We start from the raw sequence: 72,089 nt of genomic DNA on the forward strand, positions 1-72,089 counted from the left end.
TTATCTGGATTTTTTAAAATCATTAGTCATTTAGGTCAACATTGGATCATTCAGAGATCCTACACAAATTAGAGAGTTTGCTATGGTTCAAAAGGGCATATTTTGAAAATTTTTCAGTTTTGATTTGTTAAAAAAGGCTGAAATATCCAGAGCAAATGTCCTTATTTTAATTTTCCCACTTGTTGTTGATTCTTCAGAATAAAATACAGTTTTATATCTTTATGTTTGAGCCAGAAATGGGCAAAAGTCACAAACCCGGATCCGGGTTGGGGAATACTTTTGCAAGGCACTGTTTATATGCCTTTATACGTGGATTCAGTAAGTATTCAGACCCTTTAACTTTTTCCACATTTTGATGCCTTATTCTAAAATTGACTAAAATGTTTTTTTCCCTAGTTGAACTATATACTATATACAAAAATGGCCAAGCAAAAAAACAGGTTTTTAGTTATGTTCGCAAATGTAGCCGTAAAACACCATTCTCAGTGAAGAGGTGACTCAGGGAGCCTGGCCTTCTAAGCAGAGCTGCAAAGAAAAAGCCATATCTCAGACTGGACAATAAAAAGAAAAGATTAAGATGGGTCCAAGAACACAGACATCACAGAGCTGTTCTGTGTTCCTAGAAGGCCAGCATCCCGGAATGTTTATCATATGGGTTGATGTTACACAAGTGTTGTACTGGTATTTTAATGGGCATGCCAGTATGAGGACTTGAGAGGCAACTGTTGATCTGTTTCTCAAACTTGACACTCTAATGTACTTGACCTTTTCTCAGTTGTGCCCTTTGGCCTCCCACTCCTTTTCTATTCTGGTTAGAGCCAGTTTGTCCGCTAAGATGAATTTGTTCCACTGTTCTGTGAAGGGAGTCTTACAAAAAATACAGTTTTTATCAATTTGTGTTTGAAGGGACATTTCTCAGAACAAGAATAGACTGATGAGTTTCAGAAGAAAGTTATTTCTTTCTGGCCATTTTGAGCCTGTAATCGAACCCACAAATTCTGATGCTCCAGATACTTAACTAGTCTAAAGAAGTCCAGTTTTATTGCTTCATTAATCAGGACAAAAGTTTGGTTCCAGTAGTTTCAGCTGTGCTGACATAATTGCAAAAGGGTTTTCTAATAATAATGGTTGCTGATAATGGGCCTTTGCTTTTCTTTCAAAACAAGGATATTTCTATATGACCCCAAATTTTTGATCGGTAGTGTAAGTATTACTCACTACTCTGTTGAAGCACCTTTGGCAGCAATTAAAGCCTTGAGTCGTCTTGGGTATGATGCTGCAAGCTTGGCACACCTGTATTTGGGGAGTTTCTCCCATTCTTCTCAGCATATTCTCTCAACCTCTGTCAGGTTGGATGGGGAGGGTCGCTGCACAGCTATTTCCAGGTCTCTGAAAATAGCTTTGTTCGATTGGGTTCAATTCCAGGCTCTGGCTGGGCCACTCAAGGACATTCAGAGACATTCCCCGAAGCCACTCGTGCATTGTCTTGGCTGTGTGCTTAGGCTCGTTGTCCTGTTGAAAGGTGAGAGCACTCTGGAGTAGGTTTTCATCAATGATCTCTATGTATTTTGCTCCGTTCATCTTTCCCTTGATCCTGACTTGTCTCACAGTCCCTGCTTCTGAAAAACATCCCCACAGCATGATATTGCCACCACCATAAGGATGGTGCCAGGTTTCCTCCAGACGTGATGCATTCAGGCTAAAGAATTCAGTCTTGGTTTCATCAGACCACAGATTCTTGTTTCTCAACGTCTGAGAGTACTTCAGTGCCTTTTGAAAAACTCCAAACGGGCTGTCTTGTGTCTTTTACTGAGGAGTGTCTTCCGTCTGGCCACTCTACCATAAAGGATTCATTGGTAGAGTGCTGTAGAGATGGTTGCCCTTCTGGAAGGTTCTCCCATCTCCACAGAGGAACTCTAGAGCTCTGTCAGAGTGACCATCGGGTTCTTGGTCACCTCCATGGCTAAGGCCCTTCTTCCTCGATTACTGAGTTTTGGCCGGGTGGCCAGCTCTTGGAAGAGTCTTGGTGTTTCCAAACTTCTTCCATTTAAGAATGATGCAGTCCACTATGTTCTTTGAGACCTTCAACGCTGCAGAAATGTTTTGGTTACCCTTCTCCAGATCTGTGCCTCGACACAATCCTGTCTCGGAGCTCTACAGAGATTTCCTCTGACCTCATAGCTTGGTTTTTGCTCTAACGTGCACTGTCAACTGTGGGACCTTATATAGACAGGTGTGTGCCTTTCCAAATCATATCCAATCAATTGAATATACCACAGGTGGACTCCAGCTCTGTGAAGAGTCTTGGTGGTTCCAATATTCTTCCATTTAAGATTTATGCTGGAGACTGTGTTTTTTGCTACCCTTCCCCAGATCTGTGCATCAACAAAATCCTGTCTTGAAGCTCATCGGACAATTCCTTGGACCTCATGGCTTGTTTTTGCAGTGACATGCACTGTCTACCTTATATAGACAGGTGTGTGCCTTTCCAAAATCAATTAAATTTAACACAGGTGTACTCCAATCAAGTTGTAGAAACATCTCAAGGATGATCAATGGAAACAGGATAAAACATGATCTCAATTTGAGTCTCATAGCATAGCCTCTGAATACTTATGTAAGGTATTTTTTTTTTTTTTAATTGCTAAAAAATGTGGAAAACCTGTTTTCACTTTGTCATTATGGGGTATTGTGTGTAGATTGATGAGGGTGAAAAGGTTTTTAATCCATTTTAGAATAAGGCTGTAATGTAACAGTATGTGGGACAGGTCTAAGGCTATGAATACTTTCTGAATGACATACTAATTATATGTTTATCAAAAACATGAAGATGTTTGAAATCTAGTGTTGGGGATTAGTGAACCAAATGCAGTTCAACTAGAAATTAAGCTATATTTTGCAGTAGTTTCACTAAATTTAAATGTAGGTAGTGTTTTCAGTAGTTAATTACTATGCCATGTAGCGGTGTAGCTAACTACTGAAACTAAACACTACTGTTTTACCTATAGCGGTGTAGCTAACTACTGGAACTACACACTACTGTTATGCCATGTAGCGGTGTAGCTAACTACTGGAACTAAACACTACTGTTTTACCATGTAGATAACTACTGGTTTTACCTATAGCGGTGTAGCTAACTACTGGAACTACACACTACTGTTTAACCATGTAGCGGTGTAGCTAACTACTGGAACTAAACACTACTGTTTTACCATGGAGCTGTGTAGCTAACTACTGGAACTAAACACTACTGTTTTACCATGTAGCGGTGTAGCTAACTACTGGAACTACACACTACTGTTTTACCATGTAGCGGTGTAGCTAACTACTGGAACTAAACACTACTGATTTACCATGTAGCGGTGTAGCTAACTACTGGAACTAAACACTACTGTTTTACCATGTAGCGGTGTAGCTAACTACTGGAACTACACACTACTGTTTAACCATGTAGCGGTGTAGCTAACTACTGGAACTAAACACTACTGTTTTACCATGGAGCTGTGTAGCTAACTACTGGAACTAAACACTACTGTTTAACCATGTAGCGGTGTAGCTAACTACTGGAACTACACACTACTGTTTTACCATGTAGCTAACTACTGGAACTAAACACTACTGTTTAACTATGTGTTTTACAACTACACACTACTGTTTTACCATGTAGCTAACTACTGGAACTAAACACTACTGTTTAACTATGTAGCGGTGTAGCTAACTACTGGAACTACACACTACTGTTATGCCATGTAGCGGTGTAGCTAACTACTGGAACTAAACACTACTGTTTTACCATGTAGATAACTACTGGAACTAAACACTACTGTTTTACCTATAGCGGTGTAGCTAACTACTGGAACTAAACACTACTGTTTTACCATGTAGCGGTTAAGCTAACTACTGAATCTAAACACTACTGTTTAACCATGTAGCGGTGTAGCTAACTACTGAATCTAAACACTACAGTTTTACCATGTAGCGGTGTAGCTAACTACTGAATCTAAACACTACTGTTTAACCATGTAGCGGAGTAGCTAACTAATGGAACTAAACACTACTGTTTTACCATGGAGCTGTGTAGCTAACTACTGGAACTAAACACTACTGTTTTACCATGTAGCGGTGAATCTAAACACTAAGTTTTACTACTGGAAATTTACACTACTGTTTTATCATGTAGCTAACTACTGGAACTAAACACTACAGTTTTACTTGTAGCGGTGTAGCTAACTACTGGAACTAAATACTACTGTTTTACCATGTAGCGGTGTAGCTAACTACTGGAACTACACACTATTGTTTTACCATGTAGCGGTTAAGCTAACTACTGAATCTAAACACTACTGTTTAACCATGTAGCGGTGTAGCTAACTACTGAATCTAAACACTACAGTTTTACCATGTAGCGGTGTAGCTAACTACTGAATCTAAACACTACTGTTTAACCATGTAGCGGTGTAGCTAACTACTGGAACTAAACACTACTGTTTTACCTATAGCGGTGTACCTAACTACTGGAACTAAACACTACTGTTTTACCATGTAGCGGTTAAGCTAACTACTGAATCTAAACACTACAGTTTTACCATGTAGCGGTGTAGCTAACTACTGGAACTATTAACACTACAGTTTTACCATGTAGCTAACTACTGGAACTAAACACTACAGTTTTACTTGTAGCGGTGTAGCTAACTACTGGAACTAAATACTACTGTTTTACCATGTAGCGGTGTAGCTAACTACTGGAACTACACACTATTGTTTTACCATGTAGCGGTTAAGCTAACTACTGAATCTAAACACTGCTGTTTTACCATGTAGCGGTGTAGCTAACTACTGGAACTAAACACTACTGTTTTACCTGTAGCGGTGTAGCTAACTACTGGAACTATTAACACTACAGTTTTACCATGTAGCTACCTACTGGAACTAAACACTACAGTTTTACCTGTAGTGGTGTAGCTAACTACTGTTACTAAACACTACTGTTTTACCATGTAGCGGTGTAGCTAACTACTGGAACTACACACTACTGTTTTACCATGTAGCGGTGTAGCTAACTACTGGAACTAAACACTACTGTTTTACCATGTAGCGGTGTAGCTAACTACTGGAACTACACACTACTGTTTTACCATGTACCTACTGGAACTACACACTACTGTTTTACCATGTAGCGGTGTAGCTAACTACTGGAACTAAACACTACTGTTTTACCTGTAGCGGTGTAGCTAACTACTGGAACTATTAACACTACAGTTTTACCATGTAGCTAACTACTGGAACTAAACACTACAGTTTTACCTGTAGTGGTGTAGCTAACTACTGGTACTAAACACTACTGTTTTACCATGTAGCGGTGTAGTTAACTACTGGAACTACACACTACTGTTTTACCATGTAGCGGTTAAGCTAACTACTGAATCTAAACACTACAGTTTTACCATGTAGCGGTGTAGCTAACTACTGGAACTAAACACTACTGTTTTACCTGTAGCGGTGTAGCTAACTACTGGAACTATTAACATACAGTGCCAATAGAAAGTATTAACACCTCTTGACCTTTCCCACATTTGGTTGTTTGTGGTTGTTTTGTTGTGTTACAGCTCTGAATTAAATTGATATGTTATATCACTGGCCTACAAACAATACCCAATAATGTCAAAGTGGAATTATGTTGAAATAATAATAATAATAATAGCTCAAATTTCTTCAGTCAATTATTCAACCTGTCATGCCCTGACCGTAGTATACTTTGTTTTCTTTATTATTTTAGTTAGGTCAGGGTGTGACATGAGTGATGTATGTGTCTAGGGGTTTTGCATGTCTATGGGTGTTTACTAGTCTAGGTGTTATGTATGTCTACGGTTGCCTAGATTGGTTCTCAATTAGAGGCAGCTGTTTATCGTTGTCTCTGATTTGGAACCATATTTAGGCAGCCATATTCCTTCTGTATTTTGTGGGTTGTTGTCTATGTGTTAGTTGCCTGTGTCTGCACTTATCATATATAGCTTCACGCTCGTTCTGTACGTTTGTTTAAGTGTTTCTTCCTTTCATCAAATAAGAAGATGTATTCATCTCACACTGTGCCATGGTCTCATCCATTCAACGAACGTGACACAACCCTTTTGTTATGGCAAAGCTTAAATACGTTCAGGAGTGCAGATGTGCTTAACAAGTCACATAATAAGTTGCATGGACACTGTGTGAAATAATAGTGTTTAACATGGTTTGTAATGACTACCTCATCTCTGTACCACACACATACAACTATTTGTAAGGTCAGGTCCCTCAGACGAACTGTGAATTTCATGAATTTCATACACAGATTCAACCACAAAGACAAGGGAGATTTTTGGATGCCTCGCAACTAAGGGCACCTATTGGTAGATGTGTTAAAAAAAACAAAGCGGACTTTGAATATCCCTTTGATGGTGAAGTTATTAATTACACTTTGGATGGTGTATCAATACACCCAGTCATTACAAAGATACAGGCGTCCTTCCTAACTCAGTTGCCAGAGACAAATGACGACACTCAGAGATTCCACCATGAGGCCAATGGTGACTTTTTAAACAGTTACAGAGTTGAATGGCTGTGACAGGAGAAAACTGAGGTTGCTCCTATCACAGCTCCTATGTGGAGTAACACAAGTTACTCTACAATACTAACCTAATTGACAGAGTGAAAAGAAAGAAGCCTGTACAGAATAAAACATATTCCAGAACATGCATCCTGTTTGCAACAAGGCACTAAAGTGTGGCAAATGTATTAATTGTATGTCCTGAATACAAAGTGTTATGTTTGGGGCAACTCCAACACAACACATCACTGAGTACCACTCTTCATATTTTCAATCATGGTGGTGGCTGCATCATGTTATGGATATGCTTGTCACCGGCAAGGACTAGGGAGTTTTTTTAGGATAAAAAAGAAACAGTATAGAGCTAAGCACAGGCAAAATTGTAGAGGAAAACCTGGTTCAGTCTGCTTTCTAACAGACACTGGGAGACAAATTCGCCTTTCAGCAGGACAATAACCTAAAACACAAGGACAAATATCCACTGGAGTTGCTTACCAAGACAACATTGAATGTTCCTGAGAGGCCTAGTTACAGTTTGGACATTAATTGGCTTGACAATCTGTGGCAAGTCTTGAAGATGACTGTCTAGCAATGATAAACAACCAACCTGACAGAGCTTGAATAATGGTTTTAATAACAATGTGCAAATATTGTACAATCCAGGTGTGTAAAACTCTTAGAGACTTACCCAGAAAGACTCACAGTTGTAAAGACTCACAGCTGCCAAAGGTGATTCTAACATGTATTGATTGACTCAGGGGTGCGTGAATACTTGTGATATTTCATTTATAAATACATTTTCAAAAACATTCTAGAAACATGTTTTTCCCTATCTCATTATGGGATATGATATCTAGATGGGTGAGAGAAAAACAATATTGAAATCCATTTTGAATTCAGGCTGTAACACAACAGAATGTTGAATAAGTCAAGAGGTATGAATATTTTATGAAGGCACTGTATGACCCCAACATGATCTGTCCTTGGAAGTTGTAGTGTATGACATATTAGACTTACATGTGATAATTTTGCACAAAATAGTTTGGATTTAGAAACTTTAGTTAATTAAACTATATATACAAAAATATGTGGACATCCCTTCAACTTAGTGGATTTGGCTATTTCAGCCATTCCCGTTGCTGACAAGTGTACAAAACCGAGTACACAGCCATGCAATCTCCATAGACAAACATTGGCAGTAGAAGGGCCTTACCGAAGAGCTCAGTGACTTTCAACGTGGCACTGTCATAGGATGCCACCTTTCCAACAACTCAGTTCGTCAAATTGCTGCCCTGCTAGAGCTGTCCAGCTGTTATTACGAAGTGGAAATGTCTAGGAGCAACAACGGCTCAGCTGCGAAGTGTTTGGCCACACAAGCTCAAAGAACAGGACTGCCAAGTGCTGAAGCGCATAGTGTGGAAAAATTTCCTGTCTTCGGTTACAACACTCACTACCGAGTTTCCAACTGCCTCTGGAAACCACGTCAGCATAATAACTGTTCGTCAGGAGCTTCAGGAAATGGGTTTCCATGGCTGAGCAGCAGCATACAAGCCTAAGATCACCATCAATGCCAGGTGTCGGCTGGAGTGGTGTAAAGCTCGCCACCATTGGACTCTGGAGCAGTGGAAACACTTTCTCTAGAGTGATTTATCACGCTTCACTTTCTAGCAGTCCAACGGACAAATCTGGGTTTGGCGGACGCCAGGAGAATGCTACCTGCCTGAATACATAGTGCCAAATATAAAGTTTGGTGGAGGAAGAATAATGGTCTGGGGCTGTTTTTCATGGTTCGGGCTAGCCCCCTTAGTTCCAGTGAAGTGAAACGGTCCATACAGAAATGGTTTGTTGAGATCGGTGTGGAAGAACTTGACTGGCCTGCACAGAGCCCTGACCTCAACCCCATCAAACACCTTTGGGATGAATTGGAACTCGGACTGCATGCCAGGCCTAATCGCCCAACATATGTGCCCAACCTCACTGACGCTCTTGTGGCTGAATGGAAGCAAGTCCCTGCAGCAATGTTTCATCATCTAGAGGAAAGCCTTCCCAGAAGAGTGGAGGCTGTTATAGCAGCAAGAGGGGGGGGGGGGACCAACTTCATATTAATTACCATGATTTTGGAATGAGATGTTTGATGAGCAGCTGTCCACATACTATTGGTTGTGCAGTGTGTATTTGTCTTAAGGGTAGCTTTGACTTACTTAAGGGTAGCTTTAACTTACTTAAGGGTAGCTTTAACTTACTTAAGGGTAGCTTTAACTTACTCAAGGGTAGCTTTAACTTACTTAAGGGTAGCTTTAATTTACTTCAGGGTAGCTTTAACTTACTTAAGGGTAGCTTTAACTTACTCAAGGGTAGCTTTAACTTACTTAAGGGTAGCTTTAACTTACTTAAGGGTAGCTTTAATTTACTTCAGGGTAGCTTTAACTTACTTAAGGGTAGCTTTAACTTACTTCAGGATAGCTTTAACTTACTTAAGGGTAGCTTTAACTTACTTCAGTGTGAAATAAATGATTACTTGGCCAACCATATTTTCAGAGTAGCCTCCCACCACTGTTGAAATCTTACATATTCCATCGAGCTCACTATCTCGCCTGTAAAATAGACGACGGCCTCTGATGCAGCTCTCTGAAGCATTTTGTTTAGCGTCGTCCATTTTGAGACGAGCCAATGATGGACATGCATGAAGGCCCTTTCTATTTTGAATGGCAAACAGGTGTATTGGATAGAAAGTGAATGGTGCGTGTTTTGTATGACAAAGGTCAAACCTGGTTACTCTTACTCTCTCTGTGTCCATCTCTCAACAAGCCCATTTCTGAACAGCCATAGCTTTGTTCATTCTTTCCCTCCACTGTCTCTCAAAATGACAGCTTCTATCTCTTGAGATCCTTGAGAGAGAAATAGAAAGAGTGAAAGAAATGGAGAACTGCATGGAGAAGGTTGCTATGGATACTTACACGGCCCATAAGGTTTGATAAAGAAGGGTTTGTCAGGATTTATCGAACTGAAAATGTCTCCTTTAGTACTTTCTACGGTCATGTATTTGACACCCAGACAACCCTCGTATGTCTCCGTAAAAAGCAATAAATTGTAATACCAATATTAACAATTGAGGTGAAGTGATCAAAAGCCAGGAAATCAATAGCGGGGATTTTGAATGGTTGTTGAACAGGAAAGATTCAAGAAGAAAAAGCTGGCAAATGCGTTGTGCTTCACTTCAGACGGGTTGTAAAGCCAAAAGGATAATATACCAACGTGGTCATCTAAAACGAAACGATGAATCATTTATTTTTTACAAAAATTTAAGAACCTGAAATGTTAATATACGGGAGGCATACCTTGCAATTTACCTCCCTTACCCTTCCAACCCTCCCGATCCTGGCACAGCTGTAGTCCACTGATAAGGTATATTAGTGTGTGCTTTTCCTTCCAATCATTTCTCTTCAAGGGATACGTCTTCAATGGCACTCTATTCCCGATGTAGTGCACTACTTTATTCCAGGGCCCGTAAGGATAGAGTGCCATTTGGGATGCAGGCCCTAAAGTGTAGGTAATGAGTCATGGATCCAGTGGAGAAGCCTACAACATGCAGATTGAAGTCGGCGTTGTAGAGGAAAACTCCGTTTGATCTGTAGAGGAAACAAAAGCCTTGTACCTCTGTCTGTCTGTAGACCCGACTGCCTCACAGTTTACTCTCTACAGGTTCTGGTGATTTTACATTTAGCAGGAAATGACCAGAGGCTGTGGCTGAGAGGGCACCCTGTTCCTGTAGTGCACTACTTTTGACCAGGCATGCAGTGAAACCACTTTTGTTTGTAAGCATTGACAGAGGATTGATGATTGATTTTTATATTCCTCTCCTTTATTGCTTCCTGTTGCTTCTTACTACTTTAAAAGGGATTGTTTTACTGTGTGTCTCGATTGTAAATGCACTTTAAAATTAAGTTTGTTTTGATGTTTTTGGATTATCAATCACATTTTTTTTCTTATTTTGATCATCAGAACCTACCATTTTTATATATATATATATATATATATATATATACACAAACTTAATTTAGATATACCGGAGTCTGATAAGGAATAGTGAAACATGAACTGATGTTCAGGTTTGATCTGATATAGCTGCAAACTGTTAGTATGTTTCCTTACAGCCATGCGTAATCCCCGGGATAAACACTAGCAGGTTGACGTTTATTGTCATGAGTATTTCCCTGGAGGCAGAAATTAGAGATTTCTGCTGGATGTGGCCAGCTGCAAAGTCAAAATGGTTCTATTCAATCTGCATGAGGGAAGATCAGCTGTACAGCGTGATTGAAATTTAAAGGCAATGTTCGCACTTTAGCGGAGACTGCATTCACGGTCACTTATGCATATCTGTTGGCTCAATATGAAATTGCCTTTAAATTTATACTGCAAAATATGTCATGCTTCAGCTTGAATAGAGCCCCAAAACTGTCTACATTATAAAAATTAATGAAAACAAAAATTAGCTTTTGGGTTTTAATTGGAGGTTAGGGTTAGGCATTATGGTTAATGTTAGGGTTAGTTTTAAAATGAGCTTTTGGGTCTTAATTGGAGGTTAGGGTTAGGCATTATGGTTAATGTTAGGGTTAGTTTTAAAATTAGATTTGGGGTCTTAATTGGAGGTTAGGGTTAGGCATTATGGTTAATGTTAGGGTTAGTTTTAAAATTAGATTTTGTGACTTTGTGGCAGTGCCAGCTAGTGACCACTCTGCAAAGCTGCCTCCAGAACAACATTCATGACACACCAAAAAACGCTAACCTGCTACATACTTTGAGCTAAATCCTACTTTGACATATGCTGTAAGTACATAACTTGGACATTCCGGTAGATCACTTTATAATGAATTTTGATCCATTGACAATTGGTGCATTGATGGAAAATATAAAGGAGAAGTTCAGGATCTGACCCTCCATACACCCTCTTCCTATAGTGAGGATTGTCCTGACTGATCAAAAACAAAAACGCACTGCTTGTCTCTCCTAAAGTTAGTTTTGGGGAGTAGAGAAGCAAAATAGCTCTTTGAATAACGCATGAGGAGTTTTGTGCCTTTCTATAACGCTTGAAGGCTTTCACATTAGCATTTCTTAAACATGCCTTGAAGAAGTCCTAAATTGACAAACAGTATAATTAAGAATACGTAGATCAAAGCCCTTTCAGGTCTACCACAGACAGCTCTCGCCGTGGCCTTATAGAATGGAACAGGTTGTAAAGGAGTTATGGCAAATCTGTATGTATGCTATATAGTGTTCCTGAGATAATATAACAACAGTAACTCTCCCTTGCATATCCAGGTCAGTGCTGGATGTAGGTCTACACATCAAGTTCATTACTTTATTTCTACCAATCAAAAGTACACACTTGAATTGTAAACTAGGCTGGCTCTGTCTCTCTTTAATATTTTATTTTACTTTCCTCCTCATGCCATAGAACACTGGCTATGTCCCAATGGCACCACATTCCCTATGTAGTGCACTACATTAAACCAGGACCTACAAGGCTCTGGTCAAAAATTGGTGAACTACTGAGGGAAGAGGGTACCATTTGGGAACAGAGTGTGAAACACTATTTGCACTGAACAACACCGATCACCTGCCCTACTGGTTCCCGCTGTCTTAGTGGGTGAGGAGTGTGGCACCTACTACAGGGGGATAGATGGAAGGTAGGAGGAGGATAGATGGAGGGTGGGAGGGGGATAGATGGAGGGTGGGGGGAGGGATAGATGGAGGGTGGGAAGGGGATAGATGGAGGGTGGGGGAGGGATAGATGGAGGGTGGGAGGAGGGATGGATAGATGGGAGGGTGGGGGGAGGGATAGATGGAGGGTGGGAGGGGGATAGATGGAAGGGATGGGAGGGATAGATGGAAGGTGGGGGGAGGGATAGATGGAGGGTGGGAAGGGGATAGATGGAGGCTGGGGGGAGGGATAGATGGAGGGTGGGAGGGGGATAGATGGAAGGTAGGAGGAGGATAGATGGAGGGTGGGAGGGGGATAGATGGAGGGTGGGGGAGGGATAGATGGAGGGTGGAGGGGGATAGATGGAGGGTGGGGGGAGGGAGGGGGATAGATGGAGGGTGGGGGGGAGGGATGGTGGGGGAGGGAGGGGATAGATGGAGGGTGGAGGGGGATAGATGAAGGGTGGGGGGAGGGAGGGGGATAAATGGAGGGTGGAAGTGGATAGATGGAGGGTGGGATGGGGATAGATGGAGGGTGGGATGGGGATAGATGGATGGGGGATAGATGGAGGGTGGGGAGGGATAGATGGAGGGTGGGGGAGGGATAGATGGAGGGTGGGGGGGGGATAGATGGAGGGTGGGGGAGGGATAGATGGAGGGTGGGGGAGGGAGGGATACATTTACATTACATTTAAGTCATGGAGGGCGACTGGTGAATAGATGGAGGGTGGAGGGTAGGGGATAGATGGAGGGTGGGGGGAGGGAGGGGGATATATGGACGGTGGGGGGAGGGAGGGGGATAGATGGAGGGTGGGAGGGGATGGGAGGGTGGGGGAGGGAGGGGGATAGATGGAGGGTGGAGGGGGATAGATGGAGGGTGGGGGGAGGGAGGGGGATAAATGGAGGGTGGAAGTGGATAGATGGAGGGTGGAAGGGGATAGATGGAGGTTAGGGGGTGATAGATGGAGGGTGGAAGGGGATAGATGGAGGGTAGTAGTGGGATAGATGGAGGGTGGAAGGGGATAGATGGAGGTTAGGGGGTGAAAGGATGGAGGGAAGGAGGTGATAGATGGAGGGTAGGGGGTGATAGATGGAGGTTAGGGGGTGATAGATGGAGGGTAGGAGGGGATAGATGGAGGGTAGGAGGTGATAGATGGAGGGTAGGAGGTGATAGATGGAGGGTAGGAGGTGAAAGATGGAGGGTTATAGATGGAGGTAGATGGAGGGGGTGATAGATGGAGGGTAGGATAGGGAGGGTGGATAGATGGAGGGTAGGAGGTGATAGATGGAGGGTAGGAGGTGATAGATGGAGGGTAGGGGGTGATAGATGGAGGGTAGGAGGGGAACAGATGGAGGGTAGAAGGGTGATAGATGGAGGGTAGGAGGGGGTTAGATGGAGGGTAGGAGGGTGATAGATGGAGGGTAGGAGGGGGTTAGATTGTCTACGTCCCATCTGGAAACCCATTTCCCATAGGGCTCTTGTCAAAAGTAATGCACTAGGGGATAGGGTGCCATCTGCGATGAACACTAAGTGGTTGGGTAGATGGTGGTGGACGAGGAGACACAGGTGGAGGCTGGCAGGCAGGCTGGCTGTTGTTTAGAAAACCTTGTCTGAGGGTTACCAGGTTCAAAACAAGGTGATTTGTTGCAGGAAGGCAGCGTTAAACTGACAGAGGTGATCAATTGTTACATGGTGGAGGGGACATTGACCTCTGATGACCTCTGAAGGCTCACTAACATCCCCTTTTTGACCACGGCAGTTACTATATTATTATAATGTTATCACATTGTTATAACTTAGGTATAAGACCAACTTTAAGAGCAACGTTACGCTAAGTGTTTCCCAAGGATTAAAGGCATTATCACGTTGGCTTTGCATTTAAAACATGACACAAGTCAGCAAATCATTTGGACTTGGGAATCCATGATGCCTTCGGATCGTTTTCAGCCACTCACGATTTAATACGGCGACGCCATTTTGTTTTCTTCCGGCCCTTCTTTGGACACTGTGTTAACTAACCTTCAGACGAGCTTCAATGCCATACAACTCTCCTTCCATGGCCTCCGACTGCTCTTAAATACAAGTAAAACTAAATGCATGCTCTTCAACCGATCGCTGCCTGCACCTGCCCGCCCGTCCAGCAACACTACTCTGGACTGTTCTGACTTAGAATATGTGGACAACTACAAATACCTAGGTGTCTGGTTAGACTGTAAACTCTCCTTCCAGACTCACATCAAACATCTCCAATCCAAAGTTAAATCTAGAATTGGCTTCCTATATCGCAACAAAGCATCCTTCACTCGTGATGCAAAACATACCCTCGTAAAACTGACCATCCTTCAGATCCTCGACTTTGGCGATGTCATTTACAAAATAGCCTCCAATACCCTACTCAACAAATTGGATGCAATCTATCACAGTGCCATCCGTTTTGTCACCAAAGCTCCATATACTACCCACCACTGCGACCTGTACGCTCGTGTTGGCTGGCCCTCGCTTCATACTTGTCACCAAACCCACTGGCTCCAGGTCATCTACAAGACCCTGCTAGGTAAAGTCCCCCGTTATCTCAGCTCGCTGGGCACCATAGCAACACCCACCTGTAGCACGCGCTCCAGCAGGTAAATCTCTCTGGTCACTCTCAAAACCAATTCTTCCTTTGGCCGCCTCTCCTTCCAGTTCTCTGCTGCCAATGACTGGAACGAACTACAAAAATCTCTGAAACTGGAAACACTTATCTCCCTCACTAGCTTCAAGCACCAGCTGTCAGAGCAGCTCACAGATTACTACACCTGTACATAGCCCATCTATAATTTAGCCCAAACTACCTCTTCCTCCACTGTATTTATTTATTTTGCTCCTTTGCACCCCATAATTTTTATTTCTACTTTGCACATTCTTCCACTGAAAATCTACCATTCCAGTGTTTTACTTGCTATATTGCATTTACTTCGCCACCATGGCCTTTTTTTGCCTTTACCTCCCTTATCTCACCTCATTTGCTCTTATAAAGACTTATTTTTCTACTGTATAATTGACTGTATGTTTGTTTTACTCCATGTGTAACTGTGTTGGTGTATGTGTCAAACTGCTTTGCTTTATCTTGGCCAGGTCGCAGTTGTAAATGAGAACATGTTCTCAACCTGCCTACCTGGTTAAATAATGGTGAAATAAAATAAAAATACAAATTCGGGTATGGTCATGACCTCCCCTGTTAAGAAGTAACATTTATTCGAAAAGTGAACAGTGCCCCCCTCTTTCTCAGGCGGTTATTGGAGCCAGATTGACGAGGCTAGGCTGGTGCAGTGCCACCTCTTTCTCAGGTAGTTATTGGAGCCAGGCTAAGCTACGCTACAGCAGAGCCGATGCATCTTGGGGTGCTTGTTGTGGTCAACACTATACTCTACACACCCAGCTAAAACAATGCAGGGATCTCCTGTTTACAGTGCAGCTTTAAGAAGATGGGAGAAGATGGGAGATGTATTATTTGCTTTAGGCTCCTCCTCTCACAGTGATGTCAGTCGGAGGCAGAGAGGTGGGCAGTACTGAGGGATCGGATTCATACAATACTACTGAGACAACTAGGCACAGTTTAGCACACCGATACAGCATACCGTCGGCCCCGCTGTAAGTGATGCCGAACTAAGGAACACTTTCACCCAAACTCCTTTGGGGGACAGAACACTACCCAGGCTACAGTTCATTTATGTGTTATTTTTTGTTGTTGCTGTATAATAACCTTTACAAAAATGAAAACAGTGCTGTCAGAATTGAAGTTTTCAGACATCGTACCAAACTGTTTCCTTTTTGCGCGTTCTTAGATGGAAGTTTATGCGCTTGTTAAAAAGCTTTAACACATGCTGAGTGAAACGATCTTCCATACAAGCGGTTTTCACCATTTATATCAGGAGAAAACATTTAAAACACACACACACGTAGGGCTAGGGATATTGCATGTGACTCAATCAACTTGGACCATCAGCATCTCTCCTGCCGCCCGTAATTGAACCACGCTTAACTCAAGATATCTGAAGAGGAATTACGTCGGCTCTTCGAGTTACAAAGTTATTCTGCAAGAAATGCTTTTTTTGCCTTTTGAATGTGGACCATAGACTTTTTAGGACATGGATCATTTTCTGTAGCGGATAACCCTATTGATTTGCGTTTTATTTGACTCCCGCTACCAGAACAGGATCTTTTTCTCTCCCCTATTCCACTTCAGTGTAATTCTGTGGCACTTCTTCTAAAGCAGTGATGTCGCTACGTGACGGGAATTGCGATTGATTTTACATATTCTGTTTCAAAGGGATTTAAGGTAAGCATTATTATTATAATCACTAGAGTCAAGTAAAAAAAAAAAATGGTAACAACATTGATTAATAGTATTAGCTTATTTAATTCTCAATACCAGCCTACAAGTTGTCAATGTCTCATGTCATGTGGAAATGTTATGTACATTTTAAGAGGAAATTGTTCAACCTATATAGAGGAAAATACTTTATGATGTCGATATCGCTAAAGGAATCCGAATTTACCACAAATGTACGCAAACCTGCCGACCATCTGCCGCATCGCAGTTGATTCGCATCCCTCGATAACTGGGGTTGCATGCATTCCACCATAATGTTGTCAAATAATTTATAGATAAATCACAAGAATCACATTCAGTGTTAAAACGAGGACCCCCATTGCGCCATGTCTTTACGCATCGGATTTGGTCAGTCACACCATCCATAGTGCAAAAAAAGATTCCGTTCATCGTAGCTATTATAATCGCCGTTATAGTTATGGTCACGATCTATTTCAAAACATTTATATTTTCTTCAAGCAGCCTATAGGATATTACTCACTATACTTTTCAACCATAGCTGTCGCATTACCATTATTTTCGGCCGGTCATGAGTTATTCAATCCGTGCATAGTCAATATACCTACATTGTTTTCAAATTAAATGTTTAAGATGGAGCAAGCTAGGCTACTGCATACTTTTCGACAGGTGAGGTTTTTTTGACTGCAAGTTATCGTTTTTCGTCATGAATCGCAGAGCAGTCACTAGCTGGCACAGTCACCAAACCCTAACCTTAACCACGCTGCTAACCCACATGGCTGTTAATGACTATCCTGACTAATCCATAACTTCCTGGCTAATATCATTATGGATAATGCACACAGAGACTGGCAGGCAGCTTTCAACTTCGGGGGCATTATCCTCTTTCCCATGAGCATTGCCAGTAGGTCAATTTTTTGACATTGGACTGATTAGTGCTCTTGAGGAACACATATGCTGTATAATAAACACAGTATACATACACTCCATGCTCGAAAACTACACTCAATAGGCTATAAGGGAAGCTAGGGCACCATATTCATGCTCAACGTTCCCGGTGCTTCATTGTATTGAGGGGATTTATTGGTCAACAGACCCGTCAGTCTCCATCTCTCCACATAGCCTCTAAAACAGCAGGCGATGACATACTGTTATTGAAGCTTAGGTCGATTCGATTATCTAACTAACCATAGGCCTATACCTTATATGATAAAAATGGAGGCTATTCATATATTTTATTCACGGATGTTATCCAGATTGATTGGTTAATGATTTCCTGACTTAGATGACATGCCTGAATTTACTCTTAGAAAAATGTTTTCGGATAATTGATATGGATTGCAGTGTAGGCTAACAGAGATTGATAAAGCTTTAGTGCTTAGATCTAAACTTGTTTAGAAGTGTTCACAATCTTAGTTTTATATACATTTAAATGTAGGCCTATACCACTGCTTAGTTGTCCTTAGTTATGGTAACTAACCACTGCTTAGTAGTCCTTAGTTGTGGTAATTAACCATTACTTAGTTGAATGATAAACTATTCTTCAATGGTAACTAACCACTGCTTAGTAGTCCTTAGTTGTGGTAACTAACCACTGCTTAGTAGTCCGTAGTTGTGGTAACTAACCACTGCTTAGTAGTCCTTAGTTGTGGTAACTAACCACTGCTTAGTAGTCCTTAGTTGTGATAACTAACCACTGCTTAGTTGTCCTTAGTTGTGGTAACTAACCACTGCTTATTTGTCCTTAGTTGTGGTAACTAACCACTGCTTAATAGTCCGTAGTTGTGGTAACTAACCACTGCTTAGTAGTCCTTAGTTGTGGTAACTAACCACTGCTTAGTAGTCCTTAGTTGTGGTAACTAACCACTGCTTAATAGTCCGTAGTTGTGGTAACTAACCACTGCTTAGTAGTCCTTAGTTGTGGTAACTAACCATTGCTTAGTAGTCCTTAGTTGTGGTAACAAACTGTTGCTTAGGTGAATGATAAACTATTCTTCAATGGTAACTAACCACTGCTTAGTAGTCCTTAGGTGTGGTAACTAACCACTGCTTAATAGTCCGTAGTTGTGGTAACTAACCACTGCTTAGTAGTCCTTAGTTGTGGTAGCTAACCACTGCTTAGTAGTCCTTAGTTGTGGTAACTAAACACTGCTTAGTAGTCCTTACTTGTGGTAACTAACCACTGCTTAGTAGTCCTTAGCTGTGGTAATTAATCATTGCTTAGTTGAATGATAAACTGTTATTCTGCTAATTAAGTATGACAGCTGAGTATTTCACCTGGATGTGCAGTTTTACATTTGACTGGAGTTGCCTCTTACAAGTCCACACACTGATAAGCAGTTGGTTTTTACATTGCATTATGGGTTTTATAGCTGCTGAAGCTCTAGCAATAGTGTCCAAAACAATGATTCTTCAGTCACATCCTTCAAAATGTAGTTATGAATGGCTCTCCTCTTTCCCCTTATTATTTGTATGATATTATTACTATTATTATTAATATTGTGATTAATAATACCAATCGCTTTCCCCTAATATCCTCCTATATGTAAGTAGCTGAAATACTCTATTATCCCTGCACATGGTACATTTGGTATTGGCACTGACCCTGTATATAGCGTTCTATATTATTTACTATTTCTCGTGTTTTTCTTATATATATATATATATATATATATATATATATATATATATATATATATATATATATATATATATATAGTAAATAAGATAGAACACTATATACTGGGTATATATATACATATATTATTAGTTATACCTGTGTTGATATTAATTACTGCCCTGTTGGGTTGAGCAAGGTAAGCATTTCACTGTACTTGTGCACGTATTTGAATTGTATTGTCACACACATTATGTTTCAGTAGCCTAACTTCCACAATGATTCAGAGCGATACAGAATAATTTGCACCTGCGTAATGTAATGTCTGTATCATAGAGCATGGCCACCATCAAACACATGAACAATGAAGGTATCAATTGTGTGTAATATAGGTATTTAACAGTATAGTCTTCATCGACTATTTGGCTAACACAACTAACATGTTTTATTTCATCCTGCTGCATTGAACTATTTTTTTCCAAATGCGTAGATGTAAAAAAAAAATTATACAAATACTGGTTACTAAACAAATGGTTTCTCGAGAATTCTAGGAAAGGGCACAGAAAGCAAAAAAAAAATTATATATATATATATATATATATATATAACTAATACTATTCACTACTCTCGATAGCTACCAATAGTTATTTGACTATCCAATAAAACTTTTGAATAAAGCAAATGTTAGCAAAATATTAATTATTTTAATGTAGCATTATGTAGCATCAAATGATAGTGATATTTATATTGGCGTTGGTCGTATTCCGTGTGTCGTTAACTATTATGTCCCTTTACTGCCCTCTAGAGGTCATTTACAGTAATATCAGATTAACTGACGTGACAAGATGTGATAAGGATTTTCATGCCAATTTATGTGAAGTTATCACGTCTGTGTTGGTGATTGTTAATGCTGGATGGAATATATTGAAGCCCTCTTTCTTATATTAAACAGAAATTATTTGGATTATTATCTCATCGTGTTGACATTTCTAACTAGAAAATAATGCAAAGGAAATTTGAAATGTTTGATTTATTTTCCCTCGGCGTTGATATATGATTGAAGCATTTACTCTACATTGGGTCCTAAATTAGATTTTTTTCACAAATTTGACTGAAAAATTAAGACATATGGAAATGGTATTTGTCTTAGCCGAACACAATTAACGAAGAGTAAATATGATTTAGTTATTTTACAATGATTCATTCTTATCAGCAGGAACCCCTTTGGCATTTGGAATTTAATCTGCCCCAGCTGTGAAGACCAAAGTCATTACTCAGTCAAGAGAAATCTACCATTATTCCTCTTGTGACAACTAGATAAGGAAACTTCGAGGCTGTAGATCTTTTAAAGGGAGACTGAATAGATCTGGACAATAAACCTGCCTGTCTGCCAGTCTGTCGACGATCAATGGAACCAGGAGAGATAGAGCCTGGCGTTACCAAGATTGTGTCCCTTTGCAAGTCCAGCTTGCAATGCATTAAGAAACATCTCTTAATGTACAGTACCAGTCAAAAGTTTGGACATACCTCATTACCTATTTTTTACTATGTTCTACATTGTAGAATTGTAGTGAAGACATTAAAACTGAAATAACACATATGGAATCATGTAGAGACCCCCCCCCCCCAAAAAGTGTTAAACAAATCAAAATATATTTTATATTTGAGATTCTTCAAATTAGCCATCCTTTGCCTTGATGACAGCTTTGCACACTCTTGGCATTCTCTCGAAAATAGTACAAAAAATAAAGAAAAACACTGCAATGAGGTGTGTCCAAACTTTTGACTGGTACTGTATATCCATGGACACCCACATCACAGTTTTTTTGGATAGAGAAGTTTGTTGCCGCTACTCCAGTTCTGGAGTCACTCCATCAAACTTCCGTTTAAGATGCCAGATCAATAGATTCTTTGGGAAGGTGAAGGTGTCCCCCCCCCTCCGCCCCCTCTCCTCTTCCACAGGGCAGTCTGATAATACTACCCTGCCCGACTGGCCTGTCCATCATATTGTCATGTAAAGTGATCCAGGAGCTGTCTGCTACTAGCCCCCCCCCCCTTGCTCAGCTCTGTCTCCAGAGAGAGGAGAGAAGCAGAGTTGTCTGCTGTAGTAAACCTCTTTTCTCACAGCTCAAAATAACCATTTCTGGAATCTTGTGAAATGTTTGCATGGAAAGATGTTCTGCTTGATTGACATTGAAACATAAAATAAAAATGTCCTCTACATTATTTTCCCGATTCTTCATTGCCAAACTGTACATGTTTTGCATTTGTAAAAGTTGAAGCTCATTGCTCAACCCCATTAGATCCAATGTATAGTTTTGAAGAGAGTGTTTATCATTATCCATGGTTTGGTTCAGCCTTGGACTCCTCTTCACACGTGGCACAGTGAATAGTAATGAACCCTTCTTTGTCTCTAGGAAAGGTGCCAACTTCACAGTCAAGCAAATCACAACCCCCATGCAGAGTTTCATTCATATGACATCACAACACTGTTTTATACTGCAGAGAGTCACCTTCAAATAGATGTCTGTCATGTAGATACTGTCAACCATGTTTTTCTAACCCAACAGTCTTCTAATGAGTCTAAACCTAACCCTATAATGAGTCTAAACCTAACCCTATAATGAGTCTAATCCTAACCCTATAATGAGTCTAAACCTATCCCTATAATGAGTCTAAACCTAACCCTATAATGAGTCTAATCCTAACCCTATAATGAGTCTAAACCTAACCCTATAATGAGTCTAAACCTAACCCTATAATGAGTCTAAACCTATCCCTATAATGAGTCTAAACCTAACCCTATAATGAGTCTAAACCTATCCCTATAATGAGTCTAAACCTAACCCTATAATGAGTCTAAACCTAACCCTATAATGAGTCTAATCCTAACCCTATAATGAGTCTAAACCTAACCCTATAATAAGTCTAAACCTAACCCTATAATGAGTCTAAACCTAACCCTATAATGAGTCTAAACCTAACCCTATAATAAGTCTAAACCTAACCCTATAATGAGTCTAAACCTAACCCTATAATGAGTCTTAACCTAACCCTATAATGAGTCTAAACCTAACCCTATAATGAGTCTAAACCTAACCCTATAATGAGTCTAAACCTAACCCTATAATGAGTCTAAACCTAACCCTATAATGAGTCTAAACCTAACCCTATAATGAGTCTAATCCTATCCCTATAATGAGTCTAAACCTAACCCTATAATGAGTCTAAACCTAACCCTATAATGAGTCTAAACCTGACCCTATAATGAGTCTAATCCTATCCCTATAATGAGTCTAAACCTAACCCTATAATGAGTCTTAACCTAACCCTATAATGAGTTTCACCTGAGTTCTTCATCAGGAAGATTTACATTTGACATTTTAATCATCCAGAGAAACCTCCAGGAGCAATTAGAGTTAAGTGCCTTGCTCAAGGGCACAGCAACAGAATTCTTCACCTTGTAGTCTCTAACCTCTAGGCTAGACAATAGAAGGCGAGTTAGAAGGTCCTCTGGTTGAATTTATTTCCAAATAAGATCATATGATGCAACGATAAAACATGTTGCCATTCCGGCTCATTCCGAACAATTTAAATTAAATATTTATAACAAATATTTAATTTTAAAAAATCTACTTTTGAGATGCTATTATGGCATTTGGATGTCACCACCATCTTGATGTAAAATGCCTCTATTGTAAAGTTTTAATACAGTAGTTATAGATCTATTCTCAAGACAGTATACAAGCTCTGTCCCTATGTAGATAGCGTTTTCATAAGGCGTTCACGGAACGCTTCTCAAGACAGCTGTGCAACATCTCTGTGATGAATATTAATATAATGGAGCTGGGAGGGGAAATGAAAGGTGATTGATACTCTCTTTATTACCTCCTAACCAATGTGTTGTGGGAGTCTACATCTCCTATAAAGCTTATAGTAAATGCTCAGAGATCAGATGGGCCTGGAATGTAGTGGGACGTGAATGACAAATTCATACAGTATGTTAGTGGTTTGATGTAAATTGTTGGAATTCAAAATAACTTTGAAAAGCTAACCGTTATAGAAGACAGTTTATCAGACATCCACATTTAACCCCAGTGTAGTACAGCTGTGTGGTGTTATGTACGGTCTCTTTTACAGATGAGCCCTGCAAAAATGAATCAAACTCAAACAATATACACAATTACAAAACATATTAAGAATAACAGACACATTTATCAACTTAGTGGTCTCTGATCATCACTCTGAACTGACTAAGGGGGAGCAGAACATCTCATTTCAGAGAGCTCTGGAAGTTGTTCCACATGAAGGGGGCCAAAAAATAAAAAGCAGCTTTACCCAACTCTGTGGAGACCGAAGGGGCCTCCAGTGTTATCCAAGCCTGAGACTGGGTTTGGTCATTTGTAAGCCTAAATTGAATTAATGATGATAAATACACAGGAAGTTTCTGCATGAGTGCTTTGTAGATAAACACAAGAAAATACCGCTCTCTCCTTACATACAAAGAGGTCCAACACAGTTATTGATACAAAACACAATGGTGAGTTCTAGAACCATCACCAGTAACAAACCTAAGGGCCTAATAGTGAGTTCTAGAACCATCACCAGTAATAAACCTAAGGGCCTAATGATGAGTTCTAGAACCATCACCGGTAATAAACCTAAGGGCCTATTGGTGAGTTCTAGAACCATCACTGGTAATAAACCTAAGGGCCTAATGGTGAGTTCTAGAACCATCACCGGTAATAAACCTAAGGGCCTAATGGTGAGTTCTCGAATCATCACCGGTAATAAACCTAAGGGCCCAATGGTGAGTTCTAGAACCATCACCGGTAATAAACCTAAGGGCCTGTTGGTGAGTTCTAGAACCATCACCGGTAATAAACCTAAGGGCCTATTGGTGAGTTCTAGAACCATCACCGGTAATAAACCTAAGGGCCTATTGGTGAGTTCTAGAACCATCACCGGTAATAAACCTAAGGGCCTAATGGTGAGTTTTAGAACCATCACCGGTAATAAACCTAAGGGCACAATGGAAAACAGCATCTAGTGTTTTAAGGGTAGTTGCTGCTGCATGCATGTAGATAATATCTCCATAATCTATAATAGAAATTAAAAACCTCTTAAGGATCTCTACAGATCAGTGTCCCACCAGCGGGATGGTTGAGCTAATGTGCGCTAATGTGATTAGCATGAGGTTGTAAGTAACAAGACATTTTCCCAGGACTTAAGACATATCTGATATTGGCAGAAAGCTTAAATTCTTGTTAATCTAACTGCACTTTCCAATTTACAGTAGCTATTACAGTGAAATAATACCATGCTATTGTTTGAGGAGAGTGCACAGTTATGAACTTGAAAAGTTATTAATAAACCAATTAGGCACTTTTGGGCAGTCTTGACACAAATTCTTTAACAGAAAGGCAATGGTTCAATGGATCAGTCTAAACCTTTGCACATACACTGCTGCCATCTAGTGGCCAACATGGAAATTGCGTCTGGGCTGGAATAATACATTATGGCCTTTAACTTGCATTTGAAAGATGATGGTTAAAAAAAATATACAAAAAAGGTTGTTTTTTTGTTTGTATTATCTTTTACTGTGTCTAATGTGTTATATTCTCCTACATTAATTTCACATTTCCACAAACTTCAAAGTTTTCCTTTCAAATGGTATCAAGAATATGCATATCATTGCTTCAGGTCCTAAGCTACAGGTAGTTACATTTGGATATGTCATTTTAGGCGAAAATTAAAAAATAATTTTAAAGTGTCCTGGACAATATTCTACCTATTAACTAAATTCAGACATTTTTTCTGTAAAAGAAACAAACCTTGAACTTCAACTTCTTTAACCAGCTCAGTGAAGTGTTTTTTAAATGACACTTTGTCATCAAACCAATATTTTTAGAAAGGAACTCGCTCTATTTGTGTACCGTTCAAACTAGGCATTACAAATGCATTTAAATATCGATCCATTTGGGACCTAAAAAAGCCATTCATTTTGGTGTGTTTGCATTTGGCACTAACTTTAGATCCAACCGTGATCTCTGCTGTGGTTGAAAATCAGACTTCAAATGTGAAAAGGCTTGGTCCACTGATGGGGCAATGGAATACAACACTGTATCATCTGCATACAAATCAATATATATATTTTTACAGCATTACTAATGTTATTTATATTGATTGTAAATAATAGTGGGCCGAGTATTGAACCTTGGGGAACCCATTTATGTAACTCAAGGAACTCCGATTTTGTCACAGAGAGGACAGCTTTTTCAACGGAATAACATGGTCTACAGTATCCTATCAAGACAGCTTATTCAATATAACATGGTCTACAGTATCATATCAGGACAGGTTATTCAACTGAATAACATGGTCTTCAGTATCAAAAGCTTTTGTCAAGTCTACAAATACAACAGCACAAGGCATTTGCAATATCATTTACAACAGGCGTAGCAGTCGTAGCAGTGCTATGTTTTGGTTCTGAATCCAGATTGACTAATATTAAGAACAAGAACACCGTTTACAGATTGATAATAACATACCTGTTTGTTGACCAATGATTCTAGTATTTTCACTAGACAAGGGAGCCTGGAAATGGGTTGATAGTTCATTTAAAAAAATCACTACTACTGTCCTTATGGAGTGGTAGAGAAAACATTCCAAGCTTTTGGAATATTTCTTGATACTAAAGTTTAGAAAAATAAAAATAAAATAAAAAGGTGTGCTACTGAGCCTGCTGCATACTGTCAGCACAGTCTGGTCCTCATGACAAGTGTTACAATACATCACAATGCAGTATACCTGCAGACTTTAAGTCTCCCCTTGGTCCAGGTCTCCCTTGTAAAAAAAAGAGACCTCAATGGAACATCCTGGATAAATACACGTTAAATACGTAACATTTTGAAGTGTAGCGTGAGCATAAATTCTAATCCTAATAACCTGAAAGTTGTTCTTGCTATAACAAGCATAGCGACGGCCATCTTATCTCTGTGGTCCCTCTTTGGATGGCCTAGTTTGTTTTTGGCAACAGGGACCTTTGCCCTCTAGCCAGGTTTCAGCACACAAAGCTTTGATATAATTGGTGGAGCTACCGATCAAGCAAACTGGCATAAAATAAGAAAACACTGATATATTGATACTGTCAGATGGTGCTGAAACCCATAGGCTGTTGATTTACTATTGACTATTTACTAATTTACCATGGGCTTAATGATAGAGAGAGAGAGAGATCAGTCATAGACCTTCTTTTCAATCTAATAACAATACATGTAGCATGTTAGAGAAAACTATCAACTAATGTTAATGATTACATTGGTATGATTATAATATTCTAATGTGAGACATGGTGGCTTTCGTAATGTGTCGATTCATTGTCATGCAGAACATGGTGTTTTCATATGGCTGGGCATTCATGTCATCTTTCATGTTACTGTTTTTGATTTTTTTTTTTTAGATACTCAGTAAATGAGGCTCTGAGTTAATGATCATTGTATTTCTATTATGTGGCTCAGGAAGATGATGTCTGCATCCTAAGTGGTACCCTATTCCCTATATATATATATATATATATATATATATGATTAATATATTTAACCTTTATTTAGCTAGGAAAGTCAGTTAAGAACATATTCTTCTTCATAAACCCCTCCCCTAACCCGCGACGATGCTGGGCCAATTGTGCGCCGCCCTGTGGGACTCCCAATAACGGCCAGTTGTGATACAGCCCGGGATCGAACCAGGGTCGGTTGTGAGGCCTCTAGCACTGAGACCGCTGCTCCACTCGGGAGCCTATACCCATGCACATACGTTGTACTTTTGACCAGGGGACAAATCTGAAGTGGTTTTTTTTCCCATGTTTCCTGCTCGTGATGATCAGACCGATTCCCGAGCTACGTATCTTTAAAACCTGACGAAAGGTCAACCCCAAAGGTCAACTCATGTGCCAAACGTACTGCCCCCACGTAAACTCATCAAACATTCATGCAAGGTTGTCTATTGACTACGCCAATGATGATCTCCTCCGGCGAGGAAAATATGAATTGGTTGATTACCTCAATGTCACGGATTGATGGAACGTGTGAACTAATAACCTTTTCATGTCTTTGTGTTCAACCGGCGGTGTCGTCAAAGGTTCATTGTGTAAAACTGCTGTTAATTTGCTCTCAAAGACATTGGAGATATGCAGGCTCAGAGCTAGTTAGGTTGATAGGTCAAGTTCAACCCCTCTCCATTAGTGAGAATCATACTAATTACAGTCAGAATATATGGATCTGAGTCTGGAATAGAACTCTGTTTCTTATATAGTGCACTGTGTTAAATCCTAGAGATCTGGTCACAAGTAGTGCACTATACAGGGAATAAAGGTGCCATTTTCAGATGTAACCTGGGTATCATGTAACTTTTGCAGTAACAAGATCATTTATCTTCCCCTCTCTCTCTGTTTCTCTCTCTGTTTCTCTCTCTGTTTCTCTCTCTGTTTCTCTCTCTGTTTCTCTCCCTCTGTCTGTCTGTCTGTCTGTCTGTCTGTCTCCCTCCCTCTGTCTGTCTGTCTGTCTGTCTGTCTGTCTGTCTGTCTGTCTGTCTGTCTGTCTGTCTGTCTGTCTGTCTCCGTCTGTCTGTCTGTCTGTCGGTCCGTCTGTGTGTCCGTCTTTCTGTCTGTCTGTCTGTCTGTCTGTCTGTCTGTCTGTCTGTCTGTCTGTCTCTCTGTCTGTTTCTCTCTCTGTTTCTCTCTCTGTTTTTCTCTGTTTCTGTCTGTCTGTCTGTCTGTCTGTCTGTCTGTCTGTCTGTGTCTCTCTCTGTCTCTGTCTCTCTCTCTTTCTCTCTCTGTCTCTCTCTGTCTCCCTCTCTCTCTCTGACAGAGTTGCATCCTTACAAGGAAAGCTCCCATCCTCTATGATTATGGACTTAGCAAGTCATGCTCATGTGTTGGTGGTGTTGCTCACCTGCCTGGTCTTGCTGTCCTGGGCCCAAGAGAAGGACTACACGGTGAGGGAGGAGCAGCCCGAGAACGTCCGCATCGGGAACCTGCGGAAGGACTTGGACCTGAACCTTGACCCTGACTTCAAGCTGACCTCGCCACTGCAGTTTAAGCCTGTCTACAAAACGGGCGATGTGCCTTTGGTGAGGGTAGAGGCCAACACCGGGGAGATCTTCACCACGGCTCACCGCATCGACCGCGAGAAGCTCTGCTCTGGAGTATTCAACGAGAAGCGCTGCTTCTACGAGATCGAGGTTGCCGTTCTGCCTGACGAGATCTTCCGTCTGGTCAAGATCCGGTTCCTGATTGAGGACATCAATGACAACGCTCCACTCTTCCAGTCCACCGTAATAAACATCTCCATCCCAGAGAACACTGCCATCAACACCCGGTACCCCGTGCCCTCTGCATTTGACCCAGACGTGGGGATCAATGGGATCCAACACTATGAACTTGTCAAGGTGAGCACACACTTCTCTCTATCAGGATCGAGTGACTGTCACTGCTTGTGTGATTGACATAAAGAACAATAGTTTGTTATGTTTTATGAATAATTTGTTTTCATCCTTATTCGTTGGAAAAATAAATACACCAGAAGATTATAATTTGTGGCATTTACCGCTAGCATAAATCATTTTAACATTCCGTCATTGAAGATTCCGGAAAAGACAATTGTATAGGCAAAAGCTAACTAGATATATGATAAGATAACTAGCTACATACAGTACCACCCCTTCCCAATGTCACTGCTGTTCACCTGCATTTAGTTGAACCCATAAGGCTGTGTGTTAGTAGAGCTGTTCTTTGTTGTTAGACTTTATGGGCCACGTTTACACGCTTAAATCAGAACAGAGCCTTAGGCCACCATGTCACCACAATGCTTTCTTTGAAGAGGCTTTATGTTATTATGTGTATCAAGTGATAAGCGCGTGTAGTTTTGCTATAAACCATAACGATGAAAATTGCAGACACAGCGTATTCCTCCAATTTTCAGTGGAAAAAAAAGGTTAACTGTTGGGAATATTGTAGATTATTGACTAGGAAAGGAACTGTGTTATGGTAATAGGTGCCTCATGCAGAACCCAATGTTCTTGTTTTATCATCTAATTGATGTTCTATTCAATCGCAGCGCAATATTCTCACTTACCTTAATGAAGTCGGCCTAAAAACAGATAGTAGCATAATGCCATGCATTCTCCATTTATAGTCTAGACAACACTCAATACGTCGTGGAGGAATATGAATATTGCAGATTATCTGAGGCCCGCTTGCGAATTCAAATTCGGGATATTTTTTTGAGAGGAGATAAAGCACAAGATTTGCTATGCAGAGGGGGCACTAAACACACATACAATACAGAAAGCAAACAGACAGTCTTCTAAAATAATCAACTAAAATGAAAATGTTGCTTTGCAAAGGTTGTCTCATCTCGGTGACATGAGTATGTTTTTTGGGGGGGAGTGTGAGATGGTAAAGAGTCTATCACGGTGTATCAGATTAAGTGTGCTTTGTGTGAACATTAACAGTATCCTTGCTACCCATGTCCTACTTGATTACCAATTTGCATTTTTATGAGTCATTTCTATGCCAAGACCTCCCCCGCTGAAATGTCCTGAATTGTTCATGCCTGGAAAATGACCAGCCAAGTGTTCTGCACATAGCAACGATGATGTTCCCCAGTCATTTCCGTTATTTTTTATTTCCTCTCATTTATATTATTACTTTTCTATTTCCTTGTTTTATTTAGATTCAATTTATTTATTTCGATTCATTGTATCTTTCCTATCATAGCTTTTTTTTTTCCTAGTTAAATTTCAATTTCAATTAAGTTGCATATCTTATCTTGTCTTGGGTAAATATTGTTGTTTTATATTTTCTATCCATCCTTTTCATTCAAACAAGGTTTTCTGAATAGCAGTGCACAATACAGGTACAGTGCACAAGGACACTTTAGAACACCTACAGTACTCTGTACTAAATTGTTTATCTTTTTTTCTACTATTTTCTACATTGTAGAATAACAGTGAAGACATTAAAACTATGAAATACCACATATGGAATCATGCATAACCAAAAGAAGTGTAAACCAATCAAAATAAATTTTATATTTGAGATTCTTCAAAGTACTATTTAACTTCTTGAAACTCTCCATCCCGGATCCGGGTTTGTGACTAAAGCCTCAGGCTCATTAGCATAACGCAACGTTAACGATTTCTGAAAATCGCAAATAAAATGAAAATAATGCGTCTGCTCTCAAGCTTAGCCTTTTCTTAACAACACTGTCATCTCAGATTTTCAAAATATGCTTTTGAACCATAGAAATTGACTAATTTGTGTAAGAGTATGCAAAGCTAGCATAGCATTTTGAGTAGCATTTAGCACGCAACATTTTCACAAAAACCAGATAACCAAATAAATAAAATCATTTACCTTTGAAGAGCTTCTGATGTTTTCAATGAGGAGACTCTCAGTTACATACCAAATGCGCAGTTTTTCCTGAAAGCGTCTGTGTGTAGGAGAAATCGTTCCGTTTTCTACATTGCGTCTGGCTACCGAAACGAACCGAAAATTCAGTCACCTACAACGTAAAACTTTTTCCGGATTAACTACATAATATCGACCGAAACATGGCAAACGTTGTTTGGAATCAATCCTCAAGGTGTTTTTTCACATATCTCTTCATTGATATGCAGTTCGTGGAAGCTTGCTTTCCTCTCTGTATCCCATGGAAAAATACTGGCAGGTGACTTTTGCGCACCAATTTCGGCGCAGGACACCGGGCGGACACCTGGTAAATGTGGTCTCTTATGGTCAATCTTCCAATGATCTGCCTACAAATACGTCACAATGCTGCAGACACCTTGGGGAAACGACAGAAAGGGCAGGCTCATTCCTCTCGCATTCACAGCCATATAAGGAGACAATGGAAAACAGAGCCTCAAAAATCCTGCTCATTTCCTGGATGCCGTCTCATCTTGGTTTTGCCTGAAGCTCACGTTCTAGGGCACGCACAGAAAATATCTTGGTAGTTCTGGACACGTCAGAGTGTTTTCTTTCGAATGCTATCAATTATATGCATAGTCGAGCATCTTTTTGTGACAAAATATCTTGTTTAAAACGGGAACGTTTTTCATTCAAAAATGAAATAGCGCCCCCCAGAGCATCAACAGGTTAATGAAGTTGCTATTTGAGGACTTGTGAGGTGTCTGTTTCTCAAACTAGACACCCTAATGTATTTGCTTAGTTGTGCACGGGGGCCTCCCACTCCTCTTTCTATTCTGGTTAGAGCCAGTTTGCGCTGTTCTGTGAAGGGAGTAGTACACAGCGTTGTACGAGATCTTCAGTTTCTTAGCAATTTCTCGCATGGAATAGTATTCATTTTTCAGAACAAGAATAGACTGACGAGTTTCAGAAGAAAGTTCTTTGTTTCTAGCAATTTTGAGCTTGTAATTGAACCCACAAATGCTGATCCTCCAGATTCTCAACTAGTCTAAAGAAGGTCAGTTTTATTGCTTCTTTAGTCAGGACAACAGTTTCCAGCTGTGCTAACACAATTGCAAAAGGGTTTTCTAATAATCAATTAGCCATTTAAAATGATAAACTTGTATTAGCTAACACAATGTGCCATTGGAACACAGGAGTGATTGTTGCTGGTTAGGGTTAGGGCTGCTGTACGCCTATGTAGCTATTTCATAATAAATCAGCTGTTTCCAGCTACAACATCATTTACAACATTAACAATGTCTACACTGTATTTGTGATCAATTTGAGGTTATTTTGATGGACAAAAAAGTTGCTTTTCTTTCAAAAACAAGGACATTTCTAAGTGACCCCAAACTTTTGAACGGTAGTATGTACAGTATATATATATATATATATATTACCCTCTAACCCTACCCCCCGTCCCCTTAAGGACACAGTCTATTTTACAATGGGTTTATTTGGTTTGTTTTTAACTCCTGTCCTTCCTCTACCCTCAACTTCTCCCACCTATTTCAGTCCATCCGGTTTGATTTCAATTTGCCATATCTTTCAAACTATACTCTTTCACAAAAGTTCCTTAGTAACATTGGTTATCTTGTTGTTATTAGTCCCACCCTACAGCCCTATTCAACCCCTCCCATCTATCTCCTAACACCATCCATTTCGGATTTCTATTCAGATTTCTATTTGAACACTATACAGTCTTACAGTACCAGACACAGTTGAGTTCAATAGAGGCTTGTGCAAGCATTCCTAGAATAGCTAGAATAGCTAGAATAGCTGATGGCCTTTAATCTACCCCTTGGACTATCTTTGTATGGTCCTCAGAGATTTGTCTTGGAGCTCCACACAGAATAATGGTTTACTACCAATGTGTTCCTGTCATGTCCCTGACGTCCAGCTGAAACTGTTACCATCGTGTGTCATCACAGTGTTCCTGTCATGTCCCTGACGTCCAGCTGAAACTGTTACCATCGTGTGTCATCACAGTGTTCCTGTCATGCCCCTGACGTCCAGCTGAAACTGTTACCATCGTGTGTCATCACAGTGTTCCTGTCATGTCCCTGACGTCCAGCTGAAACTGTTACCATCGTGTGTCATCACAGTGTTCCTGTTATGTCCCTGACAGTGTTGTAGTACTCAAGTCTGGTCTCGAGACCACATATTGAGTGTCTCGGTCTTGTCTCGGTGTCGGATACATTTGTACTCGGTCTTGACTTGGTCTCGGGACGGTGAGAACTCTTAATTTCTTCCCAATTAGCCGAGACCAGCGGACTAAAAAAACAACTCATAATTATCAGCTTCCATTCAGTCAGCGCATAATACTGCTTCCCCAGGCCAAATGTCTAACACTCCTTTGTTGAAACATGAATATCGTCACGGTCTTTATATCTATTAATAAACACATGTTTGCGCATTCGCAAAACCTACAGGCCTTCAGCGAGTGACAGGTTCGTGATTCTGAAAGGACTGCAACCGTAATAATTATGTAGAGAAATCATGCACAAAGTAGCCTACACAATCGCAAAGCACGTGACATATATTCACATGTGTGGCTGCTCATATAGCCCATTTTCAGCAGAATATCATCTGCAGGCAGCAGGGTGTGCAACTCTCAGCTGGTTGTGGCATGGAGCAGCTCACATCGGTCGTCGGTAGGAAATATGTTTCACCTGTATGATAACTACCAGTAAATGCTAACTAAGGCTACAATGGGTATGCAAAAAATACAATAATAATAAAATAAAATACAATGGGTATGCAAACGAGGTATTGAAAACGTTTAGTCCGAAGTTTTGCTTAGTTGGCTATTTGTGATGCGCAAATGTCATCGTCAACTGTTTGCATCAGGGGCGTAGACATGGATGGGTAGACACAGGCACACCCACTGGGGAGCCAGGCCCTGACAGGCCCACCCAATCAGATTGATGTGTTTTAAGCATTGTTGTGGACTTAGACCATCAAGTTACATTACAAAACATAGGAAAACATGATTTTTCACTTTGCTGGGCGGGCCATTTGGGAACTTTTTGGCTAAATTTGAGTATACCCACTTCACAAGCTACCACTGCACCACTGCATAGGGCTGATGGAAAGACAGCAGTCACACAGCATGATGTTTAAAATACCACTACACCACTGCGTAGGGCTGATGGAAAGACAGCAGTCACACACAGCATGATGTTTAAAATACCACTACACCACTGCGTAGGGCTGATGGAAAGACAGCAGTCACACAGCATGATGTTTAAAATACCACTACACCACTGCGTAGGGCTGATGGAAAGACAGCAGTCACACACAGCATGATGTTTAAAATACCACTACACCACTGCGTAGGGCTGATGGAAAGATGCAACTATATAAGAGGTTATACAAATAGCTTGTATTTGACTCAGCGTTCCATATGACATACAGTTAGGCATTGTTGGCAGAATAGATGGATGCAGTTCAATGCATGGTTAATAAAATTCACCAACACATTTCTTGGTAGTCCCAAAAATATTGCTATCAGGGCAAAAATCACAGCTGGCCTGGTACATTGTTTTCTGCCTCCTTTCGGGATGCAGTGTTTTAGTTTCAATCACACATTATTTTGGACAAAAACGGACGAATGTAATTAAGGCGGGGAATGTCAAAACAATCAGACTAGCAAGGGCAATGATCACAAGTCAGTCGTAATGTGGCTAGTAGGCTAGCGTATCTATTTATGTAGCAAGCTAAAAACACTGAGCCTAACGTTAGCTAGCTAGCTAACTGCTAGGAGGATGTCATGTCATTGGAGGAGTGGATGAATGACTGAACTTTTTCCCTTCATATCGTTTTTCGGTGGCTATAGATGTAGGTGTCATTTGGTTAGCTAGCAAGTACTTGAACTATTCCGATTTCAGAGCACTCTCGTTTGAGTGGGCCAGAGCACAGAACAACTGATGAATTTACTAACACGCTAAATATGACAAAAATAAATGCTAGTTAGTAAAGCACACTTTAGATAACACAGCCAAACCAGCGACTAAAATGGTTAGAGCGAGGTGTTCTCTCAATTGTGGCTGGAAGTAGCTAGCTAGCAAGCTAGCCAACTTTAACCAGTTAGCTTGGGTGCTTGGTTGGAACAAGCATGTATTGGCAAGCGAGCTGCCAGAAGGGTGAGGAGGCTACAATTCCCCGCCATTTATTAATGCAATTTTGACGGCCAACGAGCTGAAAACGTTTGAGAGCGTTTATCTAATGTTCCTTTCTTAGATTTTTAGCTCATCTTGCTCTGGCTAGCATTAGTTGTTGATCTTGTTGTTGTTGATATGCATAACTGAGTTTGTCTGATCAATAGGACTGTAAAGTTCTCAAATGTAAGAGGACTGCTTTGGTGTTTACATATTTCATAATCCATAATCCATTCAGTTGTATTTTGTGGCCTTTGGCGAATCTATAATGATTGAAAGTCGTGTTCTTGCAACCGGTCTCACTTTGACTCTGTCTCGGTCTTGACTCGGTCTCGCCCACCCCTCCGGTCTCGGTCTTGACTAGGTTTCGCCCACCCCTCAGGTCTCGGTCTTGACTCGGTCTCGCCCACCCCTCCGGTCTCGGTCTTCACTTGTTCTCGCCCACCCCTCCAGTCTTGGTCTTGACTCGGTCTCGGCCCACCCCTCCAGTCTCGGGTCTTGACTCGGACTCTATTTGCTCTGGTCTTGGTCTTTAATCAATCTCGCTTTAGATGGTCTCGAATGCAACACTGGTCATGAAGCTGAAACTGCTACCGTTGTGTGTCATCACAGTGTTCATGTTATGTTCCTGACATCAAGCCAAAACTGCTACCATTCTGTATCATCACAGTAGGCCAGTTATGTCCCCTCAGCTGACAAACATGTAGGCTAGCTGGTATCAGAATGGACAGATTAGATATGACAGCCACTTTAATTCAAAACCAGGTTGGTCTGTCCTTTCACATATGAAATCAGCCATGCCACCATAATAATGAGTGTAGCAATCATCCATAGCAGCATAATTATGGGATTCTTAAATGGAATGTGTTCCATTAGCAGTGTCAGTGCTGGTACTGCTACGTCGTCTTGGAATGACGCAAAGATGTTCTACGAACATGTCCAGGGTCAGAGGGAAAGTAATACCGTCCATGTTCTCTGTTCAAAAGTAGGGCACTATATATAGGGAATAAATCCAAATCAAATCAAATCAAATTTATTGATATAGCCCTTTGTAAATCAGCTGATATCTCAAAGTGCTGTACAGAAACCCAGCCTAAAACCCCAAACAGCAAGCAATGCAGGTGTAGAAGCACGGTGGCTAAGAAAAACTCCCTAGAAAGGCCAAAACCTAGGAAGAAACCTAGAGAGGAACCAGGCTCTGAGGGGTGGCCAGTCCTCTTCTGGCTGTGCCGGGTGGAGATCATAACAGAACATGGTCAAGATGTTCAAATGTTCATAAATGACCAGCATGGTCCAATAATAATAAGGCAGAACAGTTGAAACTGGAGCAGCAGCACGGCCAGGTGGACTGGGGACAGCAAGGAGTCATCATGTCAGGTAGTCCTGAGGCATGGTCCTAGGGCTCAGGTCCTCCGAGAGAGAGAAAGAAAGAGAGAAAGAGAGAATTAGAGAGAGCACACTTAAATTCACACAGGACACCGAATAGGACAGGAGAAGTACTCCAGATATAACAAACTGACCCTAGCCCCCCAACACAAACTACTGCAGCATAAATACTGGAGGCTGAGACAGGAGGGGTCGGGAGATACTGTGGCCCCACCCGAGGACACCCCCGGACAGGGCCAAACAGGAAGGATATAACCCCACCCACTTTACCAAAGCACAGCTCCCACACCACTAGAGGGATATCTTCAACCACCAACTTACCATCCTGAGACAAGGCCTTGTATAGCCCACAAAGATCTCCATACAGGCAGGATATAGGGTGCCATTTGAGACATTGACATGTGAAGCAGTTCAGACTCAAGGGATGGAGGAATTGACTTTGGTTGTTTTGGGTTCTACCCTACTCCAAATGGTATTTTTCCCCAAGCATTTAAAGAGTTTTGCACCACACTGCAGGAAACCGAATCCTTCCTATTTTGAGTCATTTTCAGTATCTCTTATATCTTAACAGCATTTGTTGTGGGCGGGCTCTGTTGGCATCACCTTGTGCAGATCAATATCCTGCTATAGGAGAGCCAGATAAATTCAGTGTTGAGAGAAAAAGGAAGTCTTTATTTCAGTGGGTGGATTTGGTGCAACAACTCCTCTCTGTTTAGAAATTCTGTTCTGGGGATCAACATCTAACTTGTTTGCCTGGCTATTAGGAGCATATGGTAGAACCAGTAGGTTCTGACCGTCACAGAAAACAAAGAGAAATGTTGAAAATGTCTATTATTGTCTATTCATTTTACAGATGCCAGTTATGCCAGAATACTGTAATAGACACTAGGTGTTGGCATTTCATAATTGATTAATATTCTTCATTGTATGCTAAATTAGACAGTTCAATTATACTAATACCATTACTCAGAGAAAGTGATTTTGTTTATTAAGCAATATATGTTTTTTGAAAAAGGAAGGTATCAAAATTATTGGCACCCCTAAAGATTCTTGTAAATAAAATAAATACATGTTTTTTTAAATATGGATTAACGTTCTACTCTTTAAAATGAATCTCAGTTGAATAAACTTTAATGTGGCCTTCCATGGCTTCCTCTGCCACTAGGGTATAAAAATTGTGGTAGCATTCATGAAAAAATCTATTTGTTATCCATCACCATGGGTAAAGTCTACTCTGAAACAAAGACTAATATAAAGAATGATAGTAAAACACTTTGGAGTACCTTTAACTACATTTTGGGGAAAAAAGGCAAACTCATTAATTGAATCAGATGCCTCATTCATCTCAAACCCCACAGATATTGCCAAATCCTTTAATAGTTTTTTTAATGGCAAGATTAGCAAATTTAGGCATGACATGCCAGCAACAAACACCAAACCTACACATCTCAGTATAACTGACCAAATTTTGAAAGACAAGCATTGTAATTTTGAATTCCGTAAAGTGAGTTTGGAATGGTTGAACAAATTATTGTTGTCTATCAACAATGACCAGCCACATGGGTCAAACAACTTGGATGGAAAATTACTGAGGATGATGGAGGTTGGTATTGTCATTCCTATTTGCCATCTCTTTAATACAAGCATAAAAAAAGTGTGTTCCCTCAGGCCTGGAGGGAAGCAAAAGTCATTCCGATAGTAAAGCCCTCTTTACTGGCTCAAATAGCCAACCAATCAGCCTGCTACCAAACGTTAGTAAACGTTTGGAAAAAATAGTGTTTGACCAGATACAATGCTATTTTACAGTAAACAAATTCACAACAGCATGCTTATATGGAAGAACATTAAACAAGCACAGCACTTACACAAATTACTGATGATTTGCGGAGAGATTGTGGGAGCTGTTTTGCTAGACTTCAGTGCAGCTTTTGACGTTAGTCTGCTGCTGGAGCAATGTGTATGTAATGGATTTACACCCCCTGCTGTATTGTGGATTGATGGTTACCTGTCTAACAGAACACAGATGGTGTTCTTTAATGGTAACCTTTCTAACATAATCCACGTAGAATCAGGCATTCCCCAGGGCAGCTGTTTAGGCCCCTTACTTTTTTCATTCTTTACTAATGACCTGCCACTGGCTCTGTGTAAATCCCATGTGTCTATGTATTTGGATGACTCAACACTATGCAAGTCAGCTACTATAGCTAGTTAAATCACTGCAACACTTAACAAGGAGATGTAGTCAGTTTCAGAAAGGGTGGCAATACATAAGTTAGTCCTAAATATTTTTTTTAACTAAATGCATTGTATTTGGGACAAATCATTCAATTCACTCAACTAAATCTTGTAATGAATGATGTGGAAATTGAGCAAGTTGAGGAGCCTAAACTGCTTGGAGTAACCCTGGATTGTAAACTGTTATGTCAATCTCTCATGGCTCAATGTGGAGGAGAGATTGACTTCATCGCTACTTGTTTTTGTAAGAGGTGTTGACAAGCTGAATGCACCAAGCTGTCTGTTGAAACTACTAGCACACAGCTCGGACAAGACATGCCAGAACAGACTAAGGGAGATGCATAATATTAAATAAACCCAAGGCTACATGGAACTATTCCACATCAAGTAACAATTTGATTTTAAAACAGATAAAAATAAACCTTATAGAATGGCAAGGACTGTGAAGAGTCACACACACAGCTACAAACACATACACAGCTACAAACACACACAGCTTCAAACACACACAGGTACAAACACACACACACACACACACACACACACACACACACACACACACACACACACACACACACACACACACACACACACACACACACACACACACACACACACACACACACACACACACACACACACACACACACAGGTACAAACGCACTATACACACACACTATACATACACACCATACACAGACACTATACACACACACTATACACACACACTATACACACACACTATACAAACACACTATGCACAGACACTATACACACACTATACATCCACACTATACACACACACTATACATACACACTATGCACAGACACTATACACACACTATACATCCACACTATACACACACACGCACGTACACCTGGCTGGTGTTGTAGTGGAGTAGTGGCCTGAGGGAACACACTTAATGTATTGTAAAGTCTGTTGTAAAATGTATTTTAATGTTACATTTTTTTATTATGTCGTATAATGTTGCCTTACATTTTGCTGGACACCAAGAAGAGTAGCTGCTGCCTTTGCAGGAACTAATGAGGATCCGTAATAAACCCCAGGAAGAGTAGCTGCTGCCTTGGCAGGAACTAATGGGGATCCATAATATTCCCCAGGAAGAGTAGCTGCTGCCTTGGCAGGAACTAATGGGGATCCATAATAAACCCCAGGAAGAGTAGCTGCTGCCTTGGCAGGAACTAATGGGGATCCATAATAAACCCCAGGAAGAGTAGCTGCTGCCTTGGCAGGAACTAATGGGGACCCATAATAAACCCCAGGAAGAGTAGCTGCTGCCTTTGGCAAAAACTAATGAGGATCCAGAATAAACCCCAGGAAGAGTAGCTGCTGCCTTGGCAGGAACTAATGGGAATCCATAATAAACCCCAGGAAGAGTAGCTGCTGCCTTGGCAGGAATTAATGGGGATCCATAATAAACCCCAGGAAGAGTAGCTGCTGCCTTGGCAGGAACTAATGGGGATCCATAATAAACCCCAGGAAGAGTAGCTGCTGCCTTGGCAGGAACTAATGGGGATCCATAATAAACCCCAGGAAGAGTAGCTGCTGCCTTTGGCAGGAACTAATGGGGATCCATAATAAACCCCAGGAAGAGTAGCTGCTGCCTTTGGCAGGAACTAATGGGGATCCTTAATAAACCCCAGGTAAAGTGGAATCTGCCTTGACAGGAACTAATGTGGATCCATTCCTGGGTAGCCTAGTGGTTAGAGTGTTGGACTAGTAACCAAAAGGTTGCAAGCTCTAATCCCTGAGCTGACAAAGTACAAATCTGTCGTTCTGCTCCTAAACAGGCAGTTAACCCACTGTTCCTAGGTCGTCATTGAAAATAGGAATTTGTTGCTAACTGACTTGCCTAGTTAAATAAATGTTTAAGTTGTTTTGTATTTGTATTATTTCTACAATATTGTTTTGCTAATGTTTATCAAGGATGTCAATAATTTTGGAGGTGACTGTAGATGTATGGTCCATATAGATGCGTGATCCACAATGGTAGATGAATGCTTCATCAACAGCGTTTAGGAGGTCAGTCTGGGTGACGATGAAGGAACCACTCTCTTATAAACAGTACAGTTATGTATTTTATTTATAGGTTATTGTCACTCCCACCTTAGGGCCAGTGATTCATATTCTTGCTTAACCTTTTCTACAGTAAGTATACATGCCCTAGATGTTATCACAATCCATCAGCCTAATTTGAATTCACTCAAGTAAAAATAAACAGCCATTATAGATAGTTAGCCACAGCTCTCTGAAACTGATTGAAATGCTCTAAATGTTATGTTGTCTAACGTGAAAATGAGACAGAGGTGGTGAAAAACCTTGTCTGGCTCATAAATCAAATTAGGAGCAGCTGTGACATCGACTGGATGGAAGCACTGAGCCAAAGTCCCAGAAAATAAAGTTTATAATAAGATTTAACAACCATATTGTACGAAGGGCCACTGTATTCCAACAGTGAAATCACTCCGAAATCACACTCATTCATTTTATTGAAAAGTTTCGCCCACAGTTATTTTAATGTCGGCTTGGTCAATGGTCAAATAGTTAGTCAGAAAACTCATGTATAGTTTTTAGTAATTAGTAAATTTATGTTCAAGAACTACTCCATGAATATACATCTTCTACGAGATCTAATTTTCGACTGGAACTCGTCTTCTTTTAGAACTCATCTTCTATTAGAATTCATCTTCCACTAGAACTCATCTTCTATTAGAACACATCTTCTACTATAACTCATCTTCTACTAGAACTCATCTTCTACAGAACTCATCTTCTACTAGAACTCATCTTCTACTATAACTCATCTTCTACTAGAACTCATCTGATACAGAACTCATCTTCTACTAGAACTCATCTTCTATTTGAACTCATCTTTTACTAGAACTCATCTTCTACTAGAACTAATCTTCTATTAGAACTCATCTTCTATTAGAACTCATCTTTTACTAGAACACATCTTCTACTAGAACAAATCTTCTACTAGAACTCATCTTCTACGAGAACTCATCTTCTACTAGAACTCATCTTCTACAGAACTCATCTTCTACTAGAACTCATCTTCCACTAGACCTCATCTTCTACTAGAACACATCTTCTACTAGAACTCATCTTCTACGAGAACACAACTTCTACTAGAACACATCTTCTACTAGAACCCATCTTCTACTAGAACACATCTTCTACTAGAACTAATCTTCTACTAGAATTCATCTTCTACTAGAACTCATCTTCTACTAGAACTCATCTTCTTCAGAACTCATCTTCGACTAGAACTCATCTTCTATTAGAACTCATCTTCTATTAGAACTCATCTTCTACTAGAACTCATCTTCTACAGAACTCATCTTCTACTAGAACACATCTTCTACTAGAACTCATCTTCTACTAGCACACATCTTCTACTAGAACTTATCTTCTACAGAACTCATCTTCTACTAGAACACATCTTCTACTAGAACTCATCTTCTACTAGAACTCATCTTCTATGAGAACTCATCTTCTATTAGAACTCATCTTCTATTAGAACTCATCTTTTACTAGAACACATCTTCTACTAGAAAAAATCTTCTACTAGAACTCATTGTTATTGGATGGTCATTGTTCTTGCTCTCCAGTCTTTTGTTGAATTATGTCTCAGACTGTAGAAAGAATTGATGTATGTCAAGTCTCGATAAAGTGACCGTCCTCATTCAGGCAGTGCTGCTTTGGTTTCTGGAGGGACTTCTGTCACTTGGCAGTGGTTCAGACTGTGAAACCTCAGCACCAACAACAACCATGTACAACATGTCTATGCTGCAGCTACCATGCATAGTATTGGCCTTCCGCCCTCTACCATGGTCCTTACTATATTGTTACAGGAAGGATACTGGTTCTAAATCCACTGGGTTGTCAAGTGAACACATTTGTTCTAAATTGTACCGTTCACAGTCAGAATGTATGTATCTTCATCTCGTTTCATTGCTGTGCCTAGACAGAGTAATCTCTTACAACATTATGTGCAGCATGAAGCTTATCTCTTTAAAGACAATGCTTTTTCTTGTTTTAGCATGAAACTGCTTCTGACTGAAAGACCTTCAAAGACCCTCTTTGTTTCTTAAAATGCATGTGTCTCATTTAGGTTCTTAGATTTCTCTCTCCCCCTTTCCCTCTCTCTCTCTACCTCCCATTTCACCTCCCTCTCTCCACCTCTCTCTCCCTCTCCACCTCCCTCTCCACCTCCCTCACCACCTCCCTCTCCACCTCTCTCTCCCTCTCCACCACCCTCACCACCTCCCTCTCCCTCTCCACCTCCCTCTCCCTCTCCGTCTCTAAATCAAAACGATTGCAAATATGCCAGGACCCATCTTTACCACATAGCTGATCTGTAATCATAAATAATAGTGCTACATTTTTTGGGGGGGGAAGGCAATTACTTTGAACAGTCAGAGTCAGTTTCTCATGGGGATTACATGCATTTGTTTTCATTTTCATGAGGCTTTACTATGGCCTACTGGTTTAGCACCCCTTGGGTGAAAGTCTGTTTAATGTGGAGTCTCTACTGTCCCTTCTAATACATAAAGCTTATCTCTGTGGCTTCACTTTCAACTGTCTCTCTCACATATGAACTTGACATTTTGTGAGCTGTCTCCTCTATTCCAAAGTAGACGCAAGATAGTGAAGATAAAATTGAATCAAATTTGTGTCAAAGCAGTTCCACTGCGGGAGGCAGGGGGGCTAAAACATTATACGATATGTGCAGATTCCCTCTTTCAGTTTCCTGTTTATAACATAAAGAAGAGCTAAACGTTTTGGGTTATGGATATAACGGTTTACCATCGCTCTCAGCATCCCAACCGTATTTCGGTAATAAGTAGATCTTTTCCTCTGGATTTAATCTTAAAGAAAATATTTTGAGATCATTATAGAACTTTCACAACAGTGTTTTTCTACAATGAGAACAAACATCCCGTTGAAGCTAAAAACAAACTACATTTTATTTGTGTTAATTCTGGACAATGAAACCAGGCGTGTGAGTCTAGTGACAGTTTACAGGACAACTTGTAGGCTATAGCACTGTATAACATGTCATATAAGAACATATGACTGAAACTCACTAATTATCTGTGTTTTCATTATCTCCCTGTCTCTACAGAGTGTGAGTGAGTTTGGCCTGGACATCATTGAGACCCCAGAGGGAGACAGATGGCCTCAGCTGATCGTCCAGCAGAGCCTGGACCGCGAGCAGAAGGACACCTTCGTCATGAAGATCAAGGTGGAGGACGGAGGAACGCCACCCAAGTCCAGCACGGCCATCCTCCAGGTTACCATCTCCGACGTCAACGACAATCGACCGGTCTTCAAGGACAGTGAGGTGGAGGTGAACATCCCCGAGAACGCCCCCATAGGAACCTCCGTCACCCAACTCCACGCCACAGACGCAGACCTCGGCTCCAACGCCCAGATCCACTTCTCCTTCTCTAATCAGATCTCCTCTTCCACCAAGAGGCATTTTTCCATCGACAGCACCACCGGGCTGATCACTGTCAAGCAGCCCTTAGACCGGGAGGCCACTCCAGTCCACAAACTCATTGTCCTTGCCAGCGATGGCAGCTCCACCCCCTCCAGAGCTGCTGTTATCGTCAACGTAATGGACATTAATGACAATGTTCCGTCCATAGACACTCGGTACATAATGAACCTTGTAAATGGAACTGTTCTACTGTCGGAGAACGCACCTCTCAACACAAAAATAGCCCTAATTACAGTGACGGACAAGGACTCTGATCTCAACGGAAAAGTGACTTGTTATACTGACCACGATGTTCCTTTCAGGTTAAAGCCCGTCTTTAATGACCAGTTCCTGCTGGAGACTGCGGCCCCCCTAGATTACGAAACAACCAGGGAATATGCAATTAAGATAGTGGCGTCGGATTCTGGGAAGCCTCCTTTGAACACTTCAGCGATGGTTTTAATTAAAATTAAGGATGAGAATGACAACGCTCCCATCTTCCCTCAGCCTGAGATTCTGCTGTCCATACCAGAAAACAATGATCCATCCACGCAGCTCATAAAGATCAGTGCCATGGATGCAGACAGTGGACATAATGCAGAGATTATTTATTCTCTTGGCCCTGACGCTCCTGATGGTTTTAACATAGATAGACGGTCAGGAATCCTCTCCGTTGGAAAACGCCTGGACAGAGAGAAGCAGGAGAAGTATTCGTTCACTGTGATGGCGAGGGACAATGGGTCTACTTCCCTGCAGAGCAATGTCACAGTGAGGTTAATAGTGCAGGACCTCAACGACAACAGCCCAGCTTTCACCCATCCTGAGTATAACTTCTACGTGCCTGAGAACCTGCCTCTGTACGGGACCGTGGGTCTGATCACCGTCACAGATTCTGACGCAGGTGACAACTCCGTCATAACACTGTCCATCTTGAACGGGAAAGAAAATTTCATTATTGATCCCCAGACCGGTGTGATCAAACCCAACATCACATTTGATAGAGAGCTGCAAAGCTCATACACTTTTATGGTGAAGGCTATAGACGGAGGGCAACCACCCAGCACTTCATACGCCAAGGTCACCATAAACGTTGTGGATGTCAATGACAATCGACCCGTTTTTGTTATCCCCTCATCCAACTACTCTTACGATCTGGTCCAGTCTACCACCAGCCCTGGGTCTGTGGTCACCAGGGTGTTCGCGATAGACAATGACACTGGCATGAATGCTGAGCTGCAGTACAGTTTCATTGGGGGATCACCAAGAGGGCTGTTTTCCATAGACAAAACAACTGGTAATATAACTCTGCAGGAGAAGATAGTCTCAGCCGATCAGGGTTTACACAGGCTAGTGGTGAAAGTCAAAGACCTGGGCCAGCCAGAGTCCTTACACGCAATCGCCCTCATTCACCTGTTCATTAATGAGACTGTATCCAACGCTACGTTCATTCAAGAGCAGCTACGTAAGAGCTTGGAGACTCCATTGGACCGTAACGTGGGAGACAGTGAGGTCACACCCCAAGCCAACGGATACGTGATTGTTGTCATCGCAATTATAGCTGGGACTATGACAGTCATCTTAGTCATCTTCGTGACGGCCTTGGTGCGCTGCCGTCAGACGCCCAGGCACAAAGTGGTGCAGAAGGGCAAGCAGAGCGGCGAGTGGGTGTCGCCCAACCAGGAGAACCGTCAAATCAAAAAGAAAAAGAAGAAAAAGAAGAGATCCCCTAAGAGCCTCCTCTTGAACTTTGTCAGCATAGAAGAATCCAAGCCTGATGATCCCGGCCAGGAGCACATTAATGGAACCCTGGACCTGCCTGTGGAGTTAGATGAGCAGACCATGGGGAAATATAACTGGGCCACTACTCCGACCACCTTCAAACCTGACAGCCCAGACTTAGCCAAGCATTACAAGTCTGCATCCCCCCAGCCAACCTTCCAAATCAAACCAGAGACCCCGATGGCGCCCAATAAACACCACGTGATTCAGGAGCTCCCGCTAGACAACACGTTTGTGGTGGGCTGTGACTCGCACTCCAAGTGCTCCTCCACCAGCTCAGACCCGTACTCGGTCTCAGAGTGCAGCTGTCAGGGGGGATTCAAGACTCCTGGGCAAATCCACACCAGACAGGTAATTCATAACTTATTTTCTAAAGCTACCTATTGTTCCCACTCCCACTCCCCGTATCACTGTCCCTTTGTTGATAAGATGGAGGGTGATGGGTGGCAGTGGGAGGGAGCCAGGAGAATGAACCACACAAAAAGTCACATGTGCATTAATGTCATCAGCGTTGAATATTGAGGAAAAATTACCTCAGAGAGGAAGGAGAGAAATGAAGTATGGCCAAGAAACCTCGTTCAAATTAAATCTATCTTTACTTCTTGAAAAAGACAGATTGTACCTCCTTTTGCTATCTTGTATTATATGTTTGTAAAAACCCTTTAACCTTGTTTGGGTTAATGTTCCACGTTAAAGTATAATGGGGGCAGTGGAATGGTCGGAACTAGTCTTAAATTAGAATCTTAAGTGAGAAAGGCTGGTGGAAGAGTAATAGCATGCTTGAGAATCGAGTCGGCCACGCTACTAATTGAACTCTGCCCAGGTGTATTTGCTGAGGACCAACGGATTAAAGCAGCGCTAAGCTTTTTTGATTGACACACCTGGAAAAAAAAACTAGCATGTCTGACAGACAGAGGAAAACCAAACATAGAGTGTTTGATTTGGGTTCAATCAGCTGTTCACTTTCCCCTGAAATAGTAGGAAACGTATCCCCCAAGAGTTTCCACTACAGAATAATAAGACCTCATTAAATAATCCCAGATTTCCGTTGCGTGCTGGAGATATTAAGTGGTGTCTTGACTATGGAGGCTCTGAAGGCTTTGTCAGCATGAGGAGTAGAGCAAAGCAAAAAAAACTTTTGAATGCTAGTGTCTGGTCTGAGGCTTATGATTCCCTAAGAGATATGCCAAATGCGAAGTGCCCTAATAAATAAATGCAGGCCAGGGAGGTGAGGAGAGGTGGTCTTGCTGAGGGCAGACAAAATGGCAGAGGAGAGCAGAGCAGGGCAGAGCAGAGCGGGGCAGAGCAGTGCGGGGCAGAGCAGAGCGGGGCAGAGCAGAGCGGGGCAGAGCGGGGCAGGGCAGAGCAGAGCAGGGCAGGGCAGGGCAGGGCAGGGCAGAGCAGAGCAGAGCAGAGCAGGGCAGAGCAGGGCAGGGCAGAGGAGAGCAGGGCAGAGCAGGACAGAGGAGAGCAGAGCAGGGCAGGGCAGAGCAGAGCAGAGCAGAGCAGGGCAGAGCAGGGCAGGGCAGGGCAGGGCAGGGCAGAGCAGAGCAGAGCAGGGCAGAGCAGAGCAGAGCAGAGCGGGTCGGAGCTCTATGGAATGGAGACAGTTTGGTGGGTAAATAAGATCAAGGTAAAGATTGAGGCTTGGGACCAATAGAAAGAGGAGATAGCTAGAAAGGGTCTTGGGACCAATAGAAAGAGAAGGTAGATAGACGAGGGCTTAGGACCAATCGGAGGAGGGGGTAGCTAGATAGAGTCAGTAAAAGATGGTTGCTGAGCCCATTTAACCAATTCATTAGAATCTGTAATGACTTAGCTTGCCGGGATCTCTTTTTTAAAGCAGGTGATTGGTGTTGTAATATAGGTCAGGGTTCGTCATTGGTAGTCGTTATGGTGTGGTAGAGAGACAGAATTAATATAGGTCAGGGTTCATCATTGGTAGTCGTTAATATACATTCATTAATTTATTAATTCATTAATTCAGTATTAATGGTCATAGCATGGGATTCTTTCATACAGTACGATACATTTGATTATAAATGCGGGGATTAGTTTGTAGGTTGTTTTTTTTTTGTCTTTTGTTTTTTGTTTTTCATGATTTTTGTTCACATCTAAAATAACACATCCTGGTGCAGTTTTATCATACATCTTTTATGGATTTTATTTGTTGCAGGGTAACATTCTTGAATTTTGTACTTGTCAATCTTCATAGAATTGTACTAATTTTTGGGGGGGGAGGGGGGTTTGCCTTGTTGCCCTCATTGTGGCCTCTTGAAGCTTTTCCATCCTTTTGAAATCTGTTGTTGCATAGTTCTTACAGATTACTGTCTATCATTTTCAATCCCTTGTAGCATAGTTCTTACAAATGAGTTGTGTACATGGTAATTTAAAGAGACACCCACACAAAGCAGATATTCTTTTCCCTCTCACCAATCTTTTATTTAATACCCATTTAAAAGCAACACTGCCCATGGTACATTATCCGTAAGCCTACTTGCAGAGCCAGTACAGGAACATATGCTTCCCTTTATGTTTGTAATGCTCCCTGTCAAGTTGTCAGAATGGCTTTGTACTCATACTGGTTATGTCCTACACTAAAAGACCCCCTGAAATACACACAAATATTTATCCAATGTTTTGGTAAAAAAAATTATGATAAATTCTGATTTAAAAAAAAAATGTATTTTTTTTGGGGGGGTGGGGGGCAGTATTAATGGTGTATTTCATATATTCCTGATGTTTTTCATCAGTGAGAAATACTTCTCCTTTAAGCTAATCTGAATGAATTCATGATTAAATCACCATTCTCCTCCGTCCTTGTAATGTGCCGAATCAGCTGTTCAATCATTATATTTTATCTAGTGTAGGGTTTGTTAATCTGGGTTTGCTAATCTGAAAAAGGCTTTGCGAGTTGAATTGAATCAATATCTGTATCTTGTGGGGTAATTATTGGTCAGGCATTTTGAGTTTAATCACTTTTTTGTTTTTTATGTAATTATTGGTCATAATATTTGGTCAGATTCTGTCAAACACATGCTTTTGGTCTAAAGTGGGACAGTGTTGTTCAACCTGAAAGACCAGCACCACCTTAGAGATGTCAGGATGATCTATTATCTCTATTGTAATCTCCTGTCACCTGGAGCGTTTGAAAAGTAGGGCCTCCCTGTTGGCATTAGATATGACAGTGAAGTGTGCTTATTCAAAGCCTACACGTGAAATATATCAGGCTTTGGTGAGAATCTAGAGCTCAAAAGGCTAATTAAATGCATTAAAGGGTTAATCACTCATAATACAATATGATTAAAATCTCTGTAATTAGGTTTCGGGGGAGAATAATAGATAAAAAAAGGAAGGAAGTCAATGTCCTTTAGGATTGTTAAGATTATATCAGGTATACCTGTGTTGTTATGTGTTAATAACATTTAGACTACGTTACCCAGCAGGCTATGCGCGGGAGGGGGGGGGGGGGGGGGTTGCCTTGCATGGCTCAATAAGGAGTTTTTTTAGCTGAAGTATATGTTCATTAAAAGTAGTTTAACCTACGCCCCGGTTTGTCATTATACAAGGAACAAACATAACAATACCTAAATATCATTGGCAGTTACTAGGTTTTTAATATTATTGGACCTCTGACAGCCAATGACTGACAATACTGGCTTCAACTTCCTAGTTTTTGACTTGTCTGTAAACTCTCGCTCCAATAGATTCCTCTTTGAACGTTGATACAGTTCAGATACATTCTCTAATGCTCCACCGGAATATTAACATTCATGTTTTTCTTTATCTCGTAAAATGAACATGTTTTATAGAGTGTGGAATTCACAACTGTGATCCGGTCAAGTCAGCCTGGCCTTAACAAAAGCAGCATATGGGAAGTAGACATCGCTCAATCTCCCTGAGCATAAACCTGTAATACAAAAAGTCCAAAATACAGGATAAAGCAGATTGTGATGTTTTTATTTGTTCATGAAAGTGAAAGACAGTGATTTTACGTGCCTCTTCCATTGACCTTTTACCTAAAGCAGCTAGAGGATAAAGGATATAACAGCACACATTGAATCCTAATAGGAGACACAGGAGACTTACAGATGAAGGTCAGATGAATGTTTAAGGGGACTTACAGATGTAGGCGCTAAAGAGGGAAGCTTGTCAAAAAAGACTTCAGAGACGACATATTTATGACACCATATGGTATCTTAATATCCTAAGAGCTTTGTTTGGTAGGATCTGCTCAGTGCACCAGGGCCTCTTTTCCTCTCTCCCTAGCTTCCCTTCTCTCTTTTATTCCCTCCCTCATATCTGCCTTCCTTTTCTTTTATCTCTGTCTATCTCCCTGTTCCCAGCCGGTAGATTTAGAGGTCAATCCCCTCCCGGTGACATGAGGGAAACCTCTGTCTCCATCTGTGCTTTAGTTGTGGCAGATCAAGTGAGCAACCTCCCTGGCTGGCTGAGTGATCTCAGACACGGGCATGAATATGCAACAGCAAAGAGGCCAATATGCTCTTTTGTTTGTCCCATATTCCACAGGGCCATAGTGCATACCAGGTCAGTTGTTGATGTCAGACCAAACCCTCCTGTGGTTTGTGTGTTTTCTTAGCTAGCAGAGCCATTAACATATTCATACTTAACATACTGTACATAGATATTACCATTTGACATGATCTCAGAACATGAACATTTGAAAGGACGGCAGATGTGATTATGCTGTTGTTGTAATTTACAATATATTACCTAAAACAATCACTCTAGCTAAGTGTTATAGCCAACCCTTACAAGAAAATCCAGATGATATAGCACATGTAGAAAATCACATGATTTGACATGTAGAAAATCACATGATTTGACATGTAGAAAAACCACATTATATAGCACATGTAGAAAATCACATGATTTGACATGTAGACAATCACATGATTTGACATGTAGAAAAACCACATGATATAGCACATGTAGAAAATCACATGATTTGACATTCTAGAAAAATCACATTATTTGACATGTTTTTTTTTGGGGGGGGGAATGTGTCGTTTTATGTTTACCCATGTTTATGTACATGTTGTCACGTAGAGAATAACATAAACTTATTTTTGGAACTTGTGTGTTTAAAAAAAAAATGTATTCATGGTTTTTTTCTATAAGGGTAGGGTTGTGATGGAAAATTCTAACCAAGCTGCTGTAATGACTTGTGATGCCAGTAGACAGTAGATGAGGGGTGGGCGGACGGGCGGGATGGGGGGGTCTGTTGTATCACCTCTTACCAGCTGATTTAGGCGTTTGCCTCTATAACCAATATGCATAATGTAGGTAGGCCTAATGTAAGCAGCAGCTCAAGGTCAGATTCAACATGATGATTCAGATATCGACAGATGTGTCTGTTATAGTTTTGGCGCAGACCTCGTGAATGTCAAGACCTGTACCTATCAGAAGGTACCTACTGAAGAGTGCCAGAGTAAGGACTACAGTACGAGAGACAAAATGCCGTTTTCAGGGTTAAAACGAAGTGTTGCAGTAGGGTGGTGGATGTAATTATACATTTGGAGTTAAATCTATTGGAGAGAATTGCATGCTCTGATGATCACAGTAAAATGCACACGTTTATGCTCTCATGTAGTATTCTTCAAGGACTTCATCTGGCGAGGAAATCATACCTGATTGTCAGCTGTACCTTGAAGAATGCTTTTTGAATACAAAATGATCTAGAGATTTTTGTATTCACTGTTCCGAGTGTAATAGAGTTTAACAGCCTACTACAGATTAGATTTCTAAGAGCTGGATTATATTGTAACTTCAATCTCCCTATATCTGTCTGTCTCTCTATATTACAGGAGACGGCACTGAACCCACCACTCTATGACACACTCTGTGGCTCAGGTACAAGTCGCTGCCACAGGATAAAAATCAATCTCTAGCTGCCAGTACCTAGAGAGAGAAAGAGAGAGGGAGAGAGAGAGAGGGAGAGGGAGGAAGGCACAGACGAAGAGGTGAATCTCATACTATGCAGTCTCCACAGTCTACAAAAACACCAACCAACAAAAAAAGGAACATGTTAATTTCCTTTATTTAATTTTTTGTTTGCCGATAAAGAAAAAAAGTAGAACTTGAATAATTTTCACAGAAATTAAGACACATTGTTGCCTGCCTGAAACTTGACAAAAACTCTCCTTGTGAATCCTGTAGGAGGTTTGAAATACATTATCGAAAGCCACCATTTACAGTATCTCTTATTATATCTATCTCCTAGATGATGACTCACGATATAACCCACCCCCATGTATAAAAACCATACAGTACAAATACAATGAATATTTCTTCTGTACTTTATTCTGTTACCTATATATGTTTATGTGTATTTATTTATATTTATCACATAGTTGACTATGTTTATATTTATTGATTATGTTGGACTACAGTTTACATACCTGATGTCTGTTGTTATTTGTTTTTTTTCCCTTGTTTGACTAACGTTTACATACCTGGTGTCTGTTGTTATTTGTTTTTTTTCCCTTGTTTGACTAACGTTTACATACCTGGTGTCTGTTGTTATTTGTTTTTTTTCCTTGCTTTTTAATCAATTTAATTTGCTATTTTTGGGCTTGCTTGTGGATATACTGACTGGCTATGTGTTATGCTGCAAGCTAGACCTACTGCTAATGGGCCTACTGCTAATGGGACTACTGCTAATGGGACTACTGCTAATGGGCCTACTACTAATGGGCCTACTACTAATGGGCCTACTGCTAATGGGCCTACTACTAATGGGCCTACTGCTAATGGGCCTACTGCTAATGGGCCTACTACTAATGGGTCTACTGCGGATGTGTCTACTACTAATGGGTCTACTGCTAATGGGTCTACTACTAATGGGTCTACTACTAATGGGTCTACTGCGGATGTGTCTACTACTAATGGGTCTACTGCTAATGGGTCTACTACTAATGGGTCTACTACTAATGGGCCTACTACTAATGGGTCTACTACTAATGGGTCTACTGCGGATGTGTCTACTAACAATGGGTCTACTGCTAATGGGTCTACTACTAATGGGCCTACTGCTAATGGGCCTACTACTAATGGGCCTACTGCTAATGGGCCTACTGCTAATGGGCCTACTACTAATGGGTCTACTACTAATGGGTCTACTACTAATGGGTCTACTACTAATGGGTCTATTGTGGATGGGTCTACTACTAATGGGTCTACTGCTAATGGCCCTAATACTAATGGGCCTACTACTAATGGGCCTACTGATAATGGGCCTACTACTAATGGGCCTACTACTAATGGGACTACTTCTAATGGGCCTACTGCTAATGGCCCTAATACTAATGGGCCTACTGCTAATGGGTCTACTGCTAATGGGCCTACTGCTAATGGCCCTAATACTAATGGCCCTAATACTAATGGGCCTACTACTAATGGGTCTACTACTAATGGGTCTACTGCTAATGGGTCTACTACTAATGGGTCTACTGCGGATGGGTCTACTACTAATGGGTCTATTGCGGATGGGACTACATATACGACTGTTCTTCCCATGTCACCATGTACCTTTATGTCAATGATCGCCTCGTATAGTCCCCATACACTTACAGTGCCAGTGTTAGTAGTGAAGAGTGTGGCTGGTGTTAATATACATGGCCCACTGGACTGGAACACCACAGCTGGTGTTAGTAGTGAAGAGTGTGGCTGGTGTTAATATACATGGCCCACTGGGCTGGAACACCACAGCTGGTGTTAGTAGTGAAGAGTGTGGCTGGTGTTAATATACATGGCCCACTGGACTGGAACACCACAGCTGGTGTTAGTAGTGAAGAGTGTGGCTGGTGTTAATATACATGGCCCACTGGGCTGGAACACCACAGCTGGTGTTAGTAGTGAAGAGTGTGGCTGGTGTTAATATACATGGCCCACTGGACTGGAACACCACAGCTGGTGTTAGTAGTGAAGAGTGTGGCTGGTGTTAATATACATGGCCCACTGGACTGGAACACCACAGCTGGTGTTAGTAGTGAAGAGTGTGGCTGGCGTTAATATACATGGCCCACTGGACTGGAACACCACAGCTGGTGTTAGTAGTGAAGAGTGTGGCTGGCGTTAATATACATGGCCCACTTGGCTGGAACACCACAGCTGGTGTTAGTAGTGAAGAGTGTGGCTGGTGTTAATATACATGGCCCACTGGACTGGAACACCACAGCTGGTGTTAGTAGTGAAGAGTGTGGCTGGTGTTAATATTCATGGCCCACTGGACTGGAACACCACAGCTGGTGTTAGTAGTGAAGAGTGTGGCTGGCGTTAATATACATGGCCCACTGGACTGGAACACCACAGCTGGTGTTAGTAGTGAAGAGTGTGGCTGGTGTTAATATACATGGCCCACTGGACTGGAACACCACAGCTGGTGTTAGTAGTGAAGAGTGTGGCTGGTGTTAATATACATGGCCCACTGGACTGGAACACCACAGCTGGTGTTAATAGTGAAGACTGTGGCTGGTGTTAATATACATGGCCCACTGGACTGGAACACCACAGCTGGTGTTAGTAGTGAAGAGTGTGGCTGGTGTTAATATACATGGCCCACTGGACTGGAACACCACAGCTGGTGTTAGTAGTGAAGAGTGTGGCTGGTGTTAATATACATGGCCCACTGGACTGGAACACCACAGCTGGTGTTAGTAGTGAAGAGTGTGGCTGGTGTTAATATACATGGCCCACTGGACTGGAACACCACAGCTGGTGTTAGTAGTGAAGAGTGTGGCTGGTGTTAATATACATGGCCCACTGGACTGGAACACCACAGCTGGTGTTAGTAGTGAAGAGTGTGGCTGGTGTTAATATACATGGCCCACTGGACTGGAACACCACATTGTGGTGATTTACCAGGACTAGGAGGACTGTGTCTACTGATTGCCTCCGTAGGACAGTAGGGAATTGTACCTCATAATAGAGAGGATGAGTTTAATACTTTGAGCCACAATCACAAGGGACCCGAAAGGCTCTGTTCATAATCAAAAGCTGTTCTATGTAGGACTAAACAGATGAGCGCCATGGTTTAACCTGAGTGTACTAGAGTCAGATAGACCGATTCACAGTAGAGCACCATGGTTTAACCTGAGTGCACTAGAGTCAGATAGACCGATTCACAGTAGAGCGCCATGGTTTACCCTGAGTGTAGTAGAGTCAGATAGACCGATTCACAGTAGAGCACCATGGTTTAACCTGAGTGTACTAGAGTCAGATAGACCGATTCACAGTAGAGCACTATGGTTTAACCTGAGTGTACTAGAGTCAGATAGACCGATTCACAGTAGAGCACCATGGTTTAACCTGATGGTTTACCCTGAGTGTACTAGAGTCAGATAGACCGATTCACAGTAGAGCACTATGGTTTAACCTGAGTGTACTAGAGTCAGATAGACCGATTCACAGTAGAGCACCATGGTTTAACCTGAGTGTACTAGAGTCAGATAGACCGATTCACAGTAGAGCGCCATGGTTTACCCTGAGTGTACTAGAGTCAGATAGACCAATTCACAGTAGAGCACCATGGTTTAACCTGAGTGTACTAGAGTCAGATAGACCGATTCACAGTAGAGCACCATGGTTTAACCTGAGTGTACTAGAGTCAGATAGACCGATTCACAGTAGAGCGCCATGGTTTAACCTGAGTGTACTAGAGTCAGATAGACCGATTCACAGTAGAGCACCATGGTTTAACCTGAGTGTACTAGAGTCAGATAGACCGATTCACAGTAGAGCGCCATGGTTTACCCTGAGTGTACTAGAGTCAGATAGACCGATTCACAGTAGAGCACCATGGTTTAACCTGAGTGTACTAGAGTCAGATAGACCGATTCACAGTAGAGCACCATGGTTTAACCTGAGTGTACTAGAGTCAGATAGACCGATTCACAGTAGAGCGCCATGGTTTAACCTGAGTGTACTAGAGTCAGATAGACCGATTCACAGTAGAGCGCCATGGTTTAACCTGAGTGTACTAGAGTCAGATAGACCGATTCACAGTAGAGCGCCATGGTTTAACCTGAGTGTACTAGAGTCAGATAGACCGACTCACAGTAGAGCACCATGGTTTAACCTGAGTGCACTAGAGTCAGATAGACCGATTCACAGTAGAGTGCCATGGTTTACCCTGAGTGTACTAGAGTCAGATAGACCGATTCACAGTAGAGCACCATGGTTTAACCTGAGTGTACTAGAGTCAGATAGACCGATTCACAGTAGAGCACTATGGTTTAACCTGAGTGTACTAGAGTCAGATAGACCGATTCACAGTAGAGCGCCATGGTTTACGCTGAGTGTACTAGAGTCAGATAGACCGATTCACAGTAGAGCACTATGGTTTAACCTGAGTGTACTAGAGTCAGATAGACCGATTCACAGTAGAGCACCATGGTTTAACCTGAGTGTACTAGATTCAGATAGACCGATTCACAGTAGAGCGCCATGGTTTAACCTGAGTGTACTAGAGTCAGATAGACCGATTCACAGTAGAGCACCATGGTTTAACCTGAGTGTACTAGAGTCAGATAGACCGATTCACAGTAGAGCGCCATGGTTTAACCTGAGTGTACTAGAGTCAGATAGACCGATTCACAGTAGAGCACCATGGTTTAACCTGAGTGTACTAGAGTCAGATAGACCGATTCACAGTAGAGCGCCATGGTTTAACCTGAGTGTACTAGAGTCAGATAGACCGATTCACAGTAGAGCGCCATGGTTTAACCTGAGTGTACTAGAGTCAGATAGACCGATTCACAGTAGAGCGCCATGGTTTAACCTGAGTGTACTAGAGTCAGATAGACCGATTCACAGTAGAGCACTATGGTTTAACCTGAGTGTACTAGAGTCAGATAATCAGATCCCACAAGTCAGAGCCGACTTAACCTGTGAGATATAATATTACATATTTCAAATGATGTTTCCAAGTGGGAAAACTCAGGCAGTTCGTTGACACCACTTGGTTGGATTAAAGCAACAACAACAAAAAAGTCAAACTTGATTTTGTGCACCTATTTATATCAATGCATTATTTGTTCAAGTGAAATTAAGAGAGATAAATATTGAACACCTGAAATGAGTAGTAGTAGTACAAGCAACACTCAGCAGGTTTCAATTTATTAACATAAATAAGGCGAAGACAAATGAATCTTTACAATCCACTTTCAATATTATACACCTTTCGGTTTCTGGTCCACACAAATATATAAATATTTTACCTTTTATTTAACTAGGCAAGTCAGTTAAGAACATTTTTTTTTTTCCCAATGACAGCCTAGGAACAGTGGGATAACTGCCTGCAGAACGACAGATTTGTACCTTGTCAGCTCGGGGGTTTGAACTTGCAACCTTTCGGTTACTAGTCCAACACTCTAACCACTAGGCTACCCTGCCTCTATTGCATTGTGTAAACACTCATCGTGGTCATGTCCTGATCTTAATTACTATCTTCAATACTACACTAATAAACAGCTTGGTGGGTTAGCACTGTTGTTAATAGTCATGATGTTTAATGGTTGTCTTACGAAAGAGACTGCTTTGGTAGACGAGGCTGTATGTACAGTATGTGTGACACATATACGATACCTTCCTAATGATCCCCATCGTTTCTGGAGAAGGTACCGAATGTAATTATGGTATCAAATGTATTACTACTGAGTAGAACCGCAGTGTGAACTATACAGAGAATCTTAGCACTGTAATCATCATTTGATTTAACTGATCTTTGGGAGAAATTAGAAAAAAATATACATGAGAGAAGACAGTTTTTTTTAATCTTCTGTAAAGGGAGACAGATGCCTATGGAACAGCAACCTCACTATTATTCAATGTGAAGTCCAATATGCTCCTTACATACTCTGTAATTAACTTTGATTTGCCAATTATGTGGAGAAAAAAACTGTATATAAATGTTTTGTTTATGTATGTGTGAGCTTCTGGAATTTATTAAAGTCTTTTTGCATTGTATTGCACATTTCCCATGACTCTTCTTATTAATCAGGACATTGGACCTTCTCATTGCAATATATTAAACTGCCTGTCTGTCGTTCCTTCATGATATTATACTGTCTGTCTGTCCTTCATTCATTATATTATACTGCCTGTCTGTCTGTCCTTCATTATATTAAACTGCCTGTCTGTCGTTCCTTCATTATATTATACTGTCTGTCTGTCCTTCATTCATTATATTATACTGTCTGTCTGTCCTTCATTATATTATACTGTCTGTCTGTCCTTCATTATATTATACTGTCTGTCTGTCCTTCCTTCATTATATTATACTGTCTGTCTGTCTGTCTGTCCTTCATTATATTATACTGTCTGTCTGTCTGTCTGTCTGTCTGTCTGTCTGTCAGTCTGTCTGTCTGTTTGTCTGTCTGTCCTTCATTCATTATATTATATTGTCTGTCTGTCCTTCCTTCATTATATTATACTGTCTGTCTGTCTGTCCTTCATTATATTATACTGTCTGTCTGTCTGTCTGTCCTTCATTATATTATACTGTCTGTCTGTCCTTCCTTCATTATATTATACTGTATGTCTGTCTGTCTGTCTGTCCTTCATTATATTATACTGTCTGTCTGTCTGTCTGTCTGTCTGTCTGTCTGTCTGTCTGTCTGTCTGTCTGTCTGTCTGTCAGTCTGTCTGTCTGTTTGTCTGTCTGTCTGTCCTTCCTTCATTATATTATATTGTCTGTCTGTCCTTCCTTCATTATATTATACTGTCTGTCTGTCTGTCCTTCATTATATTATACTGTCTGTCTGTCTGTCCTTCCTTCATTATATTATACTGTCTGTCTGTCTGTCTGTCCTTCATTATATTATACTGTCTGTCTGTCCTTCCTTCATTATATTATACTGTCTGTCTGTCTGTCTGTCTGTCTGTCTGTCTGTCTGTCTGTCTGTCTGTCTGTCTGTCCTTTCTTCATTATATTATACTGTCTATTCAGCTTCCCTGCATTTCCTTTACTTATAACAGAAGCCCATTAAGACTAAAAATAACCTCGAAATCATCTATTCGGTGATTTGTAATTTTTTAGTAAGATTGTCATTCTACATTGTACTGTCTAGGTCAACAACGGGCCATGCCCTTCACAACTGCTGTGTTGCTGGATTGGTTAGTTGGACAAACAATAATAATTGGCTCATCAGTTCAGCCTGAGGGATAAAATTGCAAGAAATATGAAGTGTTGTTGTTTTTCTTGTAACTGCACAACTCGACAAAAGGGAAGAAATGATGAAACTGTTTAGATATCCATCTTTCATCAGGAAGAGTTTTAAATAGACGTTAGGATGGACATATTCTACAAACAGTACTTTTGAAGTGCACATCTACAGTATAACTATTTAAGAATATTCAAATATATATATAGTGTATATGTAAGGAATCCCATGTTGTCTGTTATAGTTTGCCATAACACCATACTGTTAGAATCCAATTCAATTGCAAGGCATGAACACAACCAGAGCTCTTAACAATGAACACAATCAGACGTCTTAACAATGAACACAACCAGAGCTCTTAACCATGAACCCAACCAGAGATCTTAACTATGAACCCAATCAGAGATCTAAACTATGAACCCAAACAGAGATCTAAACTACGAACCCAACCAGAGATCTAAACAATGAACCCAATCAGAGATCTAAACTATGAACCCAAACAGAGATCTAAACTACGAACCCAACCAGAGATCTAAACGATGAACCCAACCAGAGATATAAACGATGAACCAACCAGAGATCTAAACTATGAACCCAACCAGGGATCTAAACTTTGAACCCAACCAGAGATCTAAACTATGAACCCAACCAGAGATCTTAACTATGAACCCAACCAGAGATCTTAACTATGAACCCAACCAGAGATCTTAACTATGAACCCAACCAGAGAGCTTAACTATGCCTCGTTGTAGGTTTTAAATCTGACAGTGTACTTGAAAGGCTAAAGAAACACATGAAACACAGAAGCAAAAGAAACTATTTAATTGCTTATCAAAGTTACTTCATATTTCAAAAACTGTAAAGCTAATCAATTCCCTTGAGGGAAGTACGTCCTTGGTGAAAAGAGGATCACTACAGTAGACTATGCACATCCTCACAGAGAGAGGGTATGCAAATGTCAAACTACTATAAATAGCTTAATGTAAACCTGGAAAATCACTGGCTAAATGCTAGCTTCTCACTGAGAACTAACACAACTGGTGCAAACCTACACTACCATTCAAATGTTTTGGGTCACTTAAAAATTGTCCATTAAAAATAAAATAAAATAGATCAGAAATACAGTGTAGACATTGTTAATGTTGTAAATTACTATTGTAGTTGGAAACGGCTTATTTTTAATGAAATATCTGCATAGGCCTACAGAGGCCCATTATCAGCAACCATCACTCCTGTGTTCCAATGGCACATTGTGTTAGCTAATCCAAGTGTATCATTTTAAAGGCTAATCGATTATTAGAAAACCCTTTTGCAATTATGTTCGTACAGCTGAAAACTATTGTTCTGATTAATAAGCAATAAAAATGGCCTTCTTTAGACTAGGTGAGTATCTGGAGCATTAACATTTGTGGGTTCAATTACAGGCTCAAAATGGCCAGAAACAAAGACTTTCTTCTGAAACTCGTCAATTCTTGTTCTGAGAAATGAAGACTAATCCATGCGAGAAATTGCCCAGAAACTGAAGATCTCGTCCCATGCTGTGTACTACAGTACTCCCTTCACAGAACAGCGCAAACTGTCTCTAACCAGACAAGATAGAGGAGTGGGAGGCCTCGGTGCACAACTGAGCAAGAGGACAAGTACATTAGAGTGTCTAGTTTGAGAAACAGACGACTCACAAGTCCTAAACGGGCAGCTTCATTAAATAGTACCCTCAAAACACCAGTCTCAATGTCAACAGTGAAGAGGTGACTCTGGGATGCTGGCCTTCTAGGCAGAGTGTCTGTGTTCTTTTGCCCATATTTAATATTTTATTTTTATTGGCCAGTCTGTTCACTGTTGATGAGTCTCCTCACCGTGGAAGTTTTTGACTTGGCTGGTTGGTAGGATTAAGAACAGGAACATCCCCCAAGTAATCCAGGAACATCCTACTAACTCCATTCTCCAGGGAAGGGGGAGACCCCTTCAGGGAGGGAACCCTGCAGAGTGCCAGCCAGTCGGCTATGGAGAGCCAGCGGGAACACTTCCACCAGATCCACCACTGGGGTAGTGAGAAAGAAAAAGTAGATCGGTGTGGATTCCCCAAAGTAGGTCCCCAGTAGCTTGTGTAACTTTCTTCTTGTTTGCTAAGAGTAACTAACTAGCCCCTGTAGTCCTCTGCAAGCAAACATTTGCAAAGTTATCTAGAAAAGTTATTCCAACAGAGTAATCTTTTAACAAGGTGTGTATTGCCAGGAGCTGAATCTTTTACACCCGCGGCCCAACGACCTGAAATAACTGGCCGCTTTCTGGAACCTTTCAGTTCTTTAAAATTAAATTTTTAGCTGTTTCCGAATGTCGTTTGACCCCACATGGACTACGACAGCGTCAGATTCCGGCATCTGTCGTAGAACGGTAGGAAGCAGCCCTGTAATGTCCCGTAATCTGACCATAATTCTTTCCCCCAGATTACTTTTTAAAATTTAACCTAGTTGGCAAGTCAGTTAAGAACAAATTCTTATTTACAATGACAGCCTAACAGGGAACAGTGGGTTAACTGCCTTGTTCAGGAGCAGAATTACAGATTTTTCCCTTGTCAGCTCTGGGATTTTATCCAGCAACCTTTTGGTTACTGGACCAATGCTCTAATCACTAGGCTACTTGCCGCCCTAAGCAAAAACTAAAGCAAAAAAAAAAAAAAATCAAATCAAAGTTATTTATATAGCCCTTCGTACATCAGCTGATATCTTAAAGTGCTGTACAGAAACCCAGCCTAAAACCCCAAACAGCAAGCAATGCAGGTGTAGAAGCACGGTGGCTAGGAAAAACTCCCTAGAAAGGCCAAAACCTAGGAAGAAACCTAGAGAGGAACCAGGCTATGTGGGGTGGCCAGTCCTCTTCTGGCTATGCTGGGTGGAGATTATAACAGAACATGGCCAAGATGTTAAAATGTTCATAAATGACCAGCATGGTCGAATAATAATAAGGCAGAACAGTTGAAACTGGAGCAGCAGCACAGCCAGGTGGACTGGGGACAGCAAGGAGTCATCATGTCAGGTAGTCCTGAGGCATGGTCCTAGGGCTCATGTCCTCCAAGAGAGAGAAAGAAAGAGAGAAGGAGAGAATTAGAGAACGCACACTTAGATTCACACAGGACACCGAATAGGACAGGAGAAGTACTCCAGATATAACAAACTGACCCTAGCCCCCCGACACATAAACTACTGCAGCATAAATACTGGAGGCTGAGACAGGAGGGGTCAGGAAACACTGTGGCCCCATCCAAGGACACCCCCCGGACAGGGCCAAACAGGAGGGATATAACCCCACCCACTTTGCCAAAGCACAGCCCCCACACCACTAGAGGGACATCTTCAACCACCAACTTACCATCCTGAGACAAGGCTGAGTATAGCCCACAAAGATCTCCGCCATGGCACAACCCAAGGGGGGGCGCCAACCCAGACAGGATGACCACATCAGTGAATCAACCCACTCAGGTGACGCACCCCTTCCAGGGACGGCATGAGAGAGCCCCAAGTAAGCCAGTGACTCAGCCCCTGTAATAGGGTTAGAGGCAGAGAATCCCAGTGGAGAGAGGGGAACAGGCAGAGACAGCAAGGGCGGTCCGTTGCTCCCGGGCCTTTCCGTTCACCTTCCCACACCTGGGCCAGACTACACTCAATCATATGACCCACTGAAGAGATGAGTCTTCAGTAAAGACTTAAAGGTTGAGACCGAGTTTGCGTCTCTGACATGGGTAGGCAGACCGTTCCATAAAAATGGAGCTCTATAGGAGAAAGCCCTGCCTCCAGCTGTTTGCTTAGAAATTCTAGGGACAATTAGGAGGCCTGCGTCTTGTGACCGTAGCGTACGTGTAGGTATGTACGGCAGGACCAAATCAGAGAGATAGGTAGGAGCAAGCCCATGTAATGCTTTGTAGGTTAGCAGTAAAACCTTGAAATCAGCCCTTGCTTTGACAGGAAGCCAGTGTAGAGAGGCTAGCACTGGAGTAATATGATACATTTTTTTGGTTCTAGTCAGGATTCTAGCAGCCGTATTTAGCACCAACTGAAGTTTGTTTAGTGCTTTATCCGGGTAGCCGGAAAGTAGAGCATTGCAGTAGTCTAACCTAGAAGTGACAAAAGCATGGATTAATTTTTCTGCATCATTTTTGGACAGAAAGTTTCTGATTTTTGCAAAAAGCTGTCCTTGAAATGGTCTTGATATGTTCTTCAAAAGAGAGATCAGGGTCCAGGGTAACGCCGAGGTCCTTCACAGTTTTATTTGAGACGGCTGTACAGCCATTAAGATTAATTGTCAGATTCAACAGAAGATCTCTTTGTTTCTTGGGACCTAGAACAAGCATTTCTGTTTTGTCCGAGTTTAAAAGTAGAAAGTTTGCAGCCATCCACTTCCTTATGTCTGAAACACATGCTTCTAGCAAGGGCAATTTTGGGGCTTGTTTCATTGAAATGTACAGCTGTGTGTCATCTGCATAGCAGTGAAAGTTAACATTATGTTTTCGAATAACATCCCCAAGAGGTAAAATATATAGTGAAAACAATAGTGGTCCTAAAACAGAACCTTGAGGAACACCGAAATTTACAGTTGATTTGTCAGAGGACAAACCATTCACAGAGACAAACTGATATCTTTCCGACAGATAAGATCTAAACCAGGCCAGAACTTGTCCGTGTAGACCAATTTGGGTTTCCAATCTCTCCAAAAGAATGTGGTGATCGATGGTATCAAAAGCAGCACTAAGGTCTAGGAGCATGAGTACAGATGCAGAGCCTCAGTCCGATGCCATTAAAATGTCATTTACCACCTTCACAAGTGCCATCTCAGTGCTATGATGGGGTCTAAAACCAGACTGAAGCATTTCGTATACATTGTTTGTCTTCAGGAAGGCAGTAAGTTGCTGCGCAACAGCCTTTTCTAAAATTTTTGAGAGGAATGGAAGATTCGATATAGGCCGATAGTTTTTTATATTTTCTGGGTCAAGGTTTGGCTTTTTCAAGACAGGCTTTATTACTGCGACTTTTAGTGAGTTTGGAACACATCCGATGGATAGAGAGCCGTTTATTATGTTCAACATAAGAGAGCCAAGCACAGGAAGCAGCTCTTTCAGTAGTTTAGTTGGAATAGGGTCCAGTATGCAGCTGGAATAGCAGCTGGAACTAATACTCGCTCACTCGCTCAGTACGGAAATGGTCAGGTGATGCAGATGCTAAGCCATAGGACTGTTTTGCTAGCACAGACTGGAATATGTTCTGGGTTTCACCCGATGGCATTGAGGAGTATACTACCTCATTCACCGGCTTCATCAGTAAGTGCATTGGCGACGTCGTCTCCACTGTGACCATACGTACATATCCCAACCAGAAGCCATGAATTACAGGCAATATCCACACCGAGCTAAAGGCTAGAGCTGCCACTTTCAAGGAGTGGGACACTAATCCAGATGCTTAAAATAGGACACATAGCGTCCCACCTGGCCAAAAGCCAGGGATAATGCAGAGCGCCAAATTCAAATAAATTACTATAAAAATCTAACTTTCATTAAATCACACATGCAAGATAGCAAATTAAAGCTTCACTTGTTGTGAATCTAGCCAACATGTCAGATTTCAAAAAGGCTTTTCGGCAAAAGCAAACAATGCTATTATCTGAGGATAGCACCTCCGTAAACAAAGCGAGAGAAGCATAGTTCAACCCTGCAGGCGCGACACAGAATGCAGAAATAAAAATATAATTCATGCCTTAACTTTGATGAGCTTCTTTTGTTGGCACTACAATATGTCCCATAACCTGTCATACATAGGTGTAATAGGTGGCAGGGAAGTCAGGCGCAGGAGAGGCAAACTGAGTGTAAAATGGAGTCTTTTAATAAAGTTCCACGAGTATGCTCCATAACAATAAATGTACAAACAAACCAAACATGGGTACGAGGACCCGACGCGCACCTATGCAACAATCACACTATACTGACAATAAAACAATCTTTGACAAAGACATGAGGGGTTACAGAGGGTTAAATACACAACAGGTAATGAATGGGATTGAAAACAGGTGTGTGGGAAGACAAGACAAAACCAATGGAAAATGAAAAAAGGATCAATGATGGCTAGAAGACCGGAGACGTCGAACGCCGAGCACCGCCCGAACAAGGAGATGCAACGACTTCGGCAGAAGTCGTGACATAAACATCACAAATGGTCCTTTTGTTCGATTAATTCCGTCGATATATATCCTAAATGTCCATTTATTTGGTGCATTTCATCCAGAAAAACACCGGTTCCAACTTGAGCAACGTCACTACAAAATATCTCAAAAGTTACCTGTAAACTTTGCCAAAACATTTCAAACTACTTTTGTAATACAACTTTAGGTATTTTTTAATGTAAATAATCAATAAAATTGAAGACGGGATGATCTATGTTCAATACAGGAGTGAAACAAACTGTAGTTAGCTTTCTGGTCACTCGCCTCTAACAGTACACTTCAAGTGACCCTCGTTCAAGATGGCCGTACTTCTTCATTACACAAAGGAAAAACTTCAACCAATTTTTAAAGACTTTTGACATCCAGTGAACGCGATAGGAACTGCAGGAAGGTCCCTTAGAAATCTGGATTCCCAATGAAAATACATTGAAAAGAGAGTGACCTCAAAAAAAACAATATCGGAATTGTTTGTCCTCGGGGATTCGCTTGCTAAATAAGTTCTGTTATACTCACAGACATGATTCAAACAGTTTTAGAAACTTCAGAGTGTTTTATATCCAAATCTACCAATAATATGCATATCTTATCTTCTGGGATGAGTAGCAGGCAGTTGAATTTGGGCATGCTTCTCATCCGGATGTGTCACCAAGAAATTAAGAACATATTCTTATTTTCAATGACAGCCTAGTAACAGCCTTGTTCAGGGGCAGAACAACAGATTTATTTTACCTTGTCAGCTCAGGCATTTGGTATTTCAACCTTTCAGTTTCAAGTCCAACACTCTAACCGCCAGGCTACCTGCTGCCCCAGATGTTCTGGACAACTGTGTTATCACACTCTCCATAGCCAATGTGAGTAAAGCCTTTAAACAGGTCAACATTCACCAATTACCAGGACGTGTACTCAGAGCATGCGCAAACCAACAGTGACACATTTGACATGTTCAACCTCTCCCTGACCAAGTATGTTATACCTACATGTTTAAAGCAGACCACCATAGTCCCTGTGCACAAGAACACCAAGGTAACCTGCCTAAATCACTACCGTCTGTAGCCATGAAGTGCTTTGAAAGGCTAGTCATGGCTCACATCAACAACATCTTCCCCTTCCAATTCCCATATGGCCCCAACAGATCCACAGATTATACAATCTCTATTGCAATCCACTGTCCTTTCCCAACTGGAAAAAATGATCACCTATGTGAGAATACTGTTCATTGACTGTTCATTGATTATAGCTCAGCATTCAACACCTCCCTCTGCAACTGGATCCTTGACTTCCCCTCAGGAGACTGAAAAGATTTGACATGGGTCCCCAGATCCTCTAAAAGTTTTATAGCTTCACCATTGACAGCATCCTGACCAGTTGCATCTCCGCCTGATATGGCAACTACTCGGCCTCTGACCGTAAGGCACTACAGAGGGTAATGTGTACGACCCAGTACATCACTGGGGCCAAGCTTCCTGCCATCCACGACCTATGTACTAGGCAGTGTCAGAGGAAGGCCCAAAACATTGTCAAAGACTGCAGACACCCAAATCATAGACTGTTCTCTCTGCTACTGCACGGCAAGCAGTACCGGTGCACAAAGTCTAATAACAAAAGGCTCCTTAACAGCTTCTACCCCCAAGCCATTAATCAAATGGCCTGTACCCCCGCACATCGACTCAGTACCGGTACCCCCTGTATATAGCCTCGTTATTGTTATTTTATTGTGTAACTTATTTCTACTTTAGTTTATTTAGTAAAAAATATATATTTTCAATTGCATTGTTGTTTTTTAATTGCACTTGTTGTATTCAACGTGTGTGAAGTTTTGATTTGATTTTATTATCAGTCACATAAATCAGTATTACGTTAGTGAGATGCTGCTATAAATAGTCAAAACCAATATTTATATACACTAACATTGACCCATATAATCTTCTATGAGATTGTGATGTCTGTCAGCGGTCCATCTGGCTAGGGATTGTTTGCAGACCAGCCCTGGCTCAGCTTCAAGTTTTCTTCGTTTTTAAAGAGTTTTCAACCCAATTACACTTGTAGATAATTATCTTTGTTTTCTTGAATTTCTCATTTTTCTCAGCTTTTCATCAACACATAGTTAGTTGGATGTAGTGAATGTAAATCTCTTTCTGTTTTTTTTTGTTCTGCTCATAAAGCTTTCATTGTTCTAGGGGTGTCAGGAGCATAGAGAAAATTAGCAGAGTGGTAACTGTGATCTTGAGAATGATGTGCTCAGGCTATATAGCTGCATCACTAATGACGGTCTGTAGTGGGCTATTTATGCATGTGGCTGTCTAATGGAGCAGGAAACAAGAGGACGCTCTCTCTCACTCTCTCTCTGTCTCTCTCTCTCTGTCTCTCTCGTTCACTCTCTCGTTCTCTCTCTCGTTCTCTCTCTCTTTCGCTCCCTTTCGCTCTCTTTCTTTCTCTCTCTCTCTCTCTCTCTCTCTCTGTCTCTCTCTCTCACTCTCTCTCTGTCTCTCTCGTTCTCTCTCTCGTTCTCTCTCTCGTTCTCTCTCTCTTTCGCTCCCTTTCGCTCTCTTTCTCTCTCTCTCTCTCTCTCTCTCTCTCTCTCTCTCTCTCTCTCTCTCTCTCTCTCTCTCTCTCTCTCTCTCTCTCCACCTCTCTCACTCTCTCTCTCCACTCAAGGCACTCCACACAAGGCACTCCACACAATTGCTACGAAATCTCTGCCAAACTGAATAATTCAATCATCCCCATTGCTGCAGCCGTCTTACCTTTTGTGTGTGTGTACAACAATCAAATCAGTGACGAAGCCAGAGAGGAGTGAGCTCCCTCTCTGAGACGTGGAGTGTTTTCTACAACCAAGATTGTTGTTTTCATTAAAAACAATTCTGTCGATTAAATGAGGTGTTTCCGTGGTTAGGAATCAGAGCAGCATTGATTTCTGAGAGTTTGTTCCATGTTTGATCCTTATCTAAAGCAGACATATAGGTCACTATATTATCTAAAGCATATAATATATAACATATAAGCCACTGCAGGGTATATTGGGTATTGGTATAATGATTACTCTTATGAGATGGTTCCTTTGGTGTGTGGGAAGGATTGTAGGAAGTCTTGGTTTATTCATTTACCACTGATGTTATAATCTCGAAGAGAACTACATAGAAATTATTTTTGAAACAACTATTTATTTATGTTATTGTGTTCTTGTTACACGTGTGTATCTTGTGCCATTTTTTGGGGAATGCCATAATATCTGTAAGCCTAGAACGCAGTGCACTGTAACCTCATCCGAGGTGCTGTAAGGTTTAATCTAATTTGTCAGTCCTAGATTGCTTTTTCTCAATGTTTGTCATTTCAGGTTGTCATACGGATAAACAAGATTTACCAGATTTTCCTTTGAATACAGGAAACCATGTTCTGCGTAAACGCATTTAACATGATTCATCTTCAACAGGGAATTGTTTCAGACATACATGTTTATAGGAAAGAGGAACACAACATTTTATTTAGAGAGCTTTTTTTATGGACAATGTTTTTTTTGTGCTTTGTGCCACATGTTAACTGCCAGGTGACTGGTACTGTAGCCTACAATAATCTGAATCCAAAGGAATGTCAGAGCAAAAGAGCAGCTCAGGGTTGTTTACGTTGAAATTCTTGCTTCATTTTATCCTCTTTGAAGTGGTGTACACTGGGAAATCTGTCAGCAATCTATCATGCAGACAGTGTCCTGAAGTCTCTAACAGCGCTTTTGAAGAAAGTTTGATTTGCTATGTGATTGCTGTTTCCTCCCTCCTAGCACAGCCCCTAGAGGGAGGGAAAATTGTAATGTTTTAAAACACATTTCCTGCAATTCTACATATTGTGACATGGCTTAGGCATATAACCTGCGTGGAATTTGTTGTAATTAAAAAAAACACAGGTCAGGTGTATTCAGTATGCTTTGAACATTAAATGAACACTCAATATTGGGTGACTTTTTTTACTTTGAGATTTGCGTGTGGGGGGGGGTGACATTTTAAGTAAGCTAATATATTTTTTACATGTGTTTTTTTTCAGCAGTTTGACACTTTAATCAGACAGTAATTAAATACTGTAGGGAGACATGCTAATGCTAGAAACAGTTGGAAGGTAGGAATCAGGGATTGATCCTGGTTCTCAGGTGGAAAGTTGTATGGGACATGTACCAAGACACTGCACAGGAAATATTCATGTTTTAAGCCAGTTGGTAAGCCAATCATAGTCTCCTTGTCCAAAGACTGATTTCAAGGTAAGGACACAAAACATTTAGTCTTTTGTAATTTGGGTGAACTCTCTTTAAAATAGGGCTGGAAGAAAATCCTGCTCTCTCTCTAGGAGGGTTGGCCACCCCTGAGCTATGTTTCCCAACGTCCGGCTGTTCTCTCTAGGAGGGTTGGCCACCCCTGAGCTATGTTACCCAACGTCTGGCTGTTCTCTCTAGGAAGGTTGGCCACCCCTGAGATATGTTACCCAACGTCCGGCTGTTCTCTCTAGGAGGGTTGGCCACCCCTGAGCTATGTTACCCAACGTCCGGCTGTTCTCTCTAGGAGGGTTGGCCACCCCTGAGCTATGTTTCCCAACGTCCGGCTGTTCTCTCTAGGAGGGTTGGCCACCCCTGAGCTATGTTTCCCAACGTCCGGCTGTTCTCTCTAGGAGGGTTGGCCACCCCTGAGCTATGTTTCCCAACGTCTGGCTGTTCTCTCTAGGAGGGTTGGCCACCCCTGAGCTATGTTTCCCAACGTCCGTTTCCCACCCCTGACGTTTCCCAACGGCTGTTCTCTCTAGGAAGGTTGGCCACCCCTGAGCTATGTTTCCCAACGTCTGGCTGTTCTCTCTAGGAGGGTTGGCCACCCCTGAGCTATGTTTCCCAACGTCTGGCTGTTCTCTCTAGGAAGGTTGGCCACCCCTGAGCTATGTTTCCCAACGTCTGGCTGTTCTCTCTAGGAGGGTTGGCCACCCCTGAGCTATGTTTCCCAACGTCCGGCTGTTCTCTCTAGGAGGGTTGGCCACCCCTGAGCTATGTTTCCCAACGTCTGGCTGTTCTCTCTAGGAAGGTTGGCCACCCCTGAGCTATGTTTCCCAACGTCTGGCTGTTCTCTCTAGGAGGGTTGGCCACCCCTGAGCTATGTTTCCCAACGTCCGGCTGTTCTCTCTAGGAGGGTTGGCCACCCCTGAGCTATGTTTCCCTCTCTAACGTCCGGCTGTTCTCTCTAGGAGGGTTGGCCACCCCTGAGCTATGTTTCCCAATGTCCGGCTGTTCTCTCTAGGAGAGTTGGCCACCCCTGAGCTATGTTTCCCAACGTCCGGCTGTTCTCTCTAGGAGGGTTGGCCACCCCTGAGCTATGTTTCCCAACGTCCGGCTGTTCTCTCTAGGAGGGTTGGCCACCCCTGAGCTATGTTTCCCAACGTCCGGCTGTTCTCTCTAGGAGGGTTGGCCACCCCTGAGCTATGTTTCCCAACGTCCGGCTGTTCTCTCTAGGAGGGTTGGCCACCCCTGAGCTATGTTTCCCAACGTCCGGCTGTTCTCTCTAGGAGGGTTGGCCACCCCTGAGCTATGTTTCCCAACGGCTCTCTCTAGGGCCAGGAGGGTTGGCCACCCCTGAGCTATGTTTCCCAACGTCTGGCTGTTCTCTCTAGGAGGGTTGGCCACCCCTGAGCTATGTTTCCCAACGTCTGGCTGTTCTCTCTAGGAAGGTTGGCCACCCCTGAGCTATGTTTCCCAACGTCCGGCTGTTCTCTCTTGGAGGGTTGGCCACCCCTGAGCTATGTTTCCCAACGTCTGGCTGTTCTCTCTAGGAGGGTTGGCCACCCCTGAGCTATGTTTCCCAACGTCCGTGTGTTCTTGTTCTAACAATTAATTTCTCAAAATCACCCAACCTTCAAGAAAAATCTAATGAATATTAATGACTACTAGTTGAAGATCATTGACCTCGTCTTCCTCTACACAGACAACACATGACGCATGTATGAGTTACCTAGCATGTGCACTATTACTAAAATGTACCAACAAAAATTACATTTGATTCCTGAAGCATTTATTAGCCAATGCTTATTTTTCAGACTTAATTTAAAACTGTTAATGAACAAATGCAACACCGCTTCATAGTGCATTTTCAAAGACACGAGTAGGCATGTCAGATTTCAAATATATGATTATACTGGGAATAATTGGGAATACGTGGAATGCTAAAATCAGTGAGGAGAATAACAACAACCCTGGTGTGTTGCTGCTGACTGCGACTTTAGAACGTGCTGTAGCCTAGTGGTTAGAGTGTAGGGTCTGCAGGGTAACCTAGCGGTTAGAGTGTAGGGTCTGCTAGTGGTTAGAGTGTAGGGTCTGCAGGGTAACCTAGCGGTTAGAGTGTAGGGTCTGCAGGGTAGCCTAGCGGTTAGAGTGTAGGGTTTGCAGGGTAGCCTAGCGGTTAGAGTGTAGGGTCTGCAGGGTAGCCTAGCGGTTAGAGTGTAGGGTCTGCAGGGTAGCCTAGTGGTTAGAGTGTAGGGTCTGCAGGGTAGCCTAGTGGTTAGAGTGCAGGGTCTGCAGGGTAGCCTAGTGGTTAGAGTGTAGGGTCTGCAGGGTAGCCTAGCGGTTAGAGTGTAGGGTCTGTTAGAGTGTAGGGTCTGCAGGGTAGCCTAGTGGTTAGAGTGTAGGGTCTGCAGGGTAGCCTAGTGGTTAGAGTGTAGGGTCTGCAGGGTAGCCTAGCGGTTAGAGTGTAGGGTCTGCAGGGTAGCCTAGCGGTTAGAGTGTAGGGTCCGCAGGGTAGCCTAGTGGTTAGAGTGCAGGGTCTGCAGGGTAGCCTAGTGGTTGGAGCGTTGGACTAGTAACCGAAAGGTTGCAAGGTCAAATCCCCGCGCTGACAAGCTACAAAACTGTCCTTCTGCCCCTGAACAGGCAGTTAACCCACTGTTCCTAGGCCATCATTGAAAATAAGAATT

General features: G+C 41.6%; 1 protein-coding gene across 2 annotated transcripts; it reads left to right on the forward strand.

Annotated features, from left to right (window-relative positions):
* The first annotated feature begins 15,857 nt into the window (after positions 1–15,857).
* Positions 15,858–52,073, forward strand: LOC135545450 (protocadherin-11 X-linked-like). 2 transcript variants are annotated; one of them, XM_064973071.1, is made up of 5 exons: positions 15,859–15,914; positions 16,475–16,602; positions 28,099–28,678; positions 43,636–46,122; positions 51,600–52,073. In XM_064973071.1, exons 3-5 carry the CDS (start codon positions 28,133–28,135, stop codon positions 51,681–51,683), a joined length of 3,117 nt encoding a protein of 1,038 aa, XP_064829143.1. In that variant the 5' UTR covers positions 15,859–15,914; positions 16,475–16,602; positions 28,099–28,132; the 3' UTR covers positions 51,684–52,073. The 2 variants fall into 2 exon arrangements, with proteins under 2 accessions (XP_064829142.1, XP_064829143.1); XM_064973070.1 differs by having other exon boundaries at positions 15,858–16,602.
* The last annotated feature ends 20,016 nt before the right edge of the window (positions 52,074–72,089 follow it).

The sequence above is a fragment of the Oncorhynchus masou genome, chromosome 9 (assembly GCF_036934945.1).
Source record: "Oncorhynchus masou masou isolate Uvic2021 chromosome 9, UVic_Omas_1.1, whole genome shotgun sequence".
NCBI lineage: Eukaryota > Metazoa > Chordata > Actinopteri > Salmoniformes > Salmonidae > Oncorhynchus > Oncorhynchus masou.

Bases quoted from the DNA above. Each gene is read 5' to 3' on its own strand.
- LOC135545450 (XM_064973070.1), top strand. From the start codon at position 28,133: ATGATTATGGACTTAGCAAGTCATGCTCATGTGTTGGTGGTGTTGCTC. The intron at 28,679-43,635 runs GTGAGCACACAC...CTGTCTCTACAG, and splicing joins AACACTATGAACTTGTCAAG to AGTGTGAGTGAGTTTGGCCT. The intron at 46,123-51,599 runs GTAATTCATAAC...TCTATATTACAG, and splicing joins GGCAAATCCACACCAGACAG to GAGACGGCACTGAACCCACC.